Source organism: Rattus rattus, chromosome 4 (genome assembly GCF_011064425.1).
Source record: "Rattus rattus isolate New Zealand chromosome 4, Rrattus_CSIRO_v1, whole genome shotgun sequence".
NCBI classification, from domain to species: Eukaryota; Metazoa; Chordata; class Mammalia; order Rodentia; family Muridae; genus Rattus; species Rattus rattus.
The window spans coordinates 94,214,427-94,286,515 of record NC_046157.1 but is presented as its reverse complement, the minus strand read 5'-3'; positions in this window follow the sequence as shown (position 1 = coordinate 94,286,515).

Genomic DNA, 72,089 nt, shown 5'->3' with positions numbered 1-72,089 from the left:
GCTTCTAGTCCTGTCTCTAGGTTCTTGCGTTTAGTTTCTGCCCTCACTTTCTTTAATGATGGCAGTACCTAATCCAAATAAACATTTTGCCTTCGATTGCTTTTAGTTGTGACATTTACCACAGCAATATAAAGCAAACTAGAACAACAAATGAGAAATACATTATTAGTTTTGATCATAAAAAGCACTATTCCTAATTATTTGAAGTGGTCATGGTGATTAATTGTTTGGACTTTGTTTGTTGGTTTTGTTTTGGTTCTTGTTTTTTTTTAATTCAATATACAACATAAAATACAGTATACAATAAGGTTCAATTGCCTTATCATTTCAATTGCTTTATTGTTTCAATTGCATTCGTTTGCCCCAAGATTTCAACTTTTTTGCTTTGTCCTCACAAATCCTAGACCCAAGTAAAATGACTTACCCTGCCCTAACCACTCCTGTTCCTTGCAAACATGTTCTTTTCTGCTTTTCTCTCTGAAAACTTTTTTGACAATCATTTTAGTGTTGTCTTCCCTGTGAGACAATTGGATGACTTAGCAATCTATTTCGAATTTTTGGCTTTCCATTTCTAAGAGAAATTGAATATTACTGAAACCCTTACCACACAAACAATTGACTGTAATGTTAAGTCCTCACCACCTACCTCATGGGAGTATTCTATCGTGCATGATTTCACATCATGCTTCCAGCATGTTCACGTCTTACATTCCTGCATTTCTCCATACACTTACTTATTCTTTCTTATTTCTTCCTTCAGAGTTCATGGCATTAATTCATATTTTACTTAAAACATTGATGTTGTTCGGCAAGAAATTGTCATCTTTTTTATTTAATCATGATGTCTTCTGAATCTGAAACTATCTCCCTGCCCTCTTCGTTACTATAAAGAACACAGTTGCAGGAAACTTCACAATTTAGACCCTATTTCTTCTTCATTTTTCAAATCTTTTTATACTAAGAACCATGTATCTTAAACCTCAAAATTAGCAGAGGGTAGATCAGTGGTAGATACTTATCTAACACATGCCAAACTCTGGATTTGATCATCAGCAATGCTCCCCAAGAAACAATAATAATAATTTCATGCTGTATTACAACCCACACAATATTGTATTTTTATGCACACACATAGATCTCCATCTCTACTTCTCAGTCCAGCTAGGCTTCTAATATTGCATGAAACATTTTTTTTCTGAAAAAAAAATCCCTGATGTAAATTCATTCTAGTTTATCAGAGAATTCAGTTTGACAAATACAAATGCTCTGTCTCTGTTGAACTATTATGCATCCAGCACCTTTAATATAATGACAAACTTGATAATAATCAGCTATGCTTCTTTTTCATCCTCTGGTGCTCACATTCCTTGTTTGTACCTCTCTATCATGACACTTTCAGATTTCTCTACCAAATATCTTAAACTAAGAATAATAAAAACAAAAGGAGTTTATGGGACTGGGAATCCAACATCAGGACACTGGCACGTTTGGTGTTTGCTAATTACCATTTTCTTTAAAGATGAATTATCTCCTCTCTGTAACATAGCAACCTAATAAAGACATGCTCGCTCCCTGAGGACTTTGGATAGAGCCTGCATAAGCTAAATATCTTACAAAGTACACCCTTTGCTAATGCAAAAGCTTTCCGGCCATAGTTTTGCTGTCCAGAGATGATTCTTAATCTTTGTTTTGACTCTTTTTTTTCCTTTGCAGACCTGTAATTATCATCAAATTTGAACTGGACATTACTTTTCAAATTTGTATGCTATTGTCCTTTCTAATCTGGTTTCATTTGTTCTATAATTTTGCTGTATGGATACAATTTGTAACCCTATATTTTCTGTCTTGAACTTTGTAGGCTTAAATACTTGGTTGCTAATGTTCATTTGTCAACCTTCACAAGTACACAGAAGACTTCCACCTTATTACTAGACCTTACAGATAAACTCTCAATTTTATCATCTCAGAGTTTATCTTAGGAGATGGGAATTTTCTGTAATAGGAGAAAATCCGCCAGGATCATTCTCTTAAAATATATTCAAAGCTGCCCCTTTCTGTTCTCAGTTTTCCTTGTTGATTCTCTAAAGTAAGTCTTGTGTGTCCTCTACACTTTCAACACACATATTATAGATTTACTAGATCCAATTTCACTTATTCAGTGTATTGTCTAAGTGAAATTCAGAAATAATTCGTCATCTCAGTCACTTGACTATAACAATACAAAAGTCTTTCAAAGAAACTATCATGGTATTTAATCATAACTGTATGGACTGTTATGGGCCCTGCCTATGTATACAACTTTATCTTACAGAACCCATTGACTTCTATCTTCCATTGGTTTGAGTCATAGGACCTTCTGTCTCCTCCTCACTGCATCAGGTTGGATACAGCATGGAAATCTTTATAATCACAGGAGGTTTTATGTGGAAAACAGTTATAAAGGCTGGCAGGATATCAAAAGAAGGGTCCCAGCATGTGCTTAACATGTGTACAGGATTACCTTGCTGCTTCACATACAGAGGAGGGCATGATGCCAAGACAGAAAAGAAGATTATTAACTCACATCTCTCTTTCACCTTTGGTAAAACCACTAATACCATCATGAAGACCACCTACGCAATGACCCCATTTAATCTTATTTACCTTATAGATGCTTTATCTGTAAATGTCATTACTGTAAATTTGAAGATTGTTTCTAACATATGAGTTTTTAATTGTCATGTTTAAAAGTACTATAATTCACCAGAATTAATTATTTCCTTTTAATGGGTTCTGAATTGCTCAGGAATGAAGATGAAAATTACAGTACTCACATTTCCCAAACTCAGATAAGAATATGGTAACGAAACTTCTGCAATTCCTGAGCATTCTGGGTATGATGACAGACAGGGAGATTATCAATGACTCCTTTTATCAAAGCAGACATAGGGTTCCACATGGATAATCAAGTTAACAATCACATTAACTGTGATTTCAGAGGTTGCCACATTAAATCTATGACATTGGATTTTATACAAGAAAAATAAATGAAACAGTGCCACATCTAAATAAGAAAATAGAAAAGCCTGAGGTGAGTAACCATGCTGTCACTAAAGGCCCTCTAGACCTCTCTAATGACAACACCTGAAGTGATTGGATTTTATCACACATGTAGCACAGAATATTAGTGATTCTGGAAATGTTTTGATGGCTCCTAGGGCAATGTCATCTACAAAATTCTATTGAAATGGCCAGGATAAATGTTTGACACCTGAGCCTGACAGTAAGGAGCAAAATGACAGTGTAACAGAGTGGGAATTGGAGAGGTCTGAGAAATAAGGAGGTTCTAAGAACTCAGAAAAGACAAAGACAGGTCATCTTAGAAAGTCAGTCAATCTCTCTCTCTCTCTCTCTCTCTCTCTGTGTGTGTGTGTGTGTGTGTGTGTGTGTGTGTGTGTTTTCTGGTTTTGTTTGTGTTCTCTTCAATAGCAGATGGGATTTGGGTGAAGCTGAAAAATCCACCTTAAACACTCATAGACAAACAGAAAGAGAGAAAGAGAGACATACATACAGACAGAGAGACAAACAGACAGAGAAAAAACTGTCCATGAAATAAAGCAAAATAAAAATATCAGGATATAAAACAAGAATATAATTTTGAGAATAAAACAAAATTCAGACCTTCCTTTCAGAAGAAACTGTCATTTTTCAATAATGCATCCACAATGCCAAATGGAATAGGAAAGAGGAAAGTTCTGTCCTCTAGACATCTGAGAACCATAAGATTGAGCACCTCCCCACACAGTGTGAATCTACGAGAAGGATGCTATTGAGGACTTGAGGGTATGTACACTAACCAGAAAGAAATGCATGCAAATGTCAGCTAGCATGCTGTTGACTTTATCACAAACAAATACATGGAGGGAAAAGATTCTTGCTAAAATAATAGATACATGAGCTCAGCATATGAAGTAGTGAGAACTTTTATTTTCCGAAAACTATAAGAAAAGAATCAGAAACAAGCAAATAAGCAAACAAACAAGCAAATCAGGAAGGTCCATGACTACAGCTTAACTGTCAAGGACACATACCAAATAGGAACATAAAAGCCTATGGACTGTCAGAAGAAAGCCTAATAGGTGAAAATGTCTCAGTATCTAAGAAATGAATTAAAAATAAAATAGCATATGTAAAAATTAGATATAAGCGCAAGGAAAGTGGATAAGATCTTAGTAGATAAGTTCTTATGCAGAATAGAAAGTTAAAAGAAAATGAAGGCTATAATAAATGCTCTTATTCTGTATGTTCAGGTAAACATATAGTTACATATTTTTAAAATCATGGAATAATGTAAGAATTATAAGAATGCCTTAGGAGAAAATAAAAAGCAAGGCATAGAAACATAATAAATAGTGAGAGTTTTATTCTTAGATTGTTTTGGAAAATTTAAAGGGACATAACATGACAGAACGTTATTTTATTCTTAAGATAGCCCAGGATGAGCCAGAGACAAACACTCCTTCTGCTTTGTACCTGTACCTGGAGAAGAGCTTCTGCTGTGGATCCCAGCCCACTCGCCCAGCATGCCAGTTGTGGCTCAACCACCCAGAGGTTCTGATTCATCCAAGATAAGAGGATTACAGGCTCACAGGAGGCACAGGCTCCAGTCAAAGATAGTCTAGTTAACAGCAGAGATAACCAGATGATGAAAGCAAAGAGCTAGAAAATAAGCAACAGAAACCAGTACAACTTGGCAATATCAGAACCCAGTTCTCCCACTACAGAAAACCCTGAACACCACCAAAAAATTATTAAGCAAGATTTGGATCTCAATTCTCATCTCATGAAGATGATAGAGTACTTTAAAGAGGACATAAATAACTCCCTTAAAGAAATACAGGAGAACCAAGGGAAACAAGTAGAAGCCCTTAAAGAGGAAACACATATATTTCATAAAGAAATACAGGAAAACACAATCAAACAGGAGAAGGAATTGAACAAAACCATACAGGATGTAAAAATAGAAACATACAAAGGGAGACAATCGTGGAAATGGAAAACCTAGAAAAGGGAGAAGATGCAAACATCACCAACAGAATACAAGAAATAGAAGGGAATCTCAGGTATAGAAGATACTATAGAAGACATGGACACAACAGTGAAGGAAAAAAATGCTCCTAACTCAAAACATTCAAGAAATCCAGGATACAATGAAAAAGTCAAAACCTGAGAATAATAGGAATAGAAGAGAGTGAAGATTCCCAACTCAAAGGGCCAGCAAACATATTCAACAAAACTATAGAAGAAAATTCCCTAACTTAAAAAAATGATGCCCTCTTAGCACAGCTTTCATTGTGTCCCATAAGTTTGGATATGTTGTACCTTCATTTTCATTAAATTCTAAGAAGTCTTTAATTTCTTTATTTCTTCCTTGACCAGGTTATCATTGAGTAGAGCATTGTTCAACTTCCATGTATATGTGGGCGTTCTTCCCTTATTGTTATTGAAGACCAGCTTTAGCCTGTGGTGGTCTCATAGGACGCATGGGATTATTTTTATCTTTCTGTATCTGTTGAGGCCTGTTTTATGACCAATTATATGGTCAATTTTGGACAAAGTACCATGAGGTGGTGAGAAGAAGGTATATCCTTTTGTTTTAGGATAGAATGTTCTATAAATATCTGTTAAGTCCATTTGGTTCATGACTTATCTTAGTCTATGTCTCTGTTTAATTTCTGCTTCCATGATCTGTCTATTGATGAGAGTGGGGTGTTGAAATCTCCTACTATTATTGTGTGAGGTGCAATGTGTACTTTGAGCTTTAGTAAGCTTTCTTTTATGTATGTAGGTGCCCTTGTATTTGGAGCATATATATTTAGGATTGAGAGTTCATCTTGGTGGATTTTTCCTTTGATGAATATGAAATGTCCTTCCTTATATTTTTGATGACTTTTAGCTGAAAATTGATTTTATTTGATATTAGAATGGCTACTTCAGCTTGCTTCTTCAGACCATTTGCTTGGCAAGTTGTTTTCCAGCCTTTCACTCTGAGGTAGTGTCTGTCTTTGTCTCTGAGGTGTGTTTCCTGTAGGCAGCAGAATGCAGGGTCTTCATTGTGTATCCAGTTTGTTAATCTATGTCTTATGGGAGACAGTGAAAGCAATGCTAAGAGGAAACTCATAGCTCTGAGTGCCTCCATAAATAAAGTGGAGAGATCATAAAATAGCTGCTTAACAGCACATTGGAATAGAAAAAAAGAAGCAAATACACCCCAGAGGAGTAAATGGCAGAAAATAACCAAACTCGGGGCTGAAATCAACCAAGTAGAAACAAAGAGAACTAAGCAAAGAAACCACAAAACTAGGAGATGATTTTTGAGAAAATCAACAAGATAGATAAACTCTTGGCCAAACTAACTAGAAGGCACATAAGCAGTAACCAAATAAACAAAATCAGAAATGAAAAGGGAGACATAACAGAAATTGAGGAAATTAAAAAATAATCAGATCCTCCTACAAAAGTCTATATTCAATAAAACTGGAAAATCTAGATGAAATGGATGATTTTCTAGAGATAACAGGGACCAAATTAAATCGGGATCAGATAAACCATCAAAACAGCCCTATAATCCCTAAGGAAATAGAAGCAGTCATTAGAAAGTCTCCGTACCAAAGAAAATGCCAACGTCAGATGGTTTTAGTGCAGAATTGTATCGGAGCTTCAAAGAAGATCTAATACCAATACTTGTCAAACCATTTCACAAATTGAAACAGAAGAAACACCACCCAATTCTTTCTATGAAGCCACAATTATACTGATACCTAAACCAAAAGAAGAACCAACAAAAAAGAGAACTTCAGACCAATATCCTTTATGAATATGCAAAATACTCAATAAAATTCTCACAAATGGAATTCAAGAACATGTTGAAATGATCTTTCACCATAATCAAGTAGGCTTCATACCAGGAATGCAGGGATGGTTCAATATATGTAAATCCATCAATTTAATCCACTATATACCCAAAATCAACAACAAAACATCCCACATAATCATCTCCTTAGACACTGAAAAAGTCTTCGACAAAATGAAACACCCAATCATGATAAAAGTATTAGAGAGATCATAAATTCAAGATGCATACCAAAACATAATAAAAGCAATATAGAGCAAACCAATAGTCAAGATGAAATGAAACATGGAGAAACTCAAAGATAACCCATGAAAATCAGGAACAATACAAAGCTGCCCACTATTTCCCTACCTATTCAATATAGTACTTAAAGTTCTAGCCAGGGCAATTAGACAACAAAATGAGATCAAAGGGATACAAATTGAGAACAAGGTAGTCAAGATATCCCTATTTGCAGATGATATGGTAGCATACATAATCAATTCCAGAAATTTTACCAGAGAGCTGATAAACAACTTCAGCAAAGTGGTTGGATGTAAAACTAACTCTAACAAATCAATACCCTTTCTCTACTCAAAGAATAAATGAGAGGAGAAAGAAATTCAGGAAACAACACCCTTCACAATAGTCACACATAATATACATTACCTTGGTGTAACTCTAACCAAGCAAGTGAAAGATCTGTATGACAAGAACTTCAAGTCCCTGAAGAAAGAAATTGAAGAAGATCTCAGAAGATGAAAAGATTTCCAATGCTCATATATTAGCAGGATTAATATAGTAAAAATGGCCATCTTACCAAAAGCAATCAACAGATTCAATGCACTCCCAATCAAAATTCCAACTCAATTCTTCATAGAGATAAAAAGAGCAATTCTCAAGTTCATTTGGAATAACAAAGAACTCAGGATAGCAAAAACTATTCTAAACATTAAAAGTTCTAGGGGAAAAATCATTGCTGACCTCATTTTGTACTATAAAGCAATAGTGATAAAAACTGAATGTTACTGGTAAAGAGACCAGTAGGTAGATCAATAGAATAGAAATGAGACTCAAAAGATGATCCCACAAACCTACAGTCACCTGATCTAAAATTGTCCAGTGGAAAAAAGATACCATTTTCAACATATGGTACTGGTTCAACTGGTGGTCTGCATATAGAAGAATGTAAATAGATTCATTTTTTTCTTTTATTGCATTTTTTAATTTACATTTTAAATGTTATCCCTTTTCCTGGTTTTTCCTCCAGAAACCCATTATCCCATCTCCCCGTGCTTCTATGAGAGTGTGCTCTCACCAACCCACCCACTCAATCTCACCTCCGCACCCTGTGTGCCCCTACACTAGGGCATTGAGCCTTGACAAGACCTAGGGTCCTCTCCTCCCATTGATGCCCTACAAGGCCATCCTCTGCTACTTATGAAGCTGGAGCAATGGGTCTCTCCATGTGTATTCTTTGGTTGGTGGTTTAGTCCCTGGGAACTCTGAGGTGTCTGGTTGGTTGATATTTTCTTTTTATGGGGTTGCAAACCCTTCAGCTCCTTCAGTCCTTTCTCTAACTCCTCCATTGAAGACCATGTTCTCAGTTCAGTGGTTGGCTGTGAGCATTTCCCTCTGTATTTGTCAAGCTCTGCCAGAGCCTCTCAGGAGAAAGCTATATCAGGATCCTGTCAAAATGAACTTCTTGGCATCAGCAATATTGTCTGGGTTTGGTGTCTCTATATAGAATGGATCCTCCAGGTGGGCATTCTCTGGATGAACTTTCCTTCACTCTTTGTTCCACATATTGTCTCCTCATTTGCTCATTATCTCCCTGCACAAAACCCAAGTCTCAGTGGATCAAGGACCTCCACATAAAACCAAACATGCTGAATCGAATTGAAAGGAAAGTGGGAGAAGCCTAGAATACATGGGCACAGGAGAAATTTTCCTGAACAGAACACCAATGGCTTATGATCAAAGATCAAAAACCGACAAATGGGACCTCATAAAATTGAAAAGGACATTATCAATAGGACAAAACAGAAACCAATAGATTTGGAAAAGATCTTTACCAACCCTACATCAGATAGAGGGCTAATATCCAAAATATACCAAGAATTTAAGATGTTAGGCTTCAGAGAACTAAAATTAAAAACGGGCTCTAGAGCTAAATAGAAAATTCTCAACTAAGGAGTCTCACATGGCTAGAAGCACTTAAAGAAATCTTCAACATCCTTAGTCATCAGGGAAATGCAAATCAAAGCAACCCTGAGATTCCACCTCACAATTGTCAGAAGACAAAGATCAAAAATTCAGGTGACAGCAAATGCTGGAAAGGATGTAGAGAAAGAGAAATATCCCTTCATTGCTGGTTGAATTGCAAGCTGGTTCAACCACTCCAGAAATCAGTCTAGCAGTTCCTCAGCAAACTGGAAATAGTTCTCCCTGAAGAACCAGCTATACCACCACTGGGCATATACCCAAAAGATGCTCCAACACATAACAAGGACCTAGGATACAACCCACACACTTCACTATGTTTAAAGCAACCTTATTTATAATAACCTGAAACTGGAAACAATCCAGATGTCCCTCTACAGAAGAATGGATACAGAAAATATGGTACATTTACCCAATGGACTACTAATCAGCTATTAAAAACAATGACTTCATGAAATTTGCAGGCAAGTGGATGGAGCTAGAGAATATCATCCTGAGTGAGGTAATCCAGACACAAAAGAGTGCCCATGGTATGTACTCATTGATGAGTGGATATTAATATAAAAACTCACAATGCCTAGGATACAACCCACAGACTATATGGAGCTTAGGAGGAATGAAGACCAGGGTGTGGATGCTTCAGTCCTGCTTGAGAGGAACAGGATAATACTCAGAGGTGAATGTAGGGGGGGGTCCTAGGAGGACAGAGAAGTGGAAGGAAATAAAGGGGGTAGTATCAGGTACTGGGTGGAGGGAACAGTGGAGAGGTACAGTAGATCGGGAAATAGAATTAAAAATATGTAGCAGGGGGTGAGAAAATGGGGATATCCACTGGAGTTTTCCCAGATGTCACGGAAACTAGAGCTGCCAGGATCCAAATGGGTGACTCTAACAGAGAAGTGGAGATAGAACCTGTGGAGACCACCTCCATTAGATAGGCATGGCCCCTGGTCGAGGGATGGGACTACACATCCAACTCAAAGTTTTTAGTCAGAAATGTTCCTGTCTGAAGTTAGAACAGGGACAAACATTGGAGCAGAGCCTGAAAGGAGAGCCATCTGCAGACACCAATCCGGGCACTTGCAACACAGCAACACTGTTGGTGTTGCCAAGAGGCACTTGCTCAGAGGAAACTGGTGTGGCTGCTCCTTGGGAGGTTCAGACAGCAACTGACCAATGCAGATGAGGATGCTTGGAGCCAACCTGACTGAGCTCAGGGACACTTGTGGAGGATCTGATGGAAGAACTGGAGGAGTTGAGGGGGATTACAACCCCATAGGAAGAACAAGATCAGTTGTCCAGACCACCCAGTGCTCCCAGGGACTAGACCACCAACCAAGGAGTGTACAGGGAGGGAATACATGGCTCCAGATACATATATAGCAGAGGATAGCCTTGTCTGACATCAATGGAAGGGGAGGACCTTGGTCCTGTGGAAGATTGATGTCCCAGCATAGGTATATGCTGGATGACTTGGGTGGAGAGGGTAGGCAGGTGGGAGCGCATGGTCATACAGGCAAAGGGGAGGAAGGAGAGGGAGGTTGAGGGACGGGTGGCTTGTGGAGGGGTAACCAGGAAGTAGGATATCATTTGAGATATCAACAAATAGAATTATTAAAAAAAAAAAGACAACCTCGGATATTGACTAAGCAAATTCCTATAAACGACTGCATTCTTTATGTGTTTCTCTCTCTCTCTCTCTCTCTCTCTCTCTCTCTCTCTCTCTCTCTCTCTGTGTGTGTGTGTGTGTGTGTGTGTGTGTGTGTGTGTGTGTGTGTGTGTGTGTCAGGGGGGGGTGGGGGTGTAGCAGGGTCTCACAGTGTTGCCCAGGCTTGGGCTAGACTTCTTTCCTTCCTGACTTAGCATCCTCAGTTTGGGGCTTAAGCATTTATCTATCAGACAATAAAAAGTAACTTCTAAGGACTTTTAGGGGTTAGTAGACTTTCACGGAAGAGTAACATCTTATTTCAGACACACAAGATGACCTATCTGCAGGTTATCCCCAGAGTTATTTCACAAATTGAACCTCCTGTTATGCTAAAGAACTATTTTACAGCTCTCTCAGCTTTGACAAAACAAGTGGCTCTGATGTAATGGGTTCAGTTGTAAGGAACCCAGGGAAAATGTCACCCAAAGTTTTAGTTTGAATTAACCTCTGACCCTCTCTCAAGCTAGGGATGTTTGAATTCTAACAACTGTGTGAGTTTGGAAATGATCATCCACAGACTTTTGCAAAGAAGACCTCAGTGGTGGCCTACATTTTACTTGTAATATGGCAGGAGGTCCAAAGTATGTGTCTCTAATAACTAAAACGAGGTCCATGTATATTTTTGTGATAAATGAAAAGGTTAATGTCTCCTTTTAAATGGAAGGAATTATTTACTTGATACACAGCTAGTGTTATCTTTAATAAACTTTTGGTTCCTAATAAAGAATTTGGTAAACTTAGCTTGCTAAATGTTAACTCTGACATGTCAGAAATCAGATGCAGATTCTATACTATTTAAATATAATTATTATTATATTGATAAAATGACTGCCCAAGGAGCAGGGCTATCCGCTGAGAGGTTAATTGTCTCAATATGCATTCCTTGCAGATTTGTGGAGCATGTAATATCTCTCAGTATGGAGCCATTCCTAATTTTAGCCTCTTGAATACAAGAATCCAGAATGAGTTGACTGATGTCTCATCAGTCTGAAAAGTCAGAGGACAAGATAAGAAGTTAAATGGGAAGCATCTCTAGCAGATGATCTGGTGCCCAGGGTGAGACAGTAAAACAACCCAGGATTTTAATTCAGTAACTTTTCCTTGTTAGAAGGATTACAACTATAATCCATATGTATCATTTTTTTTCATATTCAGATTCGGGAATTGTTAGGGTTTAATGTTAGGACTAATGTTGGGGTTTAAATCTCTGCCCCTGCCTGGGCAGAACATACCAAGCCAACAAGTTTCCACGTGGAGAGGTTTCATGAGAGAAGAGGAGAGGAGAGGAAATGTCGCCCATGAGCACAAGGAGGGGAGGGGTGGGGGTAGAGAGAAGGGACGGTGAAGAGGGGAAGGTCAGGAAAGAGAAGAGAACAAAGAGAAAGAGGAGGGAGTAAGCAGCCCATTATTTAGGGTCAGGCACAGCTGGCTGTTGCCAGGCAACTGTGGGGCGGAGCATACCTGGCTGTTCCCAGGTAGCTGCGTGGGGTGGAGCTTAGACAGAATAACAACAGTGATTCCCACAGATCTACCTTCCACAAATACCAGTAGGTCTTTGAAAATGATGGGGATGGAAATGTAAAGTCTATCTATTACATTATTCATGACAGTTGCATTGGCTATGATTTTAAAATAAGGTTTTATGGTAACTCAAACATTGAAAAAATAGGCTGGTTCGATGTATATGGTAAAAATGTTTCAAAATATTAAGTTTAAGTGTGCCAAAAATACAAACATGTTTGTTTTCCCAATGAGTTTCATCTATATTTTTACTAAAAAATTATAAAGTTATATTTTTTGCTAGTTAACATGAGAGAAATTCATTGCCTTGTGTTTGCCTGGGGACACAGTGTCAGCAGGGTTTCTCTAAAGAGAATCTTGTATTGACTGATTTATGGACTTTTTTATGGCTCTCTCTCTCTCTCTCTCTCTCTCTCTCTCTCTCTCTCTCTCTCTCTCTCTCTCTCTGTGTGTGTGTCTGTGTGTGTGTGTGTGTGTGCCTGCTTCTGACTCCTCCTTACCAGTTCATTCACTGTCTCCCTGTATAATCTTTTAAAGATTCTGCCTCTCTCAATACTCCAAAATCTCAGGTACTAGGAATCAGGATTCTAATACCTGAAATTTGGCAGGATCATAATCTAGTACATGTCACTCCAAAGGGATTTACTGTTCTATGATAAAAGAATTTAGAATGATAGAGCACGCAGCTAGTGATTCCATTACCCTGGGGCCAGCCTCTGATGTTAATTTAAGTGACTGAAGTGACCTTCTTGACATGACTTTGGAGATTTTAAACCAATTTCTCTGAACTCAGCAATGGTTGATTTTTAATATTCTGGAAAGCAGTTCTAGGAAACCTTAGTTGTCCTGCATTGTAATCAAAAGAGCACAGAGTATGTAAGACATATTATAATACCCTGACATCTAGGCTCCATTTTCTAAATTTAGAAAGCACCAAAAGTTCTGGTGGCAGTAATGTGGTCACAGATGTGAAATTATATCATTTCAGTACCACATAAATATGTGATTTGTTCTTTCTGATGAATGCTCAGTTCTGATGAACGCAGCTGCTTAGCTTTGTAATTCCATGGGCTGAATGCCTGATAGAATCATGGAGAAAAGCAAAGAAGATTTGACTAAATGGATAGCGTGAAAAACGAAATCTCTAAAAATATTTCATTACATTTACATTATTTCCTTTTGGATTTGAATTCCTAACCCAAAAAGAATCTCCTTTTTAAAGAGGATGAATAAAGTTGTCTAGTATGTTTAGGAACCAACAAATGTCTGATTACTGTTAATCAACTATACACAGTACATAGAAATTAAACTCTAAATCACAAATGGTTTAGTTGAATTTTGCCATCCACTTTGAAACTTGAAGGCAATGTGAGTGTGACAATTTTTCTTTAATATACAAACTCCCTCTTGCTGAGTAACGATATAATGAAGATAGAAAAATATCTTCTTTATTTACCATCTTCTGGTAAAATCACAAATTCTCCTTGAACAGCATCACTTTCTTCTAAATCTTTTGTTTTATCTTTATTAACTTGAGTATTTCTTATTTACATTTCAATTGTTATTCCCTTTCCTGGTTTCCGGGCAAACATCTCCCGGAAACATTCTCCCCTCCCTTCCTTATATGTGTTCCCCTCCCCACCCTCCCCCCATTGCCACCCTCCCCCTGACAGTCTAGTTCACTGGGGGTTCAGTCTTAGCAGGACCCAGGGATTCCCCTTCCACTGGTGCTCTTACTAGGATATTCATTGCTATGTATGCAGATGGAGTCCAGGGTCAGTACATGTATAGTCTTTGGGTAGTGGCTTTGTCCCTGGAAGCTCTGGTTGCTTGGCATTGTTGTACATATGGGGCCTCGAGCTCCTTTAAGCTCTTCCCGTTCTTTCTCTGATTCCTTCAACGGGGGTCCCGTGCTCAGTTCAGTGGTTTGCTGCTGGCATTCGCCTCTGTATTTGCTGTATTCTGGCTGTATCTCTCAGGAGAGATCTACATCCGGCTCCTGTCAGCCTGCACTTCTTTGCTTCATCCATCTTATCTAATTGGGTGGCTGTATATATATGGGGCACATGTGGGGCAGGCTCTGAATGAGTGTTCTTTCTGCCTCTGTTCTAAGCTTTGCCTCCCTATTCCCTGCCAAGGGTATTCCTGTTCCCCTTTTAAGGAAGGAGTGAAGGAAGGAGTGAAACATTCACATTTTGGTCAACCTTCTTGAATTTCATATGTTCTGTGCATCTAGGGTAATTCAAGCATTTGGGCTAATAGCCACTTATCAATGAGTGCATACCTTTTGTGTTTTTCTGTGATTGGGATACCTCACTCAGGATGATATTTTCCAGTTCAACCCATTTGCCTATGAATTTCATAGTCATTGTTTTTGATAGCTGAGTAATATTCCATTGTGTAGATGTACCACATTTTCTGTATCCATTCCTCTGTTGAAGGGCATCTGGGTTTTTTCCAGCTTCTGGCTATTATAAATAAGGCTGCGATGAACATAGTGGAGCACGTGTCTTTTTTATATGTTGGGGCATCTTTTGAGTATATGCCCAAGAGAGCTATAGCTGGGTCCTCGGGTAGTTCAATGTCCAATTTTCTGAGGAACCTCAAGACTGATTTCCAGAATGGTTGTAGTGGTCTGCAATTCCACCAACAATGGAGGAGTGTTCCTCTTTCTCCACATCCTCGCCAGCATTTGCTGTTACCTGAGTTTTTCATCTTAGCCATTCTCATTAGTGTGAGGTGAAATCTCAGGGTTGTTTTGATTTGCCTTTCCCTTATGACTAAAGATGTTGAATATTTCTTTAAGTGTTTCTCAGCCATTCAGGATTCCTCAACTGTGAATTCTTTGTTTAGCTCTGAACTCCATTTTTAATAGGGTTATTTGTCTCGTTGCGATCTAACTTCTTGAGTTCTTTGTATATTTTGGATTTAAGCCCTCTATCTGTTGTAGGATTGGTAAAGATCTTTTCCCAATCTGTTGGTTGCCGTTTTGTCCTAACCACAGTGTCCTTTGCCTTACAGAAGCTTTGCAGTTTTTTGAGATCCCATTTGTCGATTCTTTATCTCAGAGCATAAGCCATTGGAGTTTTATTCAGGAAATGTTCTCCAATGCCCATGTATTCGAGATGCTTCCTCACTTTTTTTTCTAATAGTTTGAGTGTATCTGGTTTGATGTGGAGGTCCTTGATCCAATTGGACTTAAGCTTTGTACAGGGTGATAAGGATGGATCAATCTGCATTCTTCTACATGTTGACCTCCAGTTGAACCAGCACCATTTGCTGAAAATGCTATCTTTTTTCCACTGGATGGTTTTGGCTCCTTTGTCAAAAATCAAGTGACCATAGGTGTGTGGGTTCATTTCTGGGTCTTCAATTCTATTCCACTTGTCTATCTGTCTGTCTCTGTACCCATACCTTGCAGTTTTTATCACTATTGCTCTGTAATATTGCTTGAGTTCAGGGATAGTGATTCCCCCAGAAGTACTTTTATTGTTGAGGATAGTATTAGCTATCCTGGTTTTTTTGTTATTCCACATGAATTTGCAAATTGTTCTGTCTAACTCTTTGAAGAATTGGATTGGTATTTTGATGGGGATTGCATTGACTCTGTAGATCGCTTTCGGTAAAATGGCCATTTTTACTATATTAATCCTGCCAATCCATGAGCATGGTAGATCTTTCCATCTTCTGAGGTCTTCTTCAATTTCTTTCTTCAGAGGCTTGAAGTTCTTATCATACAAATCTTTCACTTTCTTGGTTAAAGTCACACCGAGGTATTTTATTTTATTTGGACCTATTATGAAGGGTGTCGTTTCCCTAATTACTTTCTCGGCTTGTTTCTCTTTTGTGTAGAGGAAGACTACTGATTTATTTGAGTCAATTTTATACCCAGCCACTTTGCTGAAGTTGTTTATCAGCTTTAGTAGTTCTCTGGTGGAACTTTTGGGATCACTTATATATACTCTCATATCATCTGCAAATAGTGATATTTTGACTTCTTCTTTTCCAATCTGTATCCCCTTGATCTCCTTTTGTGGTCTGATTGCTCTGGCTAGAACTTCAAGAACTATATTGAATAAGTAGGGAGAGAGTGGGCAGCCTTGACTAGTCCCTGATTTTAGTGGGATTGCTTCAAGTTTCTCTCCATTTAGTTTAATGTTAGTGACTGGTTTACAGTATATGGCTTTTACTATGTTTCGATATGGGCCTTGAATTCCTATTCTTTCCAGGACTTTTATCATGAAGAGGTGTTGAATTTTGTCAAATGCTTTCTCAGCATCTAATGAAATGATCACGTGGTTTTGTTCTTTCAGTTTGTTTATATAATGGATCACGTTGATGGTTTTCCGTATATTAAACCATCCCTGCATGCCTGGGATGAGGCTGACTTGATCATGGTGGATGATTGTTTTGATATGTTCTTGGATTCAGTTTGCCAAAATTTTATTGAGTATTTTTGCGTCGATATTCATAAGGGAAATTGGCCTGAAGTTCTCTTTCTATGTTGGGTCTTTGTGTGGTTTAGGTATAAAAATAATTGTGGCTTCATAGAAGGAATTCGGTAGTGCTCCATTTGTTTCAATTTTGTGGAATAGTTTGGATAGTATTGGTATGAGGTCTTCTAGATATGTCTGATGGAATTCTATACTAAACCCGTCTGGACCTGGGCTCTTTTGGGATGGGAGACATTTAATGACTCCTAATTTCGTTAGGAGTTATGGGGTTGTTTAAATGGTTTATCTGTTCCTGATTTGACTTTGGTACCTGGTATCTGTCTAGGAAATTGTCCATTTCCTGCAGATTTTCAAGTTTTGTTGAATATAGGCTTTTGTAGTAGGATCTGATTATTTTTTTTTGAATTTCCTCTGAATCTGTAGTTATGTCTCCGTTTTCATTTCTGATTTTGTTAATTTGGACACATTCTTTGTGTCCTAGGGTTAGTCTGGCTAAGGGTTTATCTATCCTGTTGATTTTCTCGAAGAACCAACTTTTGGTTCTGTTGATTCTTTCTATGGTCCTTTTTGTTTCTACTTGGTTGATTTCAGCTCTGAGTTTGATCATTTCCTGCCTTCTACTCCTCCTTGGTGTATTTGTTTCTTTTTGTTCTAGAGCTTTTAAGTGTGCTGTCAAGCTGTTGACATATGCTTTCTCCTGTTTCTTTCTTCAGGCACTCAGAGCTATGAGTTTTCCTCTTAGCATAGCTTTCATTGTGTCCCATAAGTTTGGGTATGTTGTACCTTCTTTTTCATTAAATTCTAAGAAGTATTTAATTTCTTTCTTTATTTATTCCTTGACCAGGTTATCATTGAGTAGAGCATTGTTCAACTTCCATGTATATGTGGGCGTTCTTCCCTTATAGTTATTGAAGACCAGCTTTAGCCTGTGGTGGTCTGATAGGACACATGGGATTATATCTATCTTAATTTACCTTGTTATTGACAGTTCTGATTACAAGCTTGCTCTGGGTTGATGGTGTTGGTACTGAAATGTTGGATTCTGTTATAGATAAAGCATTTAAATATGGTCAATGTTCAAGAGCTAAGCAATAACTGGACTCTTTAAAAAGTCTTCTACTCTGGATCCGTGATTCAGCATCAGGTTTGCATAATTAATACATGCTTTGTTTATAGCTACAAATAATACTATGACTCTATTCCCCTGTTTAAGAGATGTAACATAGGAGCTGCAACACTGGAGAGGTGAGAAAGCAGCTAAAACCACTTCCTGTCCTTACAGACGACCATGTTTGATCACCAGCATCTTAATTGAGGAGCTCACAATATCATATAAGTGCAATTCTGGTGACTCTAATACCTTCTTCTAGCCTCCATGGGGCACCTGCATGCAATGTGGTACAAATACGTACATTAAGATGTACCTATACACATGTAAAAGTAAATTAATCTCAAAGATGTTAAAAGGCACAAAGAATATGATGAGCCTAGCAGAAATTTAATTTAAAAGAAATTTGAAAGAGATACTCTGAAATTCAGGACAGTGTGACAGCACAGTTGGGATTTACAATAAAATCACATCTTCCAACCTCACAATTTCCAACATGACAAGAGAAGATTCCAACATGAAGAGATTGATAAAGCAAGTTTCTTACTAAAGACAAAACCTGAAAACTACATGAATCTAATTATATGATAAACTAATTCCAGAACATGATTTTAATGCTAATTTCCTGATCTCAGACCTAATATTTTGTGACTTCAGTCCATTTTTATTTTCAATCATTTAATGTTTGCAGGGCTTTAGAGTTTACAAAAGAATTTTCATGTAATGCTCTGTCTATGCAATATATGTTACCATATTAACTCATCAAAATGGCTTGTTCATGCAGTAAGAACATCTATGATAGTGGAGTGGGCGGGAGTGGGGGTGGGGCTGGGGATGGTAGTGGTAATTGATGATCATGATGCCTATATATGTGAATGCAGACCCATGTGTGCTATGGCACACTTGCATTGAGTGACAACTTTTAGGAATTAACTCTGTCCTTCCACTGAGGGCTCCAAGGAATCAAACTCAGGTGGTCAGGTTTGCACAAGTCATTTTCCCAACTGACGCATTTCATATGCGTGCAGGGAAACTATTTAAAGTTAAATTTCACTTAAAAATAACAAACTTCAAGGGATATGATTTGAAGAAAATTCCATAGAAATAAACATATTAACGATCAGAAACATGTCATCTTCCTAAGAAAATTAAGGACTCCTGCTTCTGCTTTTATCAAAACCAGGACATTTGTTAAGAACTACACTTCTAGAATATGTTGCAAGGTCTTTAATGCTTATTTATCTGGAGAGTCCGTTGCTGCTCGCAGATATTCATAGATAACTTCACAGTTACGGGGGGGTAAACAACCTCCTATTCTGAGTCACCACAATTTGACCTAAGTGCATTTTGAATCATGGTATTATCCTCCTCTCCTGCCAGTAAGATAGATAGTAAAGAAGTAAGATTTGTTTTATTGTTTTGCCTCTTCCAGACAAATCAATAAAGTTAATAGAAATAGAATTCAGCTTCTCCATAAAGATTTAACCCTCAGCAAAATTGGTTCCCTTTTTGAGATCTTCATGTCATTATCCACTCTCAGGAAAACCACTTAATCAATAAATGTCTGTTGAACATCAGATTTTTTTCAGAGAACTCTGCTGCACTTGGGGACTCTCTGCTGAGTGTCGCAGTCTTTGTGTGCAATGTCTTGTCTTCTTATGGCTGTGCCTATAGGACCTAAAGACAAGGAGTCTTTTACTCACTAAGACAAGCAGCCCTTTGGATGACATATCACATTGCAAACAATTTTCTGACACCCAGTGAAAGAGGGACCAATAAATAGCATTTGGAACTAAGGAAGCTTTGGGTTTATTTCAATCATTGTGTTTTTTGATACTTCATCATTTTGATTTATTACATTTTTTAATTAAAAAATTTAAACCCTTTCTGTTGCTAAAATATAATTATATATGCATTTTTCTTGTTAGCTTTGAGGCTTAATACCCTTAAAATTTCCTCTTTCTTCTTTTCTATCATTCCTTTCTGAACCTGCAAAGCCAAAAATTATACTACCTACCAGACTCTCTGAAAGATGTCATCTCCCTTTTCTCCTTTCTTTCATTTCTTTTTTATTCTTTTTGTTTTTCAGATTCTCAAACTAGTAATGTGAAGGGTCATGTCAATTTTAAATGTTTGTCTTATTTCATAATGAAATGTTGGAGTACAATACTATATGACAGATATAATGAACACAGGTTCCAATTGAGAACATACAATATAATACAGAATTTTGCCAATTTAATAGTCTCTAAATACTAAGTAAAATATTATTATTAAACAAACAACAGTTTTATTTATGAAAATGATTTGTTCGGGTATACCTTTAAACTGTAGTCTATACTTCCCAAAAGCAGATGCACTGGCAAGTTCACAGACTGTGTAAGCATCTGAGTTGGGGAGAAGAGAGGACTGGGATTTGAAATACAAAATGATGTGATGGAGAAAACAAAAACTATGAACTCCATCTTCATAGACACTGATGTATTCACCCGTTGATGCAACACTAACAATGTGATGGGATCAAAGGTATGCACCAACCAAATCCAACCTCCTTAATGTGTTCTTATTATTGTCATGGTGGTAATTACTCTTCTACAGACAGAAAGAGAGGGTAAACAATACATGAAACAAAAAAACTGGTTAACTCTGATTAATTACTGTTATTTTTTTCTCACTCTTGCCAGAAATCTCTACTCTAAACAAAGCAAACTACATAGCCAAAGTGAAGCACAATTTCTTAGTGATGAGGTACCAGAATCTGTTTTTGTCTTCACTGAAAGAAACACAGTTGTAACTAAAATACGATTTTACAGTGACTGCCTTTATTCCTCCCTCAATGTTATGTAATAATGAAGCACTATGAATGTGATGGTTTTAAGAAGAAGCTTCCATAGGCTCATATATTTGAATGCCTGGTCATCAGGGAATCAGGGAGTAACACTGAAGGGATTACAAGAACTAGAAGTAGTTATGTTGAAGAAGAAAGAAGACATTTATTCTACTACTACTATTCTTCATCTTCTTCTTGCTGTACTCTTCTCTGTAAACCTCATACATATTATTTGAATCCTTCAAAATCCCTCTGCCAATTTTAGAAATTAGACTAATAGAAAAAATTGTAACTGATGATTCGTCAATGTCAGAACTTGTTCTCTCTACTGCTTGCTTGCCTTCTTCTCTCTTCTGTAGATGAAGAGCTCTATTGATTTCAAGTGACATTCATTAATTCTTTATGAAAAACAAATTGATTAATTATTATGTATAATTATATATAAATAATTATAATGTATATGTAATTCAAATTAGTTTTATTAAATGTTAGATTCTATCCAAATGTGCGGTTTGGAATGGCTTATATGCTTAAATATTTATTTCCCAGCTGATAGCACTGTGTGGGAAGGTTATAGAACCATAAAGAGGTCAAGCCTTATTAGAGAAAATAGGTTAATGGGGCATTAGCCTTGAGATATATAGCTTATCATACTTCCTGTTCATTCTCTTCTTCTTGAGTGTGGATCCAAAGTGAACACGATTCTCAATCCTGATAGGACTGCTTCCAAGATAGAATGTATGCTATTGAAGTACAAAATAAACTATTTCTTACTAAACTTGCTTCTTCATAAATACTTAGTGAAAGTGATGATAAGAATAGCTAAGGCATCAACCACTTATTGACTTTTAGAGATGTTTTAAACATAAATGTTGTGCTATTATGATCCTCCAGAGCATCTGGTTACACATTATTTTGTCTTTAGATGCCTATAGAATTTGTTTGTAATTTTTGATTGTTTGTTTGATTTTGTTTTTTATTGGTTATTTTATTTATTTACATTTCAAATGTCATCCCCCTTCCCAGTTTCCCCTCCACAAACCCCTATCCCATCCCCCTCCTCCCTGCTTCTATGATGATGCTCCCCCACCCACACGTCTACTCCTACCTCACCACCCTAGTATTCTCCTGTGCTAGCCTCCACAGGACCAAGGGCCTCTCCTCCCATTGCTACCACATCAGGGAATCCTCTGCTACATATGCAGCTCGAGCCATGAGTTCCTCCATGTGTACTCTTTTTTTTAATTAGATATATTTCTTTACTTACATTGCAAATGTTACTCCCTTTCCCCGTTTCCTGTCCATAAGCCCCTATCCCCTCCCCCTCTCCCATACGGGTGTTCCCCCCATATACTAAAATTGGAACGATGTGTACTCTTTGGTTGGTGCTTTAGTCTTTCGGAGTTCTGAGAGAATCTGGTTGTTTGATATTGTTTTTCTTCCTACAGGGTAGCAGACCCCTTCAGTTCCTTCACCTCCTGCAGTCCTTCCCCTAACTTCTCCACTGGGGTCCCCATGCTCAGTCCAATGGTTGACACAAGCATCTGCTTTGTATTGGTCAGGTTCTAGCAGGGCCTCTCAGGGGACAGCTATATCAGGTTCCTGTCAACATGTGCTTCTTAGCATCAACAATAGTGTCTGTGTTTGGTGGCTGCAGACAGGATGAATCCCTAAGTGGAGGTTTCTGAATGGCTTTTCTGTCAGTCTCTGTTCCATTCTCTGTCTCTACATTTCCTTTAAACAGGAGCTATTCTGGGTTAATATTTTTGAGATGGGTGGGTGGTCCCATCCCTCAACCAAGGACCATGCTTAACCACTGGATATGCTCTCTAAAGGTTCTCTCTCCCCTTTGTTGGGTATTTTGACTAATGTCATCCCTAATGGGTCCTGAAAACTTTTTGCATCCCTGTCATCTGGGACTTTATAGTGGCTACACCTGGTTCCCCATTCCCCACTGCTACATACCTCTGTTCAGTTTCCTGACCCTCTGCACTCCTACCCTGTCTCCTCCCACGCCTGACCCTGACCTCCTATCCTTCCCCCTTTTTTCTCCTTCCCAGGTCCCTCCTTCCCTCTACCTCCCATGCTTATTTTGTTCCCCCTTCTAAGCAGGACTGAAGCATCATCCTTAGTCATCAGCTGAGATTCTACCTCATACCAGTCAGAATGACTTAGATCAAAAACTCAGGTGACAGCAGATGCTGACAAGAATGTGGAGAAAGAGAAACACTTCTCCATTCCTGGTGAGATTGCAAGATGGTACAACCACTCTGGAAATTAGTCTGGTCGTTCCTCAGAAAATTGGAAATAGTTCTATCTGAGGACACTGCTATAACACTCCTAGGCATATACCCAAATCATGCTCCAACATATACGAAGGACCATGTGCTATGTTCATAGAAGACTTATTTATAATAACCAGAATCTGGAAAAATTCAGATGTCCTTCAACAAAATAATGGATAGAGAAAATATGGTACAATTACACAATGATGTACTAATCAGCTATTTAAAACAGTGGACTCATGGAATTCTAAGACAAATGGATGGAACTAGAAAATATCATCCTGAGTGAGAAAACCCAGTCACAAAAGAACAAATATGGTAGGTACCCATTGATAAGTGCATATTAGGATAAAAGCTCGGGATACCCATGATACAACTCACAGACCATATGAAGCTCAAGAAGAAGGAAGGCAAATGAATATTTTTTTCTCCTTGAAAATAATTTTTAGAGAACCAATTGGTTTGTCTTATTTGAAGGACAACATGGATGGTATATGAGAGGTTTTGGAGGGAATAAAGGGAAAGGAGAAAGAATGAGATAAAGTTATATTCTCAAAAATAAAAAATAATAAGTTTTTAGTAAAGCATATATCTTATAAGGTTACGTGAAGGCTGAATGATTTACTTATTATGTCATCTTGAAACTCTAAAGCCAAATATTTATATAATTTCTGGAGGCGTGAATGATGATAAACTGATAGGATAACCTTAAAATTATTTACTAGTTAAAAACTACAAATTGAGAGTTTTGCATATATATTCTACTTGTTCAATGTGTGAAAGCCTCCTGCTAGTTGGGAAAAGGCATTTAGTTTAGATCAAATTATTAAGACATTATTTGGAGATTATGAATATGTGGATTAAAGTCCTGATTAAAGAGAATGAGATTTCTGTCAGCATAATCCTTTTGAGGTTAATGCCTATCACTATCTCGTTTTATTGTGTAGATGCATGATAGTTCATTGAAATATGAATGCAGTACACATTCTCAATGTATTTATTGCTGGACAGTTTGCCTTGTTATATTTTTCTGCTGCAAATCATAAACATAAACAAACACAAGTATTCATTTGAATATCTTTCATTTATAAAAACTTATTTACTGCAAACTCATACAACCACTCTGGAAATCAGTCTGGAGGTTCCTCAGAAAATTGGACATTGCACTACCTGAGGATCCAGCTATACCTCTCCTGGGCATATACCCAAAAGATTCTCCAACATATAACAAAGACACATGCTCCACTATGTTCATAGCAGCCTTATTTATAATAACCAGAAGCTGGAAAGAACCCAGATGCCCTTCAACAGAGAAATGGATATAGAAAATGTGGTACATCTGTAATGGAGTACTACTACTCAGCTATCAAAAATAATGACTTCCTGAAATTCATAGGCAAATGGATGAAACTAGAAAATATCACCCTGAGTGAGGAAACCCAATCACAAAAATCACACATGGTATGCACTCCCTGATAAGTGGATATTAGCCCAAAAGCTCAAAGTACCCAAGATAAAATCCACAGACCAAATGAAGCTCAAGAAGGACAACCAAAGTGTCGATGATTCAATCCTTCTTAAAAGGGGGAACAAAAATATTCATGGGAGGGGATATGGAGACAAAGTTTGGAGCAGAGACTGAAGGAATGACCATTCAGAGCCTGCCTTATGTGGGTATACAGCACATATATACACAGACACCAAAATTGAATAATATTGATGAAGCAAAGAAATGCATGCTGACAGGAGTCTGATATAGCTGTATCCTGAGAAGATCTGCCAAAGCATTTCAAAAACAGAGGTGAATGCTAGCAGTGAACCATTGAACTGAGAAGGGGGTCCCAGTTGGAGGAATTAGAGAAAGAATTGACGGATCTGAAGGGGCTTGCAACCCTATTGGAACAACACTAACAACCAACCACAGCTACCAGGGACTAAACCATTACCCAAAGACAACACATGAACAGACCCGTGGCTCGAGCTGCATATGTAGCAGAAGATGGCCTTGTCGGGAACCAATGGGAGGAGAAGCCCTTGTTCCTTGTTCCTTGTTCCAGCCAAGGCTGGATCCCCCAGTACAGGGGAATGTCAGAGGGGGTGGGAAGGAGAGGTGGTTGGGGAGGGGATACACCCTCATAGAAGAAGGTGAGGGGGATGGGATAGGGGGCTTATGGCTGGGAAACCAGGAAAGGGAATAGCATTTGAAATGTAAATAAAACATATCTAATAAAAATGAGAAAAAAGTAAAAGTTATTTATATCAATAGAAATATTCACTGTCAAAGGATAAACTAAGGAAGACGGTAAGTATGGAGTGGCCAATTAGAATTGGTGCTGATAGTAAGTGACATGCACCCCACCCACCACAAACTCATCCGATAAATTATCAGGGAATTTATGGGGCAGCACTGGTAATGCTGATGGGAGCAAAACTTAAATGATCTGGCGCCTGTACTCTCTGTGACCAGTATAAAACTCTGAACTCTTTAAACTCTTAGGGGCCTGGTTAAGAAAGAAAAGGAAAGAGACAGTCTCTCTCTGTCTCTCTGTCTCTCTGTCTCTCTGTCTCTCTGTCTCTGTCTCTATCACATACACACACACACACACACACACACACACACACACACACACGCACACATGATGAAGCAAAGCATACTCCAACCATCTTACACATATATGCACATATATACGTATATGAACCTATTCAAATTTGGTGACTAGAACAAAGCTCTAGTTACCAAGCTTTCACCATTTTATATACGTATACAAATATAAACACATATACACACAGTTGGTAGATAAAGCAAAGCTCTAACAACTTTATTTTTTCTCTTAGTCTCTTTATATCTCCTATGACAAAGTTCCCTATGTAAGAAAAACTATTACCTCATTCAAAGATAGATAAAATGTTGCACAAGAGGGAATTACAGCAGGATTGTTGATTATGTTTAAAGCTGTAGTTTTATCTGTGTTTTATTCCATAAGCACATTGTAAGTTTAAAGCAATAGATTTTTAAATGTAAAATGAACGTCCTATTCCTTGTTCATGGCCCAAATTTATCATGGTGTATATCTGTGACCTCATCCCTGACCTAACCTAGAATTAATGTTTTCTTTGATCATTAATTTGTTTTAAGCCTATTTTTCTTCCTAGCCCAACTTTTGTTCTTGTAACATATGAAGGCTGAGTAGACTCCTTTTTATGATGTCTTTATTATTCCACATGGCAGAGGTGATTCTACCTTTGATTCTGATTTTAAACTTTCTATCAAATGCGTTAAGTTTTTAAAATCATTTGAATCAAATTAGGAATTCTATAAAATCATTAATTTATATAAACACCATTATTTAATAAAAGTTCATCTTCTTGTTGATCTGCCCCATAAGGTGGGCTATAGTCAGGAATCAGTCATGACAGATTACATGTAGAACGGGTCTTTATTAGCCCCATCTCACTGTGTCAGAGAAATGAGAAATACAGTAATGACAAAACTGAAAAAGCACATCAGCAGCAAGAAGCAATAATCCTGTGACAATGCTCCCTGGGGCATGCCTTTTGAGGGTTCATCTCTTACAGTCATGCAAGTCAGTGGGCTGTCTCCAGGATGCTCACTTCCCCACTGTAGCATCTCCTACATGGTGTCCACCAATTCCAGAAACACAAAGCATGCTAGTAGTAAATCCAGAGTGAGGAGAAATTTCTGAGGGATTATGGAAATTTTTTTGATGAGGAGAATGACTTGGAATTAGTAATTCAAATTGTACAAAACTGTGAATTCAATTGACTTTTAAATGGTTAGTTGCCAATTTTATGTCACAAGAACTGTTCACTATTTGAAAGGAAACTTTTCTGAAACTCTGTCTAGAAATTTGTTCAAACAACAGAAGGTATATGACATGAAAAATTGGAAAGTCATCAATAATAGCCCCTTCAGAATTTTCTTAAGACTTACGAATTTCAAGAAAAAATTCCTTAAAAGTCACCAAGTTTGACACTGTTCATTTAGCTTAGCTCTACTTCCCTGCTGTCTTGTCCCCATATTAAAAAGACATTATAATTTGTTTCTACTGTTAAACTGAAATTTTCATTGCAAAATAAAAGCTAATAACGCTACCCTGCAGTGTATTCTAACACTTGAGTTATCCTTTGTAATCTACAACTCACCAAACACCAAATTCCACTCTAACCAGTTAACTCTAAATAACTGGATGATAAATTCTTTAATTTAACTTTATGCTAAAAAGAAAAATGGGATGTAACCCACATGGCCAGTGAAAGGGGTATGTGTAGGCAGAAGTCCTATGTGAATAGATTAATCCATGTCTCAACTCTCATCAAGGAATTTTATATTTGCTGTAGATGCTATTTAACACAAGTCCCCCAGCTGGTCAAAGTGCAGAGAATAAAAGACTTTGGAATGCTCAGTCCTTAATAAGACATGTATACTACACCACTCTCCTCCCATGGTTCATAGATCATTGCATTAGAAGAAAAGAATGTCAGGAACAGACAGGTGCAATGGACATCTACAAGAAGATAGTGTTTATTGGACACAACAGGACAGTGGAACAGATGAACTCACAACAACTATTACAAGGTGTACAAGGTCTGGACAGTCTCAAACAAGGAAATTCCAGTATGAGAAGAGAGACAAACATGATGTCCCAAATGGACTGCTGAGGAGCTGCTTTGCCAGTTAGTTTTCTTTGAGGATGTGACCCAGGATAAGCCTAAGATGCACCAGTGGATGGTCACATGCCTAAGAATGTATAGGCAGCATTAATTTTATTTGACTTGATCGGCTTAAAGAAAAGTGAAGAAGAATGTGGAGTTTGGTGGGTGTGGAATGAGCTTTGAATCTGGAAAAATGATGGGGAAAGGGATGACTATGATCAAAATAAGTTGCATGAAATTCGCAGCATAATACATTTTTTAAAATAAATGAAAAAATATAAATAACAATTACAAGTGGTCAAGGATATTAACCTTGAAAGGATATCATATACAGAATTCATCTTTTGCTCATTATGAGTCTATTTAAAATTACAATTTTTAATTGGCAGAGTTGAATTAATAGCAAGTATTAATGAGATAGTAATTAAAATTCATATTAGGAACCCAACTGGAGTGTGCAATGATAATATGTCTCTATTCTAAACTCAGTAAGTGTGAAAATAATAAGTGAGATTCAGGGTGATGTGGTTCCATGACTCAGCATATTGAGAAATTTATGCAAAATTAACCACGCTAGTCACCTGAGTAGAGGAGAACTGATTACACTGCATGGCTGAGGGTATCAAAGAGGAACAAAAGGTCAAACAAGCCTGATCATTACAGGATGGATCTTCTCAGGGGACATCATCTAGATCCACCAAGAAGATGGAGAAAAATGCAACATAAAATAAAATAAAATTAATTATAAATAAAATAAAATAGCAGGGTTATAAAAAGATGAGATCCTTGACAGAGAAGTAAGAGGCAAGATGAGATTCAAGTCAGGGCTCTGTGGAGGCAGCAGCAGGACAGAGGGGCATGAGAAACGGAGCAAGTTGAGAGAAGAAATCTCTGAGAAGGAAACATGGTTGTACCACGTCTTATTTAAAGATATCTTGAAGCACCTGCGCTCTGTATCGTCTCTGGTTAGGTTTGGTTTTACGTGGCTCATTCTTAGTGATCACAGGACCAGTCAGACAGAGTCAGTTTGTCGAGTCATTTTATATTTTGAAAGTGGCATCTGACTTCTGTATAAAAGGTAAAGAAAGAACTTTAAAAACCAAAGAATTATAGGATAAATATGATCAAAGAAAGCAAAGGCTATTTCCCTGACCATCAGTGACTTAATTTTAAACTAACTTAAGATTGTTTAAACATACTTTACCACCTCTGACCAATGCTAATAACCTGATCCAGTGCATGATTTAATAAATGGTACCAAGACTTCTTTTACTTGGGATAACACTCTATTTTTTAAATATGTTAGTTAATTGATTTATATGTCTCTTCAAGATAATGTTATATGCTTAATACTAAATAAGTCTGGGTCAGGAAGCTGTTTTAACTACTTTTCCCATTGCTGTGATGATGTACCATGATGAAAGCAAGTTAAGGGAGATTTTATCCTGGCTCACTGTTTGGGAAGTGTCCATCATTACTGGGGATGTCGAGGCAGCATCACTGGGAAGATTTCACACCACATTTACAATTTCAAAAGTGTGGAAAAGAATGGACACTTGCTTCTCTTCAACTCTATTTGTTTGTGCCTCCCAGAGTTCACCACAGTGGGTGTATCTTCTCACCTCTGGTAACATAATGTGAATAAGGTAGAAAGATAAGCCCCTTCACATACATAAGCAAATGACCTCCCCCTAAATGTTTCTAGTTCTTTCTTTCTTTCTTTTTTTTTTTTATTAACTTGAGTATTTCTTATTTCCATTTCGAATGTTATTCCCTTTCCCGGTTTCCAGGCCCTAACCCCTCCCCCTCCCCTTCTTTATGGGTGTTCCCCTCCCCATCCTCCCCCCATTGCCGCCCTCCCCCCACCAGTCTAGTTCACTGGGGGTTCAGTCTTACCAGGACCCAGGGCTTCCCCTTCCACTGGTGCTCTTACTAGGATATTCATTGCTACCTATGAGGTCAGAGTCCAGGGTCAGTCCATGTATAGTCTTTAGGTAGTGGCTTAGTCCCTGGAAGCTCTGGTTATTTGGCATTGTTGTACATATGGGGTCTCGAGCCTCTTCAAGCTCTTCCAGTTCTTTCTCTGATTCCTTCAACGGGGGTCCTAGTCTCAGTTCAGTGGTTTGCTGCTGGCATTCACCTCTGTGTTTGCTGTATTCTGGCTGTGTCTCTCGGGAGAGATCTACATCCTGCTCCTATCGGCCTGCACTTCTTTGCTTCATCCATCTTGTCTAATTGGATGGCTGTATATGCATGGGCCACATGTGGGGCAGGCTCTGAATGGGTGTTCCTTCTGTGTCTGTTTTAATCTTTGCCTCTCTCTTCCCTGCCAAGGGTATTCTTGTTCCCCTTTTAAAGAAGGAGTGAAGCATTCACATTTTGATCACCCGTCTTGAGTTTCATGTGTTCTAGGCATCTAGGGTAATTCAAGCATTTGGGCTAATAGCCACTTATCAATGAGTGCATACCGTGTGTTTCTCTGTGATTGGGTTAGCTCACTCAGGATGATATTTTCCAGTTCCAACCATTTGCCTACAAATTTCATAAACTTGTTGTTTTTGATAGCTGAGTAATATTCCATTGTGTAGATGTACCACATTTTCTGTATCCATTCCTCTGTTGAAGGGCATCTGGGTTCTTTCCAGCTTCTGGCTATTATAAATGAGGCTGCGATGAACATAGTGGAGTACGTGTCTTTGTTATATGTTGGGGCATCTTTTGGGTATATGCCCAAAGAGGTATAGCTGGATCCTCAGGCAGTTCAATGTCCAATTTTCTGAGGAACCTCAGACTGATTTCCAGAATGGTTGTACCAGTCTGCAATCCCCAACAATGGAGGAGTGTTCCTCTTTCTCCACATCCTAGCATCTGCTGTCACCTGAGTTTTGATCTTAGCCATTCTCACTGGTGTGAGGTGAAATCTCAGGGTTGTTTTGATTTGCATTTCCCTTATGACAAAAGATGTTGAACATTTCTTTAGGTGTTTCTCAGCCATTCGGCATTCCTCAGCTGTGAATTCTTTGTTTAGCTCTGAACCCCATTTTTTCTGTAATTGGTTTTTTCCGGGGCTGGGAACCGAACCCAGGACCTTGTGCTTCCTAGGCAAGCACTCTACCACTGAGCCAAATCCCCAACCCCTTGAACCCCATTTTTTAATAGGGTTATTTGTCTCCCTGCGGTCTAACTTCTTGAGTTCTTTGTATATTTTGGATATAAGGCCTCTATCTGTTGTAGGATTGGTAAAGATCTTTTCCCAATCTATTGGTTGCTGTTTTGTCCTAACCACAGTGTCCTTTGCCTTACAGAAGCTTTGCAGTTTTATAAGATCCCATTTGTCGATTCTTGATCTTAGAGCATAAGCCATTGGTGTTTTGTTCAGGAAATTTTTTCCAGTGCCCATGTGTTCCAGATGCTTCCCTAGTTTTTCTTCTATTAGTTTGAGTGTATCTGGTTTGATGTGGAGGTCCTTGATCCCCTTGGACTTAAGCTTTGTACAGGGTGATAAGCATGGATCGATCTGCATGTTGACCTGCAGTTGAACCAGTTAAGGTTAACATGAACCATCACCATATTCAATATCTAATATTGAGATATAAACACTTAACTTATAAGTAAGGTTATGTTTAGCATAAAAATGAACTGGGGGATAATGAGAATAAATCATAACTCATACATACAAAGCTGTCATGATGAAAGCCATAAAATAGATCTGTTAAAAATGATATTTTTATGTTTATATTCCTTCTTTACTGTCAGACAAGATTGGTACTTTTAATATTTTTCAGAAAAATAACTATATTCACTTACAAATAAGGTTACCCCCTTGATAAAATAATCTTAGAAAAATTATTATAAAAGTTGGTTTTGTGATAATAGTTAATGTTTGCTAGAGTTCTTAAACCTTCCCTGGATAATCTGATGAAATAAAAAAAATTCAGACAACTTCATCAACTTAAAAATACTATTTTGATTGTGAAAGTAGACCTGAGCTTCTCAGTTTATGGTTGAGAGGGGAAAGAAAGAAGAGAGAAGATTTTGTTTCTTATTTCCTTGGAAAAGTCCCTAATCTTCCTACAAGTGTCATGCCCTTGTTTGCAATTGAATTAGAAACATAGAAAAATTAGAATTCTTTCTTTTTAAACTGTTTTAAAACATACAAATAGTTTGTGAGACCTTCCAATGATAAACTACTAAATTAAGAACCACCTGGAGTAACAAATAATGTTCCTTAGATATTTTTGGAGTAGTACTTTTGCCTCTAGACCCTTGAACTACTTGTATGGTTTGATTTACATATATTTTAACAGTCCAGAATCTCCATGCATTCTGTGTCTAAGAATCAAAATTGCATCCTGAGTTGGAGAGAAACTAATTTGTTATCCATTTACTATCTTTTCCTTTGAAGATAACTCCCTCTTGCTGGGGCCTGCCGGGAACTTAAATATTCTTACATTTTTGTTTTGGAAAGCCATGATATTCTTATCTGTGACTTGTCTAATGCCTAGATGTTTGTAGTTTACCAATGACCTCCGCTTTTGCAAGAAAAAGAAAAGCTGTTTCCTGAGGTTTGATATTGTCAGGCAAATGAAAACATGACCATGCCATAGGGGAGACACTAAAATGCTAGCTTCATTTCCTAGAGTTAGTGACATGAGGTTTTTAAGGAGGCAGGATCTGTGTGTATAAAAGGTCTATCACATAGCAGAATGTGTATACTGCATAGCACTGCCTCAGATAGTTGAAAAGTAAGGAGATTTCATGAAGTGGAAACTTCTAGTTCTTTTGAAAAGTTACTTATGCCAAATGATGTTTTGCTAGGGAACATAGGTGTCTTGCTAAAGCAAACACATGAAAGACTGCTTTCCTGAAGTAGGTACAGGTGAAAGGACGTTTGGTTATAGCTGAAATGTGAAAGGACTACTGATGACAGGATATAGATATGACCCCACAGACAGTGGGAGACAGGTACTGAGCTTTGGTTTGGTTTGTTCCACATCACTATTCTTCACTAAAGACACGCATGTATCGGTTTGCCTTACATAGTGTTGTCTAGCTCAACTCGTGATAATGCTGCCATTGAGAGAAACTTGCCCAAGAACTGCTCATGAGGTTCCTGTGGCTGGCTGCTGCTTCTGCAGCCTCACCTCAGGCCAGTTTGGTGAACCTGGTGGTTTCTTCAGGATGGAACTTTGGCCGCCTTGTCTCTGCTTGCTGAAAGGATTGGACTGGAGCTGCCGTTTTATGCCTGTTTTCTGCCTGCTAGAAGACTTGTCTGCAGCTGCTAAGTCCTGTTTGGTGTTTGCTATATGAATGAACTGCTGACCAAGATCAAGCTCAGCCCAAAGAACTATTGCTGAACATTTCCATTTCCTCTGTATCCTAACAACTTTTCTCTTCCATTACCTCTGCTTGGGGGTGGGCTAGAGAAGTTGAGCCCTGATTAAAAGTAGGTAGGAAAATATTTGTGCCTACAGGTGGTACCCAACGTGGCATAATGGCTAACTCTGTTTCTAATGTGGTAGAAGAAACAGTAGATTATGAGGGATTAGCAATGTTACTTAGGAAAATTGGCAGAATGGCAGCTACTGCCACTGAGTGGACTCATACTGGTTTCCAGAGGGGTTTTCTGGTTTTGCTATGTAGTGTTCGCATGTACTATTCTGAAAAAGGTTGGAGGGAAAACCAAAACCTCTGAGGGCTCCCTCAATTCTCTTGTTAGAAAAGATTGCAGACTTGCTAGCCAAGTAGAGAGTTTGCAACTAGAAGTCAGAATACTTGGAAAGCAAAAAGAGCCGGGGGGAGAACAGGGTTCGGGTGTGGTGAATGAGAATGGGCATGTACCTTGTGATAAAAAAGGAAAGAATATAGGCTGGAAGGTAAAGTGCCACCCTGCCCTGCTCCACAGACTTTCACTATCAGGCACCCTAAAATGCCTCAGTGAGACAAGGGGTCAGGAAGAGCAGGAGGCAGCACAGGCACAAAGGGGTTAATGTGCAACCCGTGTACCACGAGAGGATTTGCTTGGGCCTCCTCAGGCAATTTCACCCTTTCCAGTCTTTGTGCAGCATATGCCTGCTAATGATGGTATTCCTGTCTATAAAGAATTGACCTGGTGACTGATAGAAATGCTAGAGTTAAAGAAGCATTATAAAGAATCGGTTGTTTTGTACAGCTTACATGCTCCCTTTGTCAAATGCTAAAACACTGGGCTACAGAGCATAGGGTGATTCCACAGGGTTAGAAAGGGATTGGTGTGAGCTGTTCAAGCTGGTGAACAATTACAATAATTTTTCTGGTGGAGGCATGAAACTTCAAAACTAACACAATGTAATTTAGCAAGGGAGAATAAATATTAAGGACCAGCTACTTTGTGAAGGGTGTTTTGCTGACTTATAGGAACAAGTCAGGTCTGATGATAGTATAATTGAACAATGTCATATCACTGCTTTAAGAGCTTGGGATTTGGTTGAGGAACCTGAAAAAATAAATCTACCATAAATCTACCTCCTTTTCTAAAATAATACAGAATTCTGTATTACAGAATTCTTACTGAGGTTGAGTTAGAGCCATATCCGACCTTGAAAACAGTCATTGATAGAGTATTGGCTTTTGAGAATAGAAACAGGAAATATAAGAGAGTAATTAGACTGTAAAAAGCACATGGAGCTCCTATAGATAAATGAATAAGAGAAACAACTGGCATTGGTTCTCAGGATTATAAAGCAAATATCATAGGGCCAATTGTGGCTAGAAATATCGGGAATCAAAATGCTCAATGTCTTGATTGAGGTGAATTTGGTCATTTCCAGAGAAATTGTAAGGCTACAAGGTCCAGCGTTCAAAATAACATGTACGCTGTTTCTAGAGAATACGGTAATCATAGAGGAAAACAAGCAGGTTCTGGTTACTGTGAGTCACAAGAGCTTCAAGGCTATTGTGCCCACAGTGAAAAAGGGTAAACAATGGGCAAAGGATCGCTGGTCTAAAAAAGACATGCTGGTAACCTCTAGACATCTGGAAATGAACTGAGGGGTCTGTCAGTTCTAGGCTGCGCAGCAAACAACAGGAGCTGATTTTCTTTGGTCAGTCAGGAGGTACCAAACAGGCAAGAAAATTACGTATTTCTGATCTTATACATGCTACAGAAGGAAGTACAGCTTTGGATCTGGCCACAGATACCTCTTTTTTGTTATCCCCAAAAGTCAAATGTTATAAGTTAATCACTGGTGTGTATGGTCCCTTCAGGGACAGTGGGAATAATCTTGGGAAGAAGTTGATGTACCTCTCAAGGATTTATTGTCTATCCAGGTGTAGTAGATGGGGATGGCAAGGAAGAAATAAAAATCATGGCAAAATGTAAAAGAGGAGACGCAACTTAAAGCAGGGGATAGAACTGCTCACTGGTTATTTCCTCTATCAAGGGTAATGTCACCCCAGTAAATGATCAGGGGTGTTGGGAGCACTGGGAAATGTGTATTCTGGAAAACAATGTCAATGATCAGAGATACAGATGAATGGTAAAAATGTGGGCATAGAAGATTTGATGGATACAGGAGCTGATGTGAGTATACTTTCCCAAAAGTCTTGGAATCCAAATTGGCCACTTCAGAAGGTATACACAATATCTATAGGAATTGGTATACTATCACGAATAAGGTAAAGTATCCAATGGATTACCTGTGTGGGACCAGGATGGGAAACAGGGAAGTAGAGAGAACTTATGTGGCTGATATACCCATAAACATATGGAGAAGGAATCTTTTACAACAATGGGGTACTCTAATATGTCTGCAATTTCAGGGAGTAAAGGAAGAAATAAGACATGATATGGTAGATCCCGGGGAAGATATTGATACAGGTGATGGAGAACAATTACAAGTTGTGCCCATGATCAAAAAATAAGATGTCACAAGGATTGAATTTCCAAATTTATAAAAGGGGTCACTGCTGACATACCAACAGCCTTGCCCCTAAAATAGTTATCAAACCAACCTTTGTGGCCAGAGCAATGAGCCATAACAAAAGAAAAATTGCAGGCATTTGAAGACCACCTGGAGGCTCAGCATATAGAAAAGCCCATAGACTTGCCCTGTGCTTGCTGTGAAAAAAGAAGTCAGGTAAATGAAGAGTGATAACAGATTTAAGAGAAGTTCAAAAATTAATTCAACCAATGGGGCCTTTACAGCCTGGACTTCCTTTACCTTCTTTGTTACCAAAATCATGGCCTATAATAATAATTGACTTGAAAGATAGATTTTTCTCAATTCCCTTGCATGAGAAAGGGAAAGGTTTGCTTTCTCAATACCTACTTTGAATAATAGTCCTCTACTAAAGAGATACCACTGGAAAGTACTTCCACAGAGAATGTCAACTAGTCCAACTTGAGGTCAGTATTTTCTGCAACAATCATTAGATTTCGTAAGCAATTCCCTCAGTCTATCATTTATCATTATATGGATGACACTCTGTTGGCTGGTTCTGATAAAAATGTTTTAGAAAATATTTTATGGTAACACAAAAAATTCTGCCATGCTGAGGGTTACAGATTGCTCCAGAAAAATACAGAAAGCAGGAGATTCACTTAGTTATCTGGGTTATAAAATCAATCAACAAACAGTTTGACTACAAAAGGTACAGATCTCTAGGGACCAATTGTGTACTCTTAATGATTTTCAAAAATTAATGGTAGAGATTAACTGACTGAGGCCTGCAATTGGGTTTAGTACATGTGAGGTAAGTCATATGTTTCCAATATTACAAGGATATTCCAATTTTAACAGTCCATGATGTCTAACAACCAAAGCAGAAAAATAGTTAACCCTTGTAGAACAAAGACAGCAAGAGGCACATGTAGATAGAATTGGATGTATTCTGGTCATTTTACCCTTGACTAACTCTCCTATTGTACTCATTATGCAAAGAGAAGATAGTATTATGGAATGTAGTTTTTAGCTCATAAACAAAGTAAAAAAATGAAGACATGTATAGAAAAGATTTCTGAATTATCAAAGGTAGACTAGGACTATGTCAATTGTCAGGAACAGATCTGGCTAAAATTGTAGAACCTCATAAAAATGCTGAAATTATGTCATTATGGATGATCAGTGAGGAGTGGCAAAAAACTTGTCATAACTACTTGGGTGAAGTTAATAACAAATATCCAAAAGCAAACATATATAATTTATTAAAAGAGCCAATTTGATTCTTCCACATACTGCCAAGAGAACACCAATTCCAGAGGTACCAACTTTTTATACTGATGCAATCAAGATGGGGATTGCAGGTTATAAGTCAGATATAATGAGCGAGGTGGTCAAAAGTCCATGTGCAATGGTTCAAAAGTCAGAATTGTATGCTGTTCTTATGGTATTATTAGATTATCCTGAACCATTTAACATAGTTACTGATTCCTTGTATGCAGAAAGAGTCCTTTTGTATATAGAGACTGCTGAATTTCTATCTGATAACTCCAAATTAACTTTGTTATTTATTTAATTGAAATAGGCCATCAGAAACAGAAATTATCCATCATATATTACACATATTCATTCTCATACAGGTTTATCTGGTCCATTAGCTGAAGAAAATGATAAAATTGACAAACTCCTAGTAGGAAATGTGTTAGAAGCCTCAATTTCATAAGAAACATGCTAATGGGAAATGCTTAAAGAAAAAAATTTCCATCACATGGAAACAAGCAAAAGAAGTAATAAAAAATGTTATACATGTTCTCGCTGCAATCAAATTTCATTACCTGATGGTAGTAACCCTAGGAGTACTGGCAGGTGGATGTTTTCCACTTTGCCGAATTTGGAAAGCCAAGGTATGTCTACCATACCAGTGACAAGGTACCCAGGGTTTCAATGGGCAGTTGCTTTAAGTTCTGAAAAGGCTAATTGTGTAATAACACACTTACACAAAATAATGAAAATTATGAGAATACCTGCACAAATTAAAACTGATAATGCCCCTACATATACATCCAATAGATGCAACAATTCTTTGCATATTACAATATAATATGTCACTGGTATACCAAATAACCCCATAGGACAAGCAGTTGTAGAGCCAACTGTACCTTTAAAAAGATGATTAGGAAACAAAAGGAGAGAATAAAATCCCCAGGGACAGACTAAATAATGCATTAACTCTCAATTGTCTTAATGTTGGTGAAAATGGAACAACAACAGGTGAGAGACATTGGGTTATCAAAAAAAGTGAACTAGGCCAACCAATATACTACAAGGATGTATTGACATTAGAATGGAAACCTACAGTAGTACTAAGATGGGGGTGTGGTTATGCTTGTGTATCTACAGGGAATGAAAAAATATGGCTACCAACAAATTTAAACATATTAGATCTGACCAGGAAAAACATCTTGTCAGCTGAGACAATGACTTCACAAAGCAAATAACCCAGGTGATTCAGCCTGCCTCAGTTACTAATTTCTCCTAAATATGCATGCAAATCAACTTCAAAAGCACTAGTACTAATGATCACTCACACAGAGACTGGAACAACACAAAGATTGGGCAACAAATGCTGCAGCTACCATTTTTTTTTCAATTAACTGATTTTTCCCACCTTGGGGCCCATACAGGAATTCTTCACTCCAATTCAGCAGGAAGCAATTTTATGAAGATCATTGCCCAAGTTCTTTAAGGTGGGGTGGAAAGGTTTGGACATTTGATGGGTTATAATTATTATCTAGGATAAAAGGTTACAATTGTTTATGATCATGGATTGATATAAATTTAAAGTTGTTTTGTTTGAACTATCATATACTAGAAATTTAAGATATTTTGTTTCATTATTGTATATTGATAGAGATTTAAGGACTTTGCTTAATCGCTCTATATTGACAGAAATTTAAGTTTTTGTTTGAATTATTATGTATTGATAGAAATATAAAATTGTTTTGAAGTATTGTATACTGATAGAAATGTAGTTTTGTTAGGATATTTGACTATATTATATACATAGATGCCATTTATAGAAAATGTGATGGTTCTTACAATTATTTCCATTGTGTATAGATTGCTAATGACAGGAAGAAGGACAATTCTTTAAAAAGGGAATATGAAGTGGAAACTTCTAGTTCTTTTGATCATTATACCAAATGATGTTTTGCTGAGACACACAGGATGTCTTGCTAAAACAAACACATAAAAGACTTTTCCTGAAGTAGACATGGGTGAAAGGTTGTTTGGCTGTAGCAGACATATGAAAGGAATCTTGATGAAGCAGTATAAATATGACCCAACAGACTGAGCTTTGGTTTGGTTTGCTCCATGCTGCTATTCTTTGCTAAAGTCATGCCTGTATTGGTTAGCCTTACATAGTGCTGTCGAGCTCAACTTGTGAGAAGGCTGCCACTGAGAGAAACATGCTCATGTGATTCCTAGGGCCACCTGCTGTGTCTGAGTTCTTGCCTCAGGTGGTTTCTTCAGTATTGAACTACAACTGCCTGGTGTCTGCTTGCTGAAAGGAAAGGACTGCTTCCTTTTTCACGACTGTTGTCTGCCTGCCTAGAGGACTGGTCTGCAGCTGCTGAGTAGTGCTTAGTGTTTGCTGTGGGACTGAATAGCTGCCCAAGAAGACTGAGCTCACTCCTAAAGAACTATTGCTGAACAGGTCCATTTCCTCTGTATCCTAATAACTTCTCTCTTTCACGACTTCTGCTAGGTGGTGGGTTGGAGGAGCAGGTGAACATTTACAAAAAGTAGATTGCAAAAAGTTTGTGCCTACCATTTTGTTTATAATACTAAATTAATATATGAATGTATTATTCCTGTGCGTATGTATTGCTCAGCCCATTTTCAGGTCTACCCTATTTCTCTGCTCATCTTTCCATACCATGGCACTTGCTTTATTCCCAAGAACCGGACTGTACCTGCTGGTTTGTGACTGTTGTCTGCCTGGCTAGAGGACTGCTAAGTTGTGTTTGGTGCTTGCTACGGGATTGAATTGCTCAATATTTGTTTGCTTAGTAAATGGATTTTAATCAATAAAACATTAACATGATTGAAGGATGTGAAGCTGTAATGGTCCAGGATTTTGGAGGAAGGGTTGAAGGAGCTTCAGTTCCCAGATTCCTCAGATGAGAATAACAGGCATTAGCTCTCTCCCCCTCCCAACCTGGTGCCATACATTTAACTCCCCCACCATCAACCCTAGTAAGAATTTATTACTCTGACAGTTATCAGACATCACTCCTTGTTTGACCTTATAAGGTTAGTCTACTTCAGACCCTGAAGCCCCGGAGTATTCAAATGTAGCATCTTGTAACACCTCTGCCATGACAACACAAATTTTGCCCCAAAGACACTGGCTACCTCCCCAGGGGCATAAATACCCATATCCCCAATAAACTAAACTAGTTTTTTGAAGCTTTTCCTGGGTATGTTCTTTAGTACTCATCACTGAGCAAGATCCTGCATTGTACCCACCTATGCCTGGCTCAACTTCCCTCCCTCCACTCCAGTCTGGTGTGCAACTGGCCTAGCTACCCTGAGGGAGAAACACACAAAGCAAAAGAAAACAGGGTCTCTGGCAGGCCTCACCCTTCTACGGCCATTCCCTCTCCCCTACTAAGAAACTAGATTATATTACTAAAGCTACCCACCAAGGTCCACTCCCTTATTTGAGCTTTCTTCTCTTGAGGCGAGGCTCAGCTATCAAAGTATTGAAGTCCAGCAAGCCAAAGTCCCCTTTGTGTCACCGAATTTATATCCCCAGTTAAAATTACCACCTCATCCTCACATGGAGCTTCCCCTTGTACCCTTATAAACTACCCTATACCTGTGGGCCACGTCTTCCTCCATTCTACTAGGAGGCAGTCCTTTGCCCTCGGGACAAATAACCTTCCCTTCTCTCTTGTTTCCTTCCTCTTCTCCCTCAGCCTGTATCTCCTGTCTTTGCCTCTTATTCCCTGTCCTCTGTCTTTTTGGGGAAAATCTCATTTATGCTGAGAACTTGGTTTTAGGGTTCCTGAACTGACACCGAACTCTTACAATGAATTTTGGTTCTATTTATCAGAAATGTACTCACTGTCGGTTCTAATTTTTCTTCCAAATGTATTAAAAATGGCAAATTACCTCTTCTCACTTTGTCTGTAGTAAAGAAACTTCCTATTTCTGCATCCTGTGTGTCCTCTGTTGTTTATGTCCTTCTTAGATTGTGTGTTTTTATTTGATAACAAGGTAGACAATAACAAGATTGCAGGTCATTAGAGTTGGGTCCATCCCTCAACATAAACACTGAAAAACTATAACACGGACTACAGGAATCTAATTACTGATATGAGTAATGGGACAAGAACCATACCATTTACCATGGAGAAGATGTGACACCTTGAGCTGCCTAGAATGTCATTAATTGGTAACTAGATGAACACGAAATTATGTCATTAGGATGTCATGTGATTTTTTTCCTTTTTCTTTTCTTGGATATTTTCTTTAATTACATTTCTTTAAAAAAAAAAACAGGCACTAATCTTTACTTTTCACTAGACTTTTATTTACACTTAAAATGTGATGCCCTTTCCTGGTTTCCTGTCCATAAACCCCCTATTCCATCCCTTGCCACCTTCTTTATGAGGGTGTTTTCCCACCCATTCACCTACCCCTTCCCAACTCCTAGCCCCACATTCCTCTGGCCTGGAGGGTCCAGCCTTGACAGGACCAAGGGCTTCTCCTCCCATTGTTGCCCAGCTAGGCCATGCTCTGCTACATATTCAGCTGTAGGCATGGGTCTGTTCATGTGTACTCATTAGAGGATGATTTAGTTCCTGGGAGCTCTGGTTACTTGGTATTGTTGTTCTTATGGGGTTGCAAATTCTTTAGGTTCCTTCAATGGGGACCCTATTCTCAGTTCAATGGTTGGCTGCGAGCATTGGCCTCTGTATTTGTCATGCTCTGGCAGAGTCTCTCAGGAGATAGCTATATCAGGATCCTGTATGCATGCACTTCTTGGCATCAGCAATATTGTCTGGGTTTGTTGGGTATATGTATATCGGCTGGATCCCCAGGTGGGGCAGGCTCTGGTCATTCCTTTAAGCTCTGCTCCAAACTTTGTATCCATATCACCTACTATGAATATTGTTGTTCCACCTTTCAAGAAAGACTGAAACACCCCACTTTGGTCATCCTTCTTAAGCTTCACGTAGTCTGTGTATTGTATCTTGGGTAATCCTTGCTTTTGGGCTAATATCCACATATCAGTGAGTGCACACCATGTGTGGTGGATTTTTTTTTCCTTTTGGAATTGGATTGCCTCACTTAAGGTGATATATTCTAGTTCCATCCACTTGCCTATAAATTTCATGAAGCCATTGTTTTTAATAGCTGAGTAGTGCTCTATTGTGCAAATATATCACATTTTCTGTATCCATTCTTCTGTTGAAGGACATCTGGGTTCTTTTCAATTTCTGGCTATTATAAATATGGCTGCTATGAATATGGTGGAACATGTGTCCTTGTTATATGTTGGAGGATATTTTGGTTATATGCCCAAGAGTGGTATAGCTGAGTCCTCAGGTAGAACTATGTCCAATTTTCTGAGGAACCACCAGACTGATTTCCAGAATGTTTGTACCTGTTTGCAATCTCACCAACAATGGAGGAGTGTTCCTCTTTCTCCACATCCTCCCCAACACCTGTTGTCACCTGAGTTTTTGTTCTTAGTCATTCTGACTGGTGTGAAGTAGAATCTCAGGGTAGTTTTGATTTGCATTTCCTCGATGACTAAGGATGTTGAACATTTCTCTAGGTGCTTCTCAGCCATTTAATATTCCTCAGTTGAAAATTCTTTGTTTAGTTCTGTGCCCCATTTATAATAGGGTTATTTGATTTTCTGGAGTCTAACCTCTTGAGTTCTTAGTATATATTGGATATTAGTCCTCTATCTAGGGTAGAATTGATAAATATCTTTTCCCAATCTGTTCGATTAATATTGTAAATATGTTGTAAATATGGCCATCTTCCCAAAAGTAATTTACTGATTCAAAGCAATTCCCATCAAAATTCCAACTCAATTCTTCATAGACTTGGTGAAAGAGCAATTTGCAAATTCATTTGGAATAACAAAAAGCCCAGGATAGCAAAAACTATCTTCAACAATAAAAGAAGTTCTGAGGGAATCACCATTGCTTACCCCAAGCTGTAACACAGAGCACTAGTGATAAAAACTATTGTATTGGTATAGAGACAGGCAGGTAGATCAAAGGTAGATTGAAGACCCAGAAATGAACTCACACACCTATGGTCACTTGATCTTTGACAAAAGAGCTAAAACCATCCAGTGGAACAGAGATACAATTTAAAAAAAAAATGATGCTGGTTCAACTGGTGTTCAGCGTGTAGAAGAATGTAACTTGATCTTATCACCTTATACAAAGCTCAAGTCCACAGTGGCTCAAGGACCTCCACATAAAACCAGACACACTGAAATTAATAGAAGAAAAAATGAGGAAAAGCCCCAAACACATGGGCATAAGGGAAATTTTCCTGAACAGAACACCAATGGTTTATGCTCTAAGATCAAGAATAGACAAATGGGACCTCATAAAATTGTAAAGCTTCTGTAAGCAAAGGACACTGTCAAAAGCTTATTTGATTTTTTTAAAAAAGAGAATTTCATATATCATGGTCCCTCTTTTAAGAATCAATCCAGCTATGCTTGTCAATCACTGCCGACAAGACTCTGCCCTTCCAACGCCTTCTGTTACTTTCATCCTTTTCACCTCTGGGGGGATCACTGTTCAGTGTGTGTTTTGTGTTTTCAAAATGGGCGAAAGAACAATCTTAGGAATGTTAAATTTCCTCTGTATTAGCCTGTGTGAAATCTTTCACGTTTACTATTTATAAATCCCTCAGTGAATTCTCTAACTTGATATGCATTTGATAGTAGAAATCTTGTCCCTTTCAGGTAATGTCCAGTTCTAAACTGAAGCCTCCCAATTGGCTTCTAGCTCTATTTTAAACCCAGGTCTCGTTGCTTTTAGAAGGTAAGTTGCAAAGACTATAAACTATAACATCTTTGTTTTACTTCCCACATCCAAGACTTATGTTCTTCCCAGTAGAGTCTATATCTTATTTCTTCACCAGCATTTTAATTAAGTGAAGTACAATTGTTTAATATTAAGAACTGCCACCTAAGTAAAATTGTTGGCTTATTTACTCTAAGAAGTGAATAATACTAAGAAAAATGCCTCATAAGCAAAGCTTGCCATTTATTGTAAAAGTTATTATAAATAAAAAATGCAACATTAACTCAGTTTTATTCAGTATATTCTTGAAAAGATAAATGGAAAGGCAAAACTTAAAATATTCTATCTCATCTTTTGTATAGAAGGGATGCAAAAGGGTCTTAAATATAAACAGTACTTTAAAGTCTGAATGAGCATAAAGTGTGATATATAGTATATAACTGTATATATTACATGATCTCTACTCTCTAATATGTTCTTACAAAGTAGATAAGAATCACATTTGTCTAGAAATTTTTTTGTTATATTCTATGCCATAGAGGGTGACTAAAGTGTGAAGTGATATCGTTTGGTCTGATTAAGCTCTCTGCACACCAATGAAAGAAATATATGGTAGGGTATGCTGATATATAAGCAAAAATCATGTAAAACACAGCAACATTTCACTAGTGTTTTCCCTACTAATTGATCACTTTGTTTGGCTGGTGGATTGTTTTTTTGTTTGTTTGTTTGTTTGTTTCTTTTGTTGTTTTTGTTTGTTTGTTTTGCAGTAGTCACAGAATCCCAGGTATTTTGGTAAGTCTTGAATTGGTGTTTTTCCTCTGTTTTGTTGTCAGACCATGGTCTAAGAATGAAGCTCTATAAGGAGGACCCTGAGATCTTGTGAGAAAATTCTAAGACTAAAAATCAAAGTCTGTGACTTCTGATCTTCCACAACATGGATTGATCCTGGAATTTGGTTTCATACCCCTTCTTGGTATAGTAAATGGGAGTGGGTTTAGTTGGGATTACCTGTTATCTACTAATATTCAGAGGATGGTTCTAAGCACAGGTTGCACCCCTGGCTGCATACAGCTTAAAATTATGTAGCCTTTGCTCATCTGACTTTGTTGCACTCTCAGAATATAAATTATCTGATGCTCTGAGTAAAGTTGGATATTGCATGAGACTTTAATTGCCTTATTTTTCAGTCTTTCCTTGCTCTCCTAGGTTTACATGCCCAACTAGAGGGGTACTATCCTGTGACTTCCTTATGACCATGAGAGCCAATATATCTTCAGTCAAAGGCATACTTTCTTTGTCGCATTTGGAAGCCAATTAGATCCCAATTCAATCATACACTACTAGGAATCAGGGGTATAGCCACTACAAAACTCATGTCTGATTTACCACATAAAGGAGGAACCTGAGGAACCTCCTAGACATGGGTGACTGTGTTATTTCCCTCTTAATTAGCCATTCATCCAATGTATCATTCATATTATGATCTTCCAGCCTTAATTCCTCATCACATCTCAAGCTGCCATTTTGTTTCCCTTTTTCTATACAACCTGCTTTAGAGAACAATCACTCTCAATTTTCTGCCTCTAGTCACATAAATCAGCATTCTGGATGACAAATGCTGCCAGGACTTCCTACAATGCCCATAGAATGTTGACTGAACATGTACATGACTATGAAAAGGATAAGGAAGGCTTTGCCTTCTTCTTACACCCAGGAAACCTACAAGTAGGACAAATATTTATACTACAGTCTCTCTTCCAGTATCCATAAACTTTAATTTCCATGAAAAAGCTATTTAAAATGTGTTTAAAATTTCATGTGTCTGGAAGGCACCAATACACAACCCAGAAACTCTAACGTCCTCCTCAGAAGCTATATGCTGAACACAATCAATCAACTGGTAACTAATTCTGAAGCCAACACTGTAATAAAACACTGCTTTGGAACACACAAACTACTTTTACAAGCATAGTTATCATTAGCAACATTCACAAGTATTTGTAAGGACTGAGGATGCCTAGAAGGCAGCATGGACCTTGATAGAGTGATAGGTGCTACAGACATGTATTCATTGGAAAGCCATATGCTCCTTTGTCAGAGGTAAGAACAATTACTCCGTTTGATGGATACGAGTTGGATTGACAGTTCCTGAGGAATTCTGGCTCAGTGTTCGGTATGGCTACACTTGAAACAAGCTTTAGGTGACATATGTGACTTCTCATCTTCTTTGAGGCTTCCTTGTAGATAGCCTCTGCTGCTGATGCTGCTGCTACCAGAATCTAGTATTGTTGTCTGTCAGGAAAGGTCCTTTTATTAAACAGCTTAAATGTCGTATTTTCCACATCTCACTGAAAGTTTTGAGGACTGTCATCTAATGTGTTAAGGATACTTGATTTAAACTAATTTACTTATATTTAATTAGTTGTTTCAGACTTAAACTCCACAACTACACAGATGGCAAAAGTTTGTCCCTGTAATAAATTGCATTTGTAAAGAACATGGCTGCAAACTATGTTTTGAGCACATTAAAGACTTTGATCATTTATAAGTTGACTCAACATTAACCTATTTTGTCATCTTTAACAGTTTCTAAGTTAGTATCCTTTTATAGAATAGGATGTTAAAGCTTTATGCCTACTAAGTTTGAGTTTTATCAAACTACCTTCTTGTAATCCAGGTTGAGCTCATTTCTGAATTTTTGGAATGCCTTTCTAGTACTTTTGCCACTAATGAATGTAACAGCCTCTTGTGCATTCAATACATTAAGATAGGATGGGGAAGACAAAGTGAAGGAGAAGGGGAGGTGTACAAAAAAAGCAGAGAAGAGGGAAGAGGAAGATTAGGTTGATTCAGGATATTTCTGCAGAGCCGATTCCAATGCCATAAGAGAAGGTTCTCTACCATAATATTTGCTAGAGATTATTAAATTATCAATGAACACATGCACATACATGCATGCACATGCGTGCGTGCACACACACACACACACATACACACACACGTACGATAACTAAATGTGTAATTAGTCAACATGTATAGAAGGAGCACACATTCCTGTTGTGCAACAGGATATTTTGTGTGAAAACTAGCTTTTTATAATGAAGACTAAGTAGCTAATGATTTCATTTGTTTTATTCTGTTTGATTTCTTCATATTGAAGTTTTAATGTCTCCTTTTTCTCAGTCATGTATTCAAGCTTTTCAACATTTTTAGCAGGTTATTTTAGGATATTTTATACTAAGGGAATGATAATTGCAATATATGACAAGGCTTTGGATTTCTGATTCTGCATTGATTTTTCAAAAGTTTTCAAAATATTATCTGGACTTGAAGCAAATAATTTGCATGTGTATAATATAGTCTTTCATTTGTGTTGATACCTGAATTGAAGTTGTATTCTTCTGAGAAGGCAATTCTACTGTGGGTCATCACAAGTCAGTTAAAATGCAAGTTAAACCTTCATTTAAGGTTTATTCAAAATCTTGACAATAGCATGAACGTAAGTGAAGAAAAATTACACATTCCGGTTGACACTATTTGGTACCTCCTTTGTGGTAATATTTTGCACTAGGAAATTTTTCACGAGGTTTATTTTAGAGGTTTTTTTTAAAAGTATGGATTACTTACCTTTTTATCCAATTTCAGTTTCCAATAGGAGTTTAATATCATAAAGAATAGATAGATAGATAGATAGATGGATAGATAGATAGATAGATGATAGATAGATAATTTGTTATAACTTACTTTGCCACTTCAGAATTACTTCAAATCAAATGTTGTTTCTGTTATTCTTGCCAACAATCATTTTGTTCATTTGTTCAATTAATTAATAAGTTGATGGGTTTTAGGGTATTTTGAAAATTTAAAAAGATTTTTGTTTCTGTAAACACCATAGCCTACTGAGTATCATTCTGTGTGGAACAAAAAGCAAGTTTGCTTCAACACAACTCAGAAAACTACTGTTGGTTTAAACTTCATGAGTCTGACACCAGGTATTTTACTATAGACATGTTCAAGTATAGTACATTTGCCAAAAAAATAGTTTCTTCTTGTAACAATCTCATGTGCACAATGAAGCTAACGGTATAATTTTACATCAAAACTCTTTTCAGAGTACATGTCACTTCTTCCATAAAGGTTATTAACCTCCTTCAGTCCTATTTTTAAGAGTCTGCAGGAGCCAGACTCTTAACCTTTCGCCCAATTTCACTAAGATGTGGTCTTAGTAATTAGGATAGTTTAGAGGTCACCAGACAATAAACCAGATCCTTACCCAGCACTCTGGGTGGAAAATGGATTACACATCTCTTCCTTTGAAGAGATAACACTGCATGTTTAACATTCCTGGTTTCCATAGTATTTATCCATGAGCACAAGCATCTTGTGCTCTGTAGGGGATTTAAGTATGATTTTCAAGTTAACAAAGGGTGGCCTTGTAAACTTAACTTTGATTGGATCAAAAATAATTTGGAGATAAAAACTTATCTCTTGATGTACTGATTAGTGGTGTACTTCCTGAGAGAGTGGGAACTTACAGGTTAGAAGCTTATGGATGGCTTAGTCTGTTGATGTTTTTCTGATTTGATGTCATTATTTGGAAGCTGTGAAAGGAAAAAAACAGGGCCTAGCAGGAGAAAGTAAATCATTGTTGGAGTGTCATTTGTTACTGTACATGATATTGGGACTGACCATCATGATAGAAATTGGTTCACTTTACCATACTTTCCTGTCATGATAGAGTTAACACTCTTAAATCTTGAGACTCTAAGTTGTTTCTATCAGGTATGTTGATCACAGGGCTGAGAAACTAATGAATAGTGAATTTTGCCTTCTTGTTTCTGTAACAACTACCTGAGATACACCAACTCAAAGAGGAAAGTTAGTTTTAGTTCATTGATGCTTCTAGTCAATGAAGAATTATCCTCATTACTTGTGTGTCTCCATTGAACTTAGTCTTACACTAATGGTGTGGGATAAATTGCTTATGACCAGGATACAATAAGAATAAGGAAGAAAACAATATCTAAAAACCCCCATTGATAGCATGTCCTGAGTGGCTTGAAGACCTCCCACTAAACTCACATTTTAAAGATTCCATCAATGCCTACCTCCCCCAATCCACCAAACTGTAATAAAAATCTATATAGCATAGATCTTTGAGACATTGCACTGCCACAGTAAAACAGGTACATTGACTTTTTCAAACATTGGGTTTTTCCTTAAAATAACCTGTTTTTATTTTCCATGGATCTTCCTTACCCTGAAGAACCAAGAGACTTTTTGAATATGTTAATGTCCCTAGAAGAAATTCATGGTAAAAGAACCTGAAAAAAAAAAAAGAAAAAAATATATAAATTAGAATCTCATTGCATAGTTCTCTTCTCATTCTAAAGAGTAAAATTATTGCGATATTTAACTTACCAAACCATTGAAAGCTGAACATGTAGTATTGTCCTTTTTTCTATATTTAATTTTTTTTTTGTATTCACTTTACATCCTGGTCTCAGCTCACACACACCCTGTCCTCCTAGTCCTGTCTCCACAAATCCATCACCATATTACTCCCTCCCCTTTTCCTCAGAGAAGGGAAAGAGCCTCCTGGTTACCATCGCACCCTCAGACATCCAGCCCCAGTAGGACTAGGCACATCCTCTCCAACTAAGGATCAACCAGTCACTCCAGAGGGAGAAAAGGAAACAACAACAGGCAACAGAGTTAGAGACAGCCCCTGCTCCAATTGTTAGACTCACATGAAGACCAAGCTGCACATCTGCTACAAATGTGTCGGGGACATAGGTCCAGAGTGTACATGCTCCTTGGTGGGTAGTTTAGTCTCTGTGGGCCCTCCATGGGCTCAGGTTACTTCATTTTGCAGGTCTTTTTTGGTACCCATGACTCATCCTGCTTGCTCAGTTCTATCCCTCATTGTTCTATATAATTCTCTGAGCTCCAGTTGATGTTTGACTGTGGATGTCTGCATCTGTTTCTATCCTTTGTTAGATGAAGCCTCTCAGAAGATAGTTATGCCAAGCTCCTGTGTGCAAGCATCCCAGAGTATCATTTATAGTGTCAAGAATTGGCTTTCTTTTACATGGGTCTCTTTTCTTTTACAAGTTGGGCCAGTCTGGTTGGTTGTTCCCTCAGTCTCTGCTCCTTTATTATCCTTGTGTATCTAATAGGCAGGACAAATTTTGGGTGGAAGATTTTGTGGGTGGATTGATGTCACCCTCCTTCCACTGGAAATCCTGTCTAGAAGTCTGGAGTTGCAAAAGCTTTTTAGTTTCATGAGGTCACATTTATTAATTTTTTATCTCAGTGCCTTAAGTATTGTGGTCAAGAATTTGTCTACTGCTCCAAAGAGGTCAAGGCAGTTCCCCCAATTTCTCTTCTACTAGATTTAGAGTGTCAAGTTTTATGTTGAGGCCTTTGATCAACTTGGATTGACTTGAGTTTCACATAGGGTGATCTATATGAATCTATTTGCATTTTTCTACATGAAGACATCCAGTTACACCAGCACCATTTGTTGAAGATGCTTTCCTTTTTCCTTTGCATGGTTTTGGATGTCTTTGTCAATATTAAGTGTGCATAGATATATGGGTTTATTTCTGGATCTTTGAGTCCGTCCGATTGATCAACCTATTTTATGCAAGTCTCTTGTGGTTTTTATTACTATTGCCCAGTAGTGTAGCTTGAGGTCAGGGATGGTGATACCTCCAGAGGTTCTTATACAGGTTTTTGCTTTTCCATATGAAGCAGAGAATTACTCTTTTCAAACTCTGTAAAGAATTCTGTTGGAATTTTGATGGGAATTGCATTGAATCTATAGATTTGTTTTGATAAGGTGACCCTTTTTACTATGTTAGGATACTGATCAAACAGCATGAAGGATCTTTCAATCTTTAGATATCTTCAATTTCTTTCTTCAGTCACTTGAAGTTGCTGTCATACAGGTCTTTTACCTTTTTGGTTAGAGTTATATCAAGATATTTTATATTATTTGTGGCTATTGTAAAGGATGTTGTTTCTCCAAATTTTTTTCCTAGCTTCCTAATTAAACAATTATATAGGTGGGCAACTAATTCCTTTTTTTATCCAGCCACTTTGCTGAAGGTGACTCATGTGTACTATCATACCATCCTCAAATAGGAATAGTGGTATCTTTACTTCTTCCTTTTCAGTATTATCCCATGACCTTCTTTTGTTGTCTCTTTTTGTCTCCTATTGTTTGGGGAATATTGGTATTAGCTTATCTGTGAAAGTCGTGTAAAAATCCACTGTAAAACTACCTGACCCTGAACTTTTTTAGGTGGGGAGACATTTGATGACTGCTTCTATTTCCTTAGTGACTTCAGACTAAATAGTTCACCTGATCTTGACTTAACTTTGTTAGATAGTATCTATCTAGAAAACCAACCATTTCATTTAGATTTCCCAATTTTGTGGAGTACAGGCATTTAAATTAAGACCTATTAATTATTTTGAACTTTCTCAATTTCTGTTGTTATGTCTTCCTTTTCATTTCTGATTTTGTTAATCTGCATATTGTTTCTCTGCCTTTTATTTAGTTTGCCTATAGGTTTGTCTATCTTTTTTTGATTTTTGCAAAGAACCAGTTCTTGCTTTCATTGATTCATTGTATTGTTTTCTTTGTTTCTAACTGATTGATTTCAGCCAGAGCTTTCTGGTGGGCTTTTATATTGCTAGTGTGGGAGCTCTCTAATTTCTTTAAAAAGGCATGGAATGCCAAGAACTTAGCACTTCTTAGCATTGCTTTCATTTTGCCCCATAAGTTAGGTTATGTTATAACTTCATTTCACTGAATTCTATAAAGTCTTTAATTTCTATCTTTTATTTCTTCCCTGACTCAATGTTCATTGAGTAGAGAACTGTTCAGTTTTCATTAGATTGTAGGATTTCTGTTCTTTCTGTTGTTGAAATCCAGCATTTTTTTTTCCATAGTGCTTTGATGAAATACAAGGAGTTATTTCAATTTTCTTGTATCTGTTGAGGATTATTTTGTGACTAACTATATGGTCAAATTTGGAGGGGTGCAGGAAAGTATATTTTTTGTGTTTTGGTAAAATGTTCTGTGGGTATCTGTTAAGTCCATTTGATTCATAACATTGATTAGTTTCACTATTTTCGTGTTTAGTTTTGTCTCAATGATATGTTCATTGGTTAGAGTGGGGTGTTGAAGTCTTGTACTATTAATGTCTGGGATCAATGTGCAGTTTAAACTTTAGGTTAAAATGGGTCGTTGGTCTTGCATTTTGAGGCCTAGATGTTCAGTATTGAGATGTTATCTTGGAGGGCTTTTTTTCTTCCTTTGTTGAATTTGGAGTGTCCCTCCCCATCTCTTTTAATTAATTTTGATTAAAAGTTTATTTGGTTGTATATTAGAATGGCTTCTCCAGCTTGCTTCTTATGTCCATGTGCTTGCAATGATTTTTCCAGCCCCTACTCTGAGGTAGGGTCTATCTTCATTTCTGGGTGTGTTTCATATATGCAACTGAATGAAGATTCCTGTTTTTACATCCATTCAGTTAGTCTTCATCCTGTTATTGGGAAATTGAGTCTATTGATGTTGAGAGATACTAATGAACAATGATTTTTTTTTTTTTACTTTCTGTTATTTTGATGTTGTTGTTGCTGTTGATGGTGGTGGTGGATGGTGGTAGTGTGTGTGTGTGTGTGTGTGTGTGTGTGTGTGTGTGTGTGTGTGTACTCACACTTCATTTATTTTGGTTTTGGCTTTTCTGTCCTGGAATTATTTATTTCCTATGTTTTCTTGAGTACTGTCAATCTATAGGGATTGGAGTTTTCATTCCGGTCTTTTTTGTAGGGCTGGATTTATGGACAGATATTGTTTAAATTTGATTTTATCTTGTAATATCTTGTTTTCTCTATCTATTAAGATTGAGAGTTTTGCTAGGTATAGTAGTTAAGGTAGGCATATGTGATGTTTAGGGGCTGTAAAACACCTGGCCAGGCCCTGCTATGTTTTAGATTGTCTGTTGAGAAGCCAGATGTAGGGCTGGAGAGATGGCTCAGCCGTTAAAGGCTAGGGTCACAACCAAAAATATAAGAGAAGCCAGATGTATTTCTGATAGGTCTTCTTTTGTATATTACCTGATATTTTCCCCTTGTCACTTTCAATATTCTTTTTTGTTCTATATATTTGGTGTTTTGATTACTGTGTAGTGGAAGCATTTTCTTTTCTGGTCCAATCTATTTGTTTTGTAAGCTTCTCGTATGTTTACAGGCATCGTTTTCTTTAGGTTGGAAAATTTTTCTTCTATGATTTTGTTGAAAATATTCTCTGGTCCTTGGACCTGGAGGCTCTTAATTTTTCTCTATTCCTGCTATTTTTGTGTTAGGTCTTTTCATTGTAGCTGAGATTTCCTGGATGTTTTATTTCAGAGAATTTTTTTAGACTTAACATTTTCTTCGAATTATGTATCCATTTCTTTTATTGTATTTTCTACTGATATTCTCACACTTCCATCTCCTGTATATTTTTTGTGATGCTTGCATTTGTTTTACTGTTTTCTTCCTTATGTTTTACATCTCCAGAATTCCCTCACTTTGTGTTTTCTGTATTGCTTCTATTTCTATTATCATATCTAGAACAATTCCATTCATTTCCTTCACCTTTTTAATTATATTTTTTATGTCTTTAAGAGACTTATATATCTCCTCTTTAAAGACCTCAACCTGTTTGATTTTATTTTGCTGTAGTTTTTTAAGGAATTTATTTATTTCTTCTTCAAAGACCTCTATCATCTTCATAATATTGTATTTAACATCATTTTCTTCTGTTTCAGTTGTCTTAAGGTATCCAGGGCTTTCTGTAGTAGGATAACTCTGTTCTGAAGGTGCAATATTTTTCTGCCTTTTGTTTATTGTGTTCTTTCAAGGGCCTTTATCCATCTTGATTGTTTTAGTCCCTGGATATTCCTATTGTGGCAGGTACTGGGAAGGTAGGCCTAACCAGGATATTCCTGGTATAGCAGGCCTCTGGTTGGCAGCCTTAGCTAGGCGATGGAACTCGGGAGGCAGTACAAGTCACTAAGCAGATGAATGTGCCCTAGTGAACAAGGAGGGTAGTGAACTGGGAATAAAAATGTAGGAATCTATCCTTTATGTCCCTGGTGATGCAGGACTGGTGAAGGCTGGCAACCAGGTGGTCTGACAACAGAACTGGGTGGACATTAACATGATGCGGCTCAAGGCTGTTGGGAGTGCTGCCACATACTCAGCAATCAAGGGAATGTATGGAAAGATTATCTTTACACAGAGTCATGATACTATAATAGCTGATTATCTTGCATGGTATATTTAGTAAATTACAAACTTGAAATAATACAATAGATTATAGAAATTATAATTCATCTAACAAACACCAGCTTGTAAAAGATGTTATGAACTTGTTTCATAGTGGATTGATTGATAGATAAGTAGTTTTGCATATTTTCTGTTGGTAAGTTACTTATCACCCATAAATAAATAAACAATTGGTGCTGGAGAGATGATTTAACAGTTAAGGAGATTTGGTTTTGAAGAGGAAATTTGAAGCATCCACATAGGACTTCACAAACATCAACAACTCCAGTTATAGGGATCTGGTGTGTTTTGCCTCCACGGACACTAGGCACACCTGTAGTCCTCAAACATACATGCAGGCAAATAGTCATACACATAAAATTAAATAAACACATTTTCTAAATCAGTAAAATGTTACAAAGACATTTTGAGATTAGAGAACCTGAAAGTTCTCCAATGCCTTGTCTTACTATACAAATCTGAGTCTGCATAGTATGACTCTGCTTATAGCAGTTGATGTTGTGATATCTTCAATTTCTCACATTCCTCCAAGGAATTCACCAGTTCTGCTTTGGGCAGCAAATGAGTTTATAAGGAATGAGCGAACCATAAAGGACAGTTCATAAGCTCTCAAATTTGAATTTAATTTGAATGCAGGCTTGCTTTCTAGAGTAGGAACAAATTCACATCAGCAGACTTATAAATTACTGAAATGGAATTCATTACAGTGTATGTGCCTCTAGTGTTGATTATGTCCATTGGTCAAGCCCTCAACTTAGATGGTGATATGTGCATTTTTATTGCTTTGGATGCTGCATTCTAGCAGACCATCTGATGATCCCTTCCTGAAGTGTGATCACTGTATTGTTCATAAGTTGATTTAGAAGAGTTATGGTTTTTTGAGACAGGATCTCACTATATAACCTGAGGCAGGTATAGAGCTCTTTGTGTAGACTATGCTAACCCAGAATCACAAAGATCATCCCACCTCTGCTTCCGGCTTTCTGGTATTAAACACATATGCTTAGCTAACATTTTCTTCTTAATTAGGAATGTTTAAGAGGGATCCAATATTTAAAACCACATTTTCATAACATTAGAATAAACAGTCTCGATAAAAGGAGATTGGAAAGAAAAAGCTCTTCTGATTCGTGCAGCCTTCATTGTCTCCTGAACAGTCAATCAGTAATTTCAAGGTCCATTAACCTCTCTGGCTTCCACCTTGTCACTCAGCGAATCCTTTGACCTGGACAAGAGAGTGGGACATTTTGTGAATTTTTATTCTTTTTCTTCTATTAAAATAGCCCAAGAGCAATGCAAAGAGGTGAAACTCACCGAGAAATTCAGGCCAAGGACAAGGCTGGTTGACTATAGTTTTAAATATTTAAATAAGGATAATCACACAATGCAGACATCTAAAACAATAGTCTGGCAATTTCTATAGAGCAAATATAAGTTTTGTTCATTTCTAGGATGCCAAGCTAAGACTATTCTTGTATGAGGTACATGGTCCATCAAACACTATGTTATAAATTGGGGCAAATTTAATCAACTTAAAAACACATGTTTTATCTGATATATCTTTATTCTAAACATAGATTTTTTTTTTATTTTTTGCTCCCTTTTACTGAAAATAGAATTTTAGCCTTACCTAATATATTCTGATTACAGTTTTCCCTTTTTATTTTTTTTCTCAATTTTTGGACATCCACGATTAGTTCAATACACAGAAGAGAATGTGGTCCAATAAGCAGGCAATTATTTATTTATTTATTTATTTATTTATTTAGACGGGAGAGAAAAGTTTATTTGGCTTATATTCCACATGTTAGTCCATTACTTAAGGAAGTCAGGACAGGTTCTTTTTTTTTTCCCCTTCATTTTTTTAATTGGATATTTTCTTTATCTGCATTTCAAATGTTAACCCTCTTCCTGGTTTCCCCTCCAGAAACCCTCATCCCATTTCCCCATTTTGCTTCTATGAGGGAGCTCCCCTACCCACCGGCCCACTCCTTCCCACCTCCCCACTCTGGCACTCCCCTACACTAGGACATCAAGCCATGACAGGACCAAGGGCCTCTCCTCCCACTGATGCCCAACAAGGCCATCTTCTGCTACATATGCAGCTGGAGCCATGGGTTGCACCATGTGTACTCTTTGGTTGGTAGTTTAGTCCCTGGAAGCTCTGGAGTGTCTGGTTGGTAGATTCTGTTGTTCTTCCTATGGGGTTGTGAACCACCTCAGCAACTCTATTTATTAATAATCACTTAGGAATGCAAAGTCACTTGTCCACTTAGAGGTTTGTAGCATGTCCAAAGAAATACAGCATTTCCATTTAATGGATAGATAATAATTCATATTGTATCACCAAAATCAAACAAAAGAATATCAAGATATTTTCACTTTAAGATAAGCTTAATAGACAGTCTAAGATGTGGTTTTTTAATTGATAGTTGGGATTTATTGAATTCTTTGCACGAGTCAGTGTAACTACAATTTCATTATGAAGCTCTACATTTATCACAGTGACTCTTCTTCATCCAGACATAAAAATACGTGATCTGTAACATTACAGAATATAAGGCATGAACTCTTTATCTCCGTGAACCTTATCCTGTCCATTTTATTTTCACATATTTTTATTTATTTTTGCAATTCTAAGCATAGAACCCAGGGCCTGGAAGTGTTTGGCCAAACTCTTTACTACTGACCTATGTCTTCTGCCAGCTTTGCAATAAATTCGTCTGAAAGAGCCTTTGAGAAAACACTGAACTGTAAAACAATAAGAGAGCTTACAAAACACAAATTTCTATTTCACGGTATAAGAAAAGAACAATAACAATTTGGATGACATTTAAAAATGGCTTGATGTATTAAAATGTTTTATTACCTTTATACTGTATATAAGGATTCTCTGTGTGTATGTGTGTTGTGTGTTGTGTGTGTGTGTTCATGTGAATATGTCATATGTCATGTATACAGAGGTCAGAAAGCAATGTTCTAGAGTCTCTACTTTTACCATATATGTTCTGAGATGAAACTTAGGTCATCACACTTAGCAATACGTGCCTTTATACAATGAGTCATCCCACTAGCCTTAGACTAATGAACAATTTTTAAGTAGTCTTATTAAAATGTTTCATTATTTTCTTTGCAACTTTTTACTGAAGTATGGTTTACACATTCTCTGTGTGAAGGATATATAAGGTATATATGCTTTATAATAAAAATTTCCATGTTTTCATTATGTAATCATAAGTCTGTCTTCATCATCACAGTCAAAGCCTATTTGTCACCCAAACAAGATGATAACCTGTAGAACAGGCCCTCTTTGCTCACATATCTTCTTGCAAATAATAACCAAACTCTGATCCATCTCTCTGTAGCCTTTTTACAAGAGGGCTTTATGCTACCTCTCCCTCAAATGACTGACTTTATGGAAGGAACATATCTTGCTTCAAGGACATAAATATTGTAACAGATTTATCAACACTTTATTATTCCTCCCGGGTAGCTGCTATTCTACTCTACACTGTGTTGCACATTGACCTAATTAACAATGAATTCATTAGCTCTGAACATTACTGAGGATATTATAAATAAAGCTCCTATTAACAGTAACCCAAAAGAATGAGGCGATTTGAGGTGAATTGAGGAATTTAAGGAAATTTTAGAGGTAAAACATGTGCTAAACACTATGCTATTGAATTCTGTTTGATTCCTGGTGCTTTGTTAGCACCCCTGTGTTGCAGTGAGTGGGTCTTTGAAATACAGAAGCATGCCTTTATCTTCATCAACCCCACTCAAGGAATCATCAGCTCTTACTTAGACTAGAAAATAGAATCCTAATTAGGCGCTCTGCTTCTAGCCTTGTTTAGCTAATGACTTCACTTCATTAAAAAGAATCCTGTACAGAGGCAATTAACAAAATCAGGCCATTTTCTGTTTTGCTTTGAATTTTCTAGCACTTTCCTTGCATAAAAAGAAATTTTTTTTCTATTCTTTCTATCGTAACCTGTGCACTGTTTGATCCAAGGAATTCCTTTCTCATCTTTCCTAACAGACTGACCCATGGGCTTTCAGGAGCAGTAATCTGGCTTACTTGTTACTCCTAAAAGGCACAAGGAACATATGTTCTACACTTAACATTTTACATATTTGATGTTTTGAGTGGGATTTCCTCTCAACTTGAGGATCCTCCTTTTAAAATAAACCTGTCCCAGAGGGACACACAGTGCCTTCCTAACAGAGATGTCCTTTCTCACGTGATGGAGTAGTTTGTGATGTACTTTGTCTTCATTATTACTAAGATACCATTTTTTAAGTGTTTAATACTTATCACCCCTGTTGTAAGTTGCATTTTGTTCCTCTGTTTGTAGAATTCTGTTATAATGTAAAACTTGTGAAACAGGGATTAAATGTTTTATTTATTACGGTCTCCAAAGTGGCAGTTAGAGATTGTGAAATGGACCAGCAAGATGACTTGAGGGTAAAAACATGCACCGCCAAGCCAGACAATTGTGATTTTGAGCCTTAGAACCCATATGGTGGAGGCAGAGAACAGATTCTTGGAAATGGCCAGCAGTTAGGCACCAAGAATGAATGTATATACAGCATACACCTGCACAGGCGCATACATATATAATAAATAAATACATAGATTTATAAAAAAATGGTTTCAATCAGTATTTTGCTGAAGACACTTTTCAAATATCTGAAACAAAATTGATAGACTTAACTGTCTAAGTATGTAATGAATTGAATTGCCCTGAATTTGTACAATATTCAGTTTGCAGAATCACAAGAGGTACTCTTGTTCAGACTGCCAAGAAACTTGAAGATTTGTTACATTGCTCTGGGGCACTCAGTGCTGCTGTGAGCAACCTGCTGTCCCCAGTGACATCCATTCTCCTGTCACCTCTCCACCCATCTCCATCAAGCCTATGGGTCCATAAATAATACCGGTTAGATCCTCTTCTGTAACCCATCTTTCCTGCCCACTGAGATCTCTGGGGCACCAAAAACATCCCTAAACAGTCTGCTGTCCCTGCTGTACTCCCATTCTCCTACCACCTCTCCACTCGCTTTTATTAAATCTGCTGATCCAGAACCATTCAACCCAGGATACCCATCAGAGGCCTGACACACCAGGACCAGGATAATTCCCTTCCCAATATGTACTACAAGAGGAACATCCAGGGACCGAAGCCATGCAGATGGCTAAAGGACCTCAAAAGAACACAGTCAACAGGAAGCAGGGCACTCTGACACCTTTAGAGCACAACTACCCTACTACAACCATCCCTGGATATCCAAATGAAACCAAAGAATATGACCTTAAATTCAATCTTATAACGGTGATAGAGTCCTTTAAAGAGGAAACAAATCCCTTAAAGAAATAAAGAAAAATACAATTAAACAGGTGAAAGAAATGAATAAGACAGTTCAAGATCTGAACAATGGAAATGGAAGTGATAAAGAAAACACAAACTGAGGGAATCCTAGAGATGGAAAACATAAGGATTAATGTTGTTGTTGTTGTTGTTGTTGTTGTTGTTGTTGTTTTTGTTGATGATGACGATGTTGTTGTTGATGATGATGATGATGTTTTGCCAGTTGTATTTGATTCAACCCCAGATTTCCATTCATAAAATTTTCATTTCCAGAATTCTCTTAGTTTGTCCTTTCATTATTGCTTATAATTACATTTTCTTTCCATGGACTGTTTGTATATTCATGGACTTCTTTAAAGGATTTATTCATTTCCTCCAATGTTTATGCTTTCTTAAGGTATGTATCAATTTCCTCTTTAAGACCCATATCTTCTTCATAGAGTTGGTTTTGGAGTCTTTTTCTTGTGCTTTGGCTGTCTAAGAATATTTAGGGCCTGCTGTAGTAGGATTGCTGGGCTCTAGTGGAGACATATTATCCTGACGGTTACTACTTCCGTTCTTATGATGACACTTAGGCATCTGGTTTGGGGGTAATTATAGGTTTAGGTCCTGAATTCTGGATTTGTCTTTGTTGGATGGGTGTTTTTTTCCCTTGGTTTCTTTTTCCTGTCTGGATTTTCAGAGTGTAATGGCTGTGTGTTGCCTGTTTTATTAGTCTGCTCACTTGCTGTGTTCACAGGGAATGTCTGCTGGTGTTGGAGGCTGGGGTGCAGTGGAACATGGGAAAAGAGAGGACAGTAGGGGATGGTTTTTGGGATCCATAGGACACATAGACAGGCAGGAAGGGAGGCTCCAACTTATGTGCTCTTATAATATTAAGCATAAGCCTGAGGGATTTGTTTTGCTGGGAGAATAGAGAAAGTGGAGAAGATCCCTGGACATCCCACATGGTCTCCTGGCCAGGGATGTCCGTGGTTGAGCAAGTAACAGATTCTTAATGTAAAGTTACTTTGCACTTTCCAGACTGCTAAAAACACTGTACATCATTTTTAAAAAAGAATCTGATTTTTAATTGTTACATGCAAACTGAAATAGATATGTAAATATGCCCACACATAAAACTAAGAATAATTCTTCCTATTTTAGGGGATTTAATTGCCTGTATCTCTTCATTTAGGGGAAGAGCCTCATGAATATTTTCCACTTACTTGAGCATATTAACTGGCATTTCAATTATGCAGTTCAGGGTTAGGTAGCCATATTGAAAAGATTTCCTTGGTATATCTTTTCTGTCAGATCAAGAAGATAAAACTAAGTATTGAATCCACTTAGTTTTCCTTATGTGGGGTATATGTGCTCAGGGCTGACCACCTGGGATTTGAGAATCTATCAGGGCTCATCCTTACAGAAGATTGGCTGTCTGTCTCTCAGCAGCCATTAACTTTTTATAGTTAGGGTCTTTTAGTGTCTATAGCCTCTCCAATTTCTTGTCTAGTTTTACAGTACCAGACATGAATGCCATAATATTGGGTGGGCTATAAGACCAATTATACAAATATTGGTTATTCATAATATAAAAATAATCCCACTATTTTATCCTTGAAGATATATGCATATATTTATATTATGTACATTATATGTGTATTAAATTATACATAAACACTCACACACACATATGTAACTTACAATCTCCCAACAATCCCCATATCCCCAAGTCACTGCCTGTGTCAGAGAATATAAATACCTTAGGACAAAACCATACCCAACAATAGTAAGATACATTTTGAATGAGAGAACAAATATTTGTTTTTCTTTAAAGAACATGTCTTCTTTAGAGATGTGAGAATCACTACATGTTTATACCTCATCTGGTCCCAAGCAAGTTGTTCTACTGTGCTACTCCGAAGGACTTGTTGTTCTCTAAATAGATCAAGCAGCAAATTTACTAGAAAATGACTAAGGTTCAGGATAAGTGTGTCATCTACACTATTAAACATTTCAAGTAGATGTTTAACTGTACTAAGGGTAAATATCTATGTAGTCAACAACAGAGTTAAGAGAATAAAGTCCACTTTGAGGGGAATCTGCTTACCTGGCATGAATCTTCAAGTCCTAAGCCTGCCTCATTAGTGCAAGTGGTAAGATGAATGAGATTGGCGCTAACAGGCTCAAATTTTAAATGCTTAGTCACCACAGACTGGATCAATTTGGAAAGGAGTAGGAAAAGTAGCCATGTTAGAAGATGCATATTGCTGGGGTATAATTTGACATTTCAAAAGCTCAAGCCAAACCCAATTTCTCTCTCTCTCTCTCTCTCTCTCTCTCTCTCTCCCTCCCTCCCTTCCCCCTCCCTCCTTCCCCCTTCTTCCCCCTCCCTCCTTCCCCCTTCCTCCCTCCCTCCCTCCCTCTTTCTCTCTGTCTCTCTCTGTCTCTGTCTGTCTCTCTCTTTCTCTCTCTCCCTCCCTCCCCCACCTTCCCTCCCCCTCCCTCCTTCCCCCTTCTTCCCCCCTCCCTCCTTCCCCCTTCCTCCCCCCTCCCTCCTTCCCCCCCTCCCTCCCTTTTCTGTCTCTCTGTCTCTCTCTGTCTCTGTCTTTTCTCTCTCTCTCTCTCTCTCTCTCTCTCTCTCTCTCTCTCTCTCTCTCTCTCTCTGCCTACTGTCTGTGGATCATGATGCAAATCCATCAGCTTCTTCTCCAGTACAACACCTGCACTCTTCCTGATGTAATGGTGTGGATGGATCAACCCTCTGCAGTTGTGAGCAAGCCCCTATAGCCCCTATAAACTGTTTTCCTTTTAAGAGTTGTCTTGGTCATGGTGTCTCTTAACAGTTATAAGACACAAAGACAGTGTTTTTGCAGAAAATACAAATATTTTATGGAAGGATTCTTTTAGCAACTAAAAATAATAAAGAATAATGGTAGTATGCTATGCATGAAGAATTATTTACTAATTTTAATTTAATAAAATTGAGAAGATTTCCTCCAATACTCTATCTGACTTCTCTCTGTAGGAAACAGCAGTTGTCTGAATGGAGGAGAAATGGGTCTTAACCTGAACACTGATCTTTGTCCTGCCAGCACTCTACCGTTCTACCCACATATATCTACAGCCTTTATAGAGTTTGTTAGAGTTGGGTCTCATTATGCTTCCCAAACTGTTCTTAAAGTACTGGGCCCAGTCTTCTGGCTTAGGAAGCTTTTCTTGCTAACCATCTCTCTCAACTACATGAAGATTCCCATTTAAACCACAGGATGTATCATCTTTAAGTCACTTGTAAAAAGGAGAAACCCGAACAGTTATGAGCAATGACACTATGCTCTGCAGAAGATATGGAGGTTTATTTTATTATGACATGCTAGGTCAACATTCACTCGTTAATGAATATTAATAGAATGGAATAGATAACAATCATTAAGACACTAATGTAATTATGTGCAGAATGAAGACAGAGAGCTGATGAAGCTATATTTTCCTGGCTAGATCCATGTCTGCATTCTCCTGCAGACTAGCTTAACTTCAGAATAGATCTGACAAAAAGCGTTCAGAGACCTATTGAGCAACTATCCAAAGGTTATGAGAAATTAAGGGAAGAAAAAGATTAATAAGTGTTGAGTGCAAAAGCCTTGAGTAACTGAGTCTGTGATGCATTTCCTGGTCATAATGTTCTCTCTCTTCTAACATTAAGGAGTCCTACTAGAGGTATGGGTTAGTTTTCTGTTCCAATTACAAAATATAACAAAATGGAGGCTACACCCCGTTACGGCTTAGAATTCAACTTGGCAGGAAATGAAAATAACTAGGTGCATCATACCCACAGTAACACCAAAAGCAAAATGATTGTATGCATGTTTACTGCTTAGATCACCTCCTCCATTCATTCAGTCTAGATTCCAAAACCAGGGAATGGTGCCACTCCCTGTCCTCTGGGAGTTCCAACACCAATTAAAGTAATCAAGACAGTTTCTCACAATCAACATCCTTGAAGGCCAACATGATTGAGGCAATCCTTCATTGAAACTCTCTTCACAGGTGATTCTACATTATGTCAAGTAGACAATTAAAACCAACCACAGCAATTACAAAGCTCTTCACTTCTAAGCATGTGCACTTGACTGTTGTTTGATTCTTGGCGAAAGGAAGATTTTCTTAACTAATCATCAATTTTGGATAAAACATCCTCCACAGAAAAACAGAAGCAGGGGGAGGGGTGTGATGTCATATATCTGACAAGGCGAGACAGAATGTCGCCTGTCATCCAGGTACTAAGAGAAAAAATAGCTTTGGTTTCCAGTTTTACAAATGATTTGGAATTTCTCGAAATGACTATTATGTAAACAAACCTCTTTGTCTTGGCATTTGTAGGTTGGGAATTTTGCCATTGAGCATACCTTTGAAGTATGAGGATTCATTTAACGAATTAGATTTCTAAGCCTCACTCAATACTCACAAAACCCTCTTGTGACAGTCTTGCCACCCAGGTTAACAAAACAAAAGGAAAATTCTCTTGGATGTGATTTTCCATCACTCTGAGAAGCAGCTAGTATCACCATGTTTCATCTCTTTACAGAATTTCTAACTGGTTTACAGAATTCCTAATGTCTTTTTTACCTGAGGGAAAAGAAAGTGAGACACAAAAGAATATTGATGCATCCTAACTATTCTAGTTAGTGAAGATGCTCTAGGACTGAGAACATTCATCAGAGGCCATCATCACTTTGGGGACTATATTAAGGAGAAGCAACTGACAATGACTGGTAAGATGGGTACTGGGTAAGAAAAAAAATATCTAATTTGAAAATCGTGGCAAAGACTTTTAAGATTGCATGTGAGATACTGCCTTTTTATTCCATCGTTACCACCTGAATACAGACCCTTAGACTTATGACTTAATTTTCAAGCAAAGAAGTTAACTTTGTAAGAAATTATATACATATATATTTTTTTTCTGAAACACCTGAAACTCCCTATCCAGTCTCCCCTCTCCCTGCTTTTCTGAGGTTGTTCACCCACCCACTCTGTCCCACCTCCCTGCTCTGCATTCCCCTACACTGAGGCATCAAGCCTTCACAGGATCAAGGACCTCTCCTCCAACTGATGCCCTATAAGGCCTTCCTCTGCTACATATGCAACTGGAGCTATGGGTAACTCCATGTCTACTCTTTGGTGGTTTAGTCCTAGGGAGCTCTGGTGGGGGGGGGGGTCTGGTTGGTTGATATTGTTATTCTTTCTATGGGATTGCAAACTCCTTCGTTCTCTCACGCATTTCTCTAACTCCTCCATGGGGACCCAGTTCTTAGTCCAACGGTTGGCTGCTGATATCCACCCCTGTATTTGTCATGCTATTGTAGAGTCTCTCAAGGAACAGCTATATCAGGCTCCTGTCAGCATGCACTTCTTGGCATCGGCAATAGTGTCTGGGTTTGATGACTGTATATGGGATGGATCTCCAGATGACCTTTCCTTGAGTTTCTGCTCCACACTTTCTCTCCATATTTCCTCCTGTGAGTATTTAGTTTCCCCTGCTAACGAGGATTGAAGCATCCACACTTGGTCTTCTTTTTTCTTGAACTTCACGTGGTCTGTGTATTTTATTTTGTGTATTCCAAGCTTTTGGGCTAACATCCACTTATCAGTGAGTGCATACCATGTGTGTTCTTTTCTGACTGTGTTACCTGAGGATGATATTTTCTAGTTCCATTCAGAGGCCTAAGAATTTCATGAAGTCACTGTTTTTAATAGCTAAGTAGTACTCCATTGTGTAAATGTATCATATTTTCTGTAACCATTTATCTGTTGAAGAACAAGTGGATGTGGGTTCTTCTGAGTTTCTTTCTCTTATAAATAAGGCTGCTATGAACATAGTAGATCATGTGTCCTTGTTATAGGTTGGAGCAAATTTTCAGTATCTTCCCAGGAGTGGTATACCTGGGTTCTCAGGTAGGACTATGTCTAATTTTCTGAGTATCTCCAGACTGATTTCCAGAGTAGTTGTACCAGCTTGCAATGACACCAACAATGAAGAAGTGTTCTTATTTCTGCACATCCTTGACAGCATCTGCTGTCACCTGAGTTTTTGATCATAGCCATTCTGACTGATGTGAGGTGGAATCTCAGGGATTTTTGATTTGCATTTCCCTGATGATTAAGGATATTGAACATTTCTCTTTTTTCAAAATTTATTTTTCTTGGATATTTTATGTATTTACATTTCAAAAATTATCCCATCTCCCCCTCTCATATACCTCTCCCCCTTCTTCTATGAGGATGCTCCCACTCCCACCCACTCCAACCTCAACACACTGACATTACCCTAAATTGGGGAAACAAGTCTTCACCAGACCAAGGACTTTTCCTCCTATTGATTCTGGAGAATTCCATCCTCTGGCACATATGTGACTGGAGTCATGGGTCCCTCCATGCATACTCATGGTTGGTGGTTTAGTCCCTGGGTGCTCTGGTGGCATTGGGTTGCTTGAAATTATAGTTCTTCCTATGGTGTTGCAAACCCCTTCAGCAACTTCGGCCTTTTCTCAAACCCCTCCATTGAAGTTTACTTGTTCTGTCCAATGTTTAGCTGCAACCATCCTCATCTATATTAGTAGGGCTCTGGCATAGCTTCTCAGGAGACACCATATCTGGCTCCTATCAGCAAGCACTTCTTAGTATCAGAAAAAGAGACTGAGTTTGGTGGCCAAGTATGGGATGGATCCCTGGGTGTAGCAGTCTCTGGATGACCTTTTCTTTAGTCCCTGCTCCACTCTTGTTACTGTATTTTCTTATTTTGTTCTCCCTTCTAAGAAGGAATGAAGCATCCACATTTTGGTCTTTCTTCTTCTTGGGTTTCATATGATCTGTGAAATTTATCTTAGATATTCCAAACTTTTAGGCTAATATCCATTTATCAGTGAGTGTATACCATGTGTGTTCTTTTGTGACTGGGTTACCTCACTTAGTATGATATTTTCTAGTTCCATCCATTTGCCTAAGAATTTCATGTGGTCATTGTTTTTTTTTGTTTTGTTTTGTTTTGTTTTTGTTGTTGTTGTGCTTTTTTTTTTTTTTTCGGAGATGGGGACCAAACCCAGGGCCTTGTGCTTGCTAGGCAAGTGCTCTACCGCTGAGCTAAATCCCCAACCCGTGGTCATTGTTTTTAATAGCTGAGTAGTATTCCATTGTGTAAATGTACCACATTTTCTGTATCCATTCCTTTCTTAAAGGATATCTGGGTTCTTCCCAGTTTCTGGTTTTTATAAATAAGACTGTTATGAACATAGTGGAGTATGTGTCCTTGTTATATGTTAGAGCATCTTTTGAGTGTGTACCCAGGAGTGGTAAAATTGGGTCCTCAGTAAGTACTATGTGCAATTTCCTGAAGATCTGCCAGACTGATTTCCATAGTTGTTTTAACATCGTTCAATCCCTTCAACAATGGAGGGGTATTCCTCTTTCTCTACATCCCAGCCAGCATCTACTGTCACCTGAATTTTTGAACTTACCTATTATGACTGGTGTGAGATGGGATCTCAGGGTTGTTTTGATTTGCATTTCCCTGATGACTAAGGAAGTTGAAAATTTTCTTTAGGTGCTTCTCAGTCATTCAGTATTCCTCAGTTGAGAATTCTTTGTTTAGCTCTGTAGTACAATTTTAATAGGGTTATTTGATTCTCTGGAGTTTAGCTTCCTGAGGTCTTTGTATATAGTGGATATTAGCCCTTTATCAGATGTAGGGTTGGTAAAGATCTTTTCCCAACCTGTTGGTTGCCGTTTTGCCTATTGACAAGTGTCCTTTGCCTTACAGAAGCTTTGCAATTTTATGAGGTCCCATTTGTGTATTCTTGATCTTAAAGCATAAGCCATTGGTTTTCTGTTCAGGAAATTTTCTCCTGTGCCCAAGTCTTCAGGCTCTTTCCCACTTTCTTTCTACTACTTTCAATGTAGCTTGTTTTATGTGGAGGTACTTGATATGCTTGGATTTGAGCTGTGTACAATGAGATAAGAATGGATCAATATGAATTCTTCTACATGCTGACCTCCAGTTGAATGAACACCATTTGTAAAAAATGCTGTCTTCTTTCCACTGGACGGTTTTAGTTCCTTTGTTAAAGATCAAATGACCATAGGTGGGTGGTTCATTTCTGGTTCTTCAATTCTATTCCATTGATCTAACTGCCTGTCTCTGTACAAAATCATAAAGTTTTAATCACTACTGCTTTGTAATGCAGCTTGAGGTTAGGGGTACTTGTTTCCCTAGAAGTTCTCTTATAGTTGAGAACAGTTTTTGCTATACTGGGTTTTTTGTTATACCAAATGAATTTACAAATTACTCTTTCTTAGTCAACGAAGAATTGAGATGGAATTTTATTTGGGATTGCATTGAATCTATAGATTGCTTTCAGCAAGATCGCCATTTTTAATAACTGATCCTGCCAATCTATGAGCATGGAGGTCTTTTCACCTTATGGAATCTTCATTCTTGTCATATGGAACTTTCACTTGCTTGGTTAGATTCACAACAAATTATTTTATATTATTTGTGACTATTGTGAAGGATGTTGTTACCCTAATTTCTTTCACAGTTTGTTTATCCTCTGAGTAGAGGAAGGCTACTGATTTGTTTGAGTTAATTGTATATCCAGGTACTTTACTGAAGTTGTTTATCAAGATTAGGAGTTCTCTGGTGGAATTTTTTTTTTGGTCACTTAAATATGCTACCATATCTTCTGCAAATGTGATATTTTGAATTCTTCCTGTCCAATCTGTATCTCTTTGATCTTCTTTGTTGTCTAATTGCTCTGGCTAGGACTTTGAGTACTATATTGAATAGGCATGGAGAGAGTGGGCAGCCTTGTCTAGTCCCTGATTTTACTGGGATTGCTACAAGTTTCTCTCCATTTAGTTTGATGTTCGCTACTGGTTTGCTGTATATGGCTTTTACTATGTTAGGTATGGGTCTTGAATTCCTGATCTTTCCAAGACTTTAAACATAAAGAGATGTTGAATTTTGTCAAATGCTTTCTCAGCATCTAATAAGATGATTATGTGCTTTTTTCCCCCCTGAGTTTATTTATGTAGTGAATTACGTTAATAGATTTCTGTATATTGAACCATTCCTGCATCCCTGTGATAAAGCCTACTTGATTATGTTGGATGATCATTTTGATGTGTTCTTGGATTCAGTTTGCAAGAATGATATTGAGTATTTTTTGTGTTGATATTCATAAGGGAAATCGGTCTGAAGCTCTCTTTCTTTGTTGGGTCTCTGTGTGGTTTAGGTTTCAGCATTATTGTGGTTTCACAGAATGAATTGGCTAGTGTTCCTTCTATTTCTATTTTGTGGAATAGTTTGAGGAGTATTGGTATTAGGAGGTCTGATACAATTCTACACTAAACCCATCTGGTCCTGAGGTTTTGTTTTGTTTTTTGTTTGTTTGTTTGTTTTGGTTGGGAGACTTTTAGTGATTGCTTCTGTTTCTTTCATGGTTATGGGACTCTTTGCATGGTTTTTCTGATCCTGATTTAAACTTGATGCCTGGTGTCTGTCTAGAAAATTGTTTATTTCATTCAGATTATCCAGTTTTGTTGAGTATAGCTTTTCTAGTAGATCTTATGATTTCTTGAATTTCCTCAGTTTCTCTTGTTATGTCTCTCTTTTCATTTCTAATTTTGTTAATTTGGATACTGACTGTGTATCCTCTGGTTAGGCTTGCTAAGGGTTTACCTATCTTATTGTCACTCTCAAAGGACCATGTTTTGTTTTTGTTGATTCTTTGTATAGTTCATTTTTTTCTGCTTGGTTGATTTAAGTCCTGGGTTTGATTATTTTCTGCAATCTATGCCTCCTGGGTGTATTTGCTTCTTTTTGTTCTAGAGTTTTCAGGTGTGCTGTCAAGCTGCTAGTGTATGCTCTCTCCGGTTTCTTTTTGAAGGCTCTCAGAGCTACGAGTTTCCCTCTTAGTCCTTCTTCCATTGATTCCCATAAGGTATGGTATGCTGTGCCTTCATTTTCATTAAATTGTATAATGTCTTAAACTTTTTCTCTATCTTTATTGACAAAATTATAATAGAGTAGAACATTGTTCAGCTTCCATGTATATGTGGGCTTTCTGTTCCTTTTGTTTTAAGACCAGCCTTAGTCAACAGTAATCTGATAGGATTTATGAGATGACAACAATCTTCTTATATCTGTTGAGGCCTGTACTGTGACAGATTATATAGTCAATTTTAGAGAAGGTTCCATGAGGGGCTGAGAAGAAGGTATATTCTTTTGTTTTATGATGAAATGTCCTACAGATGTCTGTTAAATCCTTTTGGTTCATAAGTTCTCTTTGTTTCACTGTGTCCTTATTTAGTTTCTGTTTCCACAATCTGTCCATTGATGAGAGTGGGGTATTGAAGTCTCCCACTATTTTTGTGTGAGGTGCAATGTGTGCTTTGAGCTTTAGTAAATTTTCTTTTATTAATGTGGATGCCCTTGCATTTAGAGCATAGATGTTTAGAATTGAGAGCTCTTCTTGGTAGATTTTTTTTCCTTTGACATGTATGTAGAGTTCATCCTTATCTTTGTTGATAACTTTTGGTAAAAAGTAGATTTTATTTGATATTAGAATGGCTACTCCAGCTTGTTTCATGGAACTATTTGCTTGGAAAAATTTTTTTGCATTCTTTCACTCTGAGATAGTATCTGTCTTTGTCACTGAGATATATTTAATGTATGTAGAAAATGCTGGGTCCTATTTACGTATCCAGTCAGGTAGTCTATGTCTTTTTTATTGGGGAATTGAGTCCAATGATTTTAAGAGACATAAGGAAAAGTGATTGTTGTTTCTTGTTTTTGTTGTTAGAGGTATAATTATGTTTGTGTGGCTATCTTCTTTTGTGTTTGTTGAAAGATTACTTTCCTGTTTTTTTTCTAGGGTATAGTTTCCCTCCTTGTTTTGGAGTTTTCCATTCATTATCCTTTGTAGGTTTGGATTTGTGGAGAGATACTGGGTAAATTTAGTTTTGTCATGGAATATCTTAGTTTCTTCCTCATGTTAACTGAGAGTTTTGATGGGTATAATAGCCTGTGCTGGCATTTGTGTTCTCTTAGGGTCTGTATGACATCTGCCCGGGATCTTCTGGCTTTCATAGTCTCTGTTGAGACATCTGGTGTAATTCTGATAGGTCTGCCTTTATATGTTAATTGCCCTTTTTCTCTTACTGCTTTTAATTCTTTCTTTGTTTTCTGCATTTGATGTTTGGATTATTATGTGATGGAAGTAGTTTATTTTCTGGTCTAGTCTATTTGGAGTTCTGTAGGCTTCTCGTATGTTCATGGGAATCTCTTTCTTTAGGTTAGGGAGTTTTCTTCTATAATTTTGTTGAACATATTTACTGATCCTTTAAGTTGGGAATCTTCATTCTCTTTTGCACCTATTATCCTTAGGTTTGATCTTTCAAATCTATCCTTAGGATTTTCTGGATGCTTTGTATTAGGGGCTTTTTTAATTTTTCATTTTCTTTGACTGTTGTATCAAGGTTTTTTATGCTATCTTCTTCCATTGACATTCTCTTTTCTATCTCTTGTATTTTGTTAGTGATGCTTGCATCTATGACTCCTGATCTCTTTCCTATGTTTTCTATCTCCAGAATTGTCGCCCTTTGTGATATCTTTATGCTTCTATTTTCATTTCTAGGTCCTGGATGTTTTTGTTCAATTCCTTCATCTGTTTGATTGTCTTTTCCTATAAGTCTTTAAGGGATTTTTGTGTTTCCTCTTTAAGGACTTCTGCCTGTTTACCTGTGTTCTCCTGTAGTTCTTTAAGGGAGTTGTTTTTGTCCTTCCTAAAGTACTCTATCATCATCATGAGGTGTGATTTTTAAATCCAAGTCTTGCATTTCCGGTTTTATGAGGACTTGCTATATTGTCGGAACTGAGTTCTGATGACACATAGTCTGGTTTCTGTTGCTTATGTTCTTGCACTCACCTCTTGCCATCTGGTTATCTCTAATGGTACCGGCCTTTGCTGTTTCTGACTGTAACCTGTTCCTCCTGAGATCCTGGTTGTGTCAGAACTCCTCATAGTCCATTGGTTTCTGTCCCCGCCAGCGGGGACCCAGTTATTCAGGGTCCCGAAGAGGCTTTCTACCTGGGGGCCAAAATGGGGGTGAAGAGAAGAAGGAGACCAAGCAAGATTCTGTTGTCAAGGTCTCGTTTATTGAGAGGAATGTACAGCATTTAAAGCTCTGAGGCAGGAAATGAAGCAGGAACTGAAGCTTAGGGCGGGGGAGATAGGGAAGTGCACAAGGATATAAGGTGTACCACTATACTGCAATTTATCCTCCTCTAATAAAGAGGCAACAGTCTTCCTGGGACATGTTCTTTGAAAGGTCGAACCCTTCTCAGGAATCTGCTCAGGGACATCCGTGTTTTGCTCAGGCTGAAACATCCTGTCATTGCTCCCAGGGTCTTCCTGGGAGAGGCTCTTAGTTCAACAATCTCATGTCCTTATGGCAGTCGTCTCAAGGTTAAACCTCTGTGGCCATGCAGCCCAGAGTCAAGTAGCCACCTTGAGCTATGCATTCACTAAGCAGCGAGGCCCAAATCCAATACGGCTCACTGCATCTCCCCCGTTATTCTTTTTTTTTTAAAAAAAGGACCATTAGGTGGAAGTAGTGGTCTGAGATAGATCAGACATGCCTCACAGAGTGCCCAGCTCAGCC